This window comes from Marmota monax, unplaced genomic scaffold, assembly GCF_021218885.2.
Source record: "Marmota monax isolate L192 unplaced genomic scaffold, Marmota_monax_Labrador192_F-V1.1 WCK01_AAM20220418_F8-fsc00114, whole genome shotgun sequence".
Classification (NCBI taxonomy): Eukaryota; Metazoa; Chordata; class Mammalia; order Rodentia; family Sciuridae; genus Marmota; species Marmota monax.
In genome coordinates, this window is record NW_026694943.1 from 2,482,001 (window position 1) to 2,539,393 (window position 57,393).

General features: G+C 48.1%; 1 protein-coding gene across 5 annotated transcripts; it reads right to left on the reverse strand.

The window, feature by feature from the left end:
• Positions 1–16,131: 16,131 nt before the first annotated feature.
• On the reverse strand, positions 16,132–44,005 carry Zc3h12d (zinc finger CCCH-type containing 12D). Of its 5 annotated transcripts, none has more exons than XM_046427363.2 (8): positions 43,822–44,004; positions 43,107–43,309; positions 35,598–35,675; positions 34,822–35,205; positions 27,159–27,298; positions 22,950–23,184; positions 20,140–20,246; positions 16,132–19,085 (listed from the first exon to the last, which is right to left on the reverse strand). In XM_046427363.2, exons 4-8 carry the CDS (start codon positions 35,133–35,135, stop codon positions 18,271–18,273), a joined length of 1,611 nt encoding a protein of 536 aa, XP_046283319.1. In that variant the 5' UTR covers positions 35,136–35,205; positions 35,598–35,675; positions 43,107–43,309; positions 43,822–44,004; the 3' UTR covers positions 16,132–18,270. The 5 variants fall into 5 exon arrangements, with proteins under 5 accessions (XP_046283319.1, XP_046283320.1, XP_046283323.1 ...); XM_046427364.2 differs by having other exon boundaries at positions 42,914–43,309; XM_046427367.2 differs by lacking the exon at positions 35,598–35,675 and having other exon boundaries at positions 43,822–44,005.
• Positions 44,006–57,393: the final 13,388 nt, after the last annotated feature.

Below are 57,393 nucleotides of genomic sequence, written 5' to 3' on the forward strand. Positions count from 1 at the left end.
AGGTTCATACTGTGGAATCTATTTATTCAGCAATTAAAATAAACTGGTACCACCTGCAGTAAATCTCAATATATCATGTTAAGTGAAAAAAAAAATAATTGCAAGCAGAAGAATACATGACATTTGGTACCACTCAAGGGAAAATACTATGTATTCTTAGACATACATAAAACCTCAGGGTTCCTTGACCAGGGAGGTCTCATGAGCCTGGCCATGGAGGCTGCCTTCCTCTGAGCCTTACAACCTCGCCCCTGACCCCCAGTCCCATGGGCCTTGCTCATATGTATGTAGCAAAAGCACAAAAAATAAGCGAAGGACACACACCAGACTTGGAATCATAGTCACCCTAGAAAAAGGGGACAGACGGCAAGGTTTAGAAGATCATAGGCATATTGTAACAATATTGACAATATGCCCAGTCCTTTAACAATTAGATGCATTCGGTGGCTAATGTTAAAATCATAAAAATCTGAGTACCACATGCATAGGCATATGTTATACATTTTCTGCAATTTTATGTGCTTAAACAGCTTTATTAAGAAAGTTTAGGGGGTAAAAAGATGATTTGTGTAATCCAGGAGAGAATTCCATAGGAGTCATCACAGAGGGGATAAAGAAATGGGCAGAATGGACTGGGGCTGTAGCTCAGTGGCAGAGCACTTGCCTAACGTGTGTGAGGCACTAGGTTTGATTCTCAGCATCACAAAAAAAATAACCAAATAAAGGAATTCTGCCCATATACAACTATCAAAAAAATGGGCAGAATATAGATATGAAAAGTGAAGAAAGAAAGTGCAGGAAGCCCAGAAGGTGTAGGGGAAGGTGTGGCATGGGGTTGGAGAGGTCTTGAGGGCAGGGTGCCAGGGACTGTCCAAAAGAGCTGTCTGTAGCTAGGCATGGTGATACACACCTGTGGGCCCAGTACTACGCAGGCTGAGGCAGGAAGATCTCTTGAGCCTGCCTGGGTAACACCCCACCTCACAGAATAAAATAAATAAATAAAAGAAGAAAGAAAAAAGAAAATTCTCAATAGAGTTGTCAGGGGGCATGGTGTAGGGGAGAGAGGGTCACCTGTCAATGCTGGGCAACCGAAATGAGTAGCAAAAGCACTTCCGGCACTCAGGGTGAGAACAGGAGAAAATGGCAGGAAAAGGAAAATTGGAAATACCAGTGTATCAAAACAGCCAAGCTTTAAGAAGCAAATGGAAATGTTCACAACAAATGAAATAGATTACTGTTGTTACCAGTTACGGTGTTCTCACAATGAATAAACACACACAGAAATTTTGATAACCACGTAGGAAAAATACTTGAACAGACAATTCACCAAAGAGGAAATAAACATTAAATACATGGAAAAGGTGTCCATCAGAGAAATGCAATTGAAACTGCTATTTGTTTGTTTCCAGTACTGGGGATTGAACCTGGGGGTGCTTTCTGGGTGAACTACATCCCCAGCCCTTTCTATTTTTCATTTCAAGACAGGGTCTTACCAAATTGCCCAGGCCGGCCTTGAATTTCCCATCCTCCTGCCTCAGCCTCCAGAGTTGCTGGGATTGCAGGTGTGAACTGGCAGAGCTGAAACTTCATGTCTATTTAGTTACTGGTGCAGTGCTTCTGATGGTAGCTTGGGTTTTGTTTTTAGTTTGGGTTTTGTTTTTAGCTTGGGTTTTGTTTTTAATGAGCTCTTGCTGGTGATGGCATGAAAAAGTGCTATACACTTGCTTGCCTTGCTGGAAATTAGTTCAGCTCTCAGAGGCCCTAAAGTATCAATGACTTTTCTTTTTATCAATGGCTTCTCTCATATCATTATATTTTGGGTAAATTCTGGAAAGTTTTACACAAAAATTACTTACCTTTATAATAGTGAAAAAGAATAAATAAATAATATGCAATTAATTAAGTAAATTGTAGTTCCTCCATTGAGAAAAATATAGTTCTAGCAGACCATGTTTGCAAAGTTTATAATTAGATGAGGAAATATATTTGTATAAGAAAAAAAAATCATCTTAAATTATATCAGCAGAATGATCTCAACCACACAACTAACAACAGAAAAACACACCTAAAAACAACAACAACAAAAAACCCCAACAGCAAAACAATATATTGAAAATATATTGGAAGAAAATACACTAAAACAGTAAGTGGGTGGTTTTTTTTTTTCCTGTTACTACTTCCTGTATTTTCTATATAGGATATTTATTTCTGTTATAAATGAACTCACACACATTTTCTTCTGAAGAAAAATTAATAGTAGGACTTTTCACTTAAAATGGATGTTTGCACTTTGGTTATAGTCGGCACACAGTGGGGTAGGAGGTAAGGTGCAATTCCTGTCTTATGAAAAGGAGCACAAAGCAAAATCCCTGAAAGAGTGAAAGTTCCAGCATCCAGCAGGGGCAAGAAGTCAAGGGACTTTTTCAAGTTATCAAGTTTAGAGTCCGCTTCAGCAGTTTTTTTATATTTCTCTAGGGAAATCCATAGTCTTGTATTCTTGACCCTATTTCCTAAGGGTAGGCAGAAGTAAGGACCGAGAGACTCGCTCAAAAGCTATTAGCAAAGAGCCCATTCAAGTGAGGGGACTGAGGAAGATAAACCCCCAGCGGTGTCACACCAGGCACCACCAGGCACACAAGTGGGTCCCACACTCCAGCATGATAGCCACAAACTGCATGTGGCTATTTAAATGTACAATTAAATAAAATTTAAAATTCAGTTCCAGGGTCACATGACAACACTACAAATGTTCACGAGTTGCGTGTCCAAGGCGTCCCTCTGGGACGTGGCAGAACCTTCCAATCAGCACAGAAATGCCTGTTGTCACTGCTGGTGGAGAATATCAACTGGCTTGTCCCACATGCAAAGATGACTCTGTTAAAAAATCATAGAAAAAATGCACATTAACAGATGAAAGATTATAATCTTGGGCTGGGGATGTGGCTCAAGCGGTAGCAGGCTCGCCTGGCATGCGTGCAGCCCGATCCTCAGCACCACATACAAACAAAGATGTTGTGTCCGCCGAAAACTAAAAATAAATAAATAAATATTAAAAAAAATTCTAAAAAAAAAAAGATTATAATCTTCTCAACTGATAAAAACAAAGCATTCAGGGATTTCAAGATTTATTCATATGAAAATAAATATAGCAAGAGTAAACTGAGGTGGGAAAAAATGGAGGGACTTTGGGCAAAGGGGAGGGAGGGAGAGGAGGGGATGGGGACAGGAAAGATGGTGGAATGAGATGGACATCATTACCCAGGTACGTGTATGACTGCACATGGGGTGCAACGCTACATCGCGTACAACCAGAGAAATGAAAAGTTGTGCTGCAGTTGTGAACAGTGAATCAAAATGCATTCTGCAGTCCTATATACCTAATTAAAATAAATAATTTTTTTTTAAAAGAGTAGACTGAGAAAGTGTCAAGAAAAAAAAAGAACCCAATTATAATCATAATAACAATAAAAACTACCCTGGAACAATTTCAATAAAATAGGTTCCAATTCCTGTCTAGAGAAAGTTTCAAATTATCATTAAATGAAAAAAAATGGCAAAATATTAAAATTCAGTTCAGGCATCTAATGTTCTTTGTAATTTTCTGTATGTTTGGAATTTAAAACATACATGAATTTAAAAATACATGCAATTCGCCTTTCCAGTACACCACGATACCCACAGCTACCACATCTCCCATCACAAACAGCCATAACTGCTGGAGCGCAAGTGTGGCAGTTTTCCTGTGTCACTGTCATCAGTTGATCCCTGGGTACTTCCCCTTCTAGACTGGAGGGGATGCTGCGAGGACTCCGGAGTGTGGTCTCCCGCCCAGGTCAACGTGTTGTGCTACAACAGTGACACCTAATGGTCATTGCGGGGAATCACATGCGCTCTCGGGTGGGAAGGGCTGGGGACCACCGCATCCACACCGTCAGGCTTATTTTTTTTTTTTTTTTTTTAAAGAGAGAGTGGGGGGCGGGAGAGAGAGAGAGAGAGAGAATTCTTTTAATATTTATTTTTTAGTTCTCGGCGGACACAACATCTTTGTTTGTTTGTTTGTTTTTTGTATGTGGTGCTGAGGATCGAACCCGGGCCGCACACATGCGAGGCAAGCGCGCTACCGCTGAGCCACATCCCCAGCCCCCCGTCAGGCTTATTGATGACCTGTTCCTCCAGCCCCTCTGTGAGAAAGAGCAGGAAGGACGTGGGACTGGACAGGATTACAGTTTATCAGCTCCTTTCTCAGCAGCAGCAGACGTGCTGCCCCCGAAGACCTGAACTACTTTAAACGTTAACTTCCAAAAGTTAAGGGAGTGAGGTCTGCTCTCTGCAGAGCTTCCTAGCGCCAGCCGACACTAACGCAGTGTGGGAGCCCTTTAAAAATGATGCCTCAAACCCACACTGGAAGTGAGATTTGAGGGAGAAAACCATTTGTGTATTTGGGAAGGGAAACTCTGCATGGGGTGGGACCACATTCTTTTCCCATTTCAAAGCGAGTTGGTCGTGATGCTCCAGAAACGCCTGAAGAGGTTTTTAAACATCATAGATATCAGGGCTGGACGAATTGTAGACTTCCTCCACATTGACCAACTCCCTATGGAACGTTGGGACGTGTTGAAATGCCTGCAGGTACATGTGACTAAGGACAAATCAGGATAAATGAGAATGGGTTCCCAAACGGGGAGCACACCTTGGGGCGGAACAGGGCAGGCTTCTCCTCTCAGCCACGTGCAAATAACAGACTGCTAACAAAACTGCTTACTGGCTTTGACATCGAGATCATAAACGCACAGAGTACTTTGCCCTTCAGACTTACTGAAAACCAACCAGCTGCACCCAAAGCACAGCCATAAAGGTTACAGTGTCCACTTCTACTAGTTTTATAATTTACTTGGATAACAATACAGTAATAATTGCCAACATACTGTATAGTAACTCTGTCAATCACTTCACGTCTTACACCATCTTATTTAATCTTATCCACAAGCTAATATATCAATGGGCTCTTTGTGCCCCTTTTGCTGATGAGAAAGTTGAGTTCAGAGAAGCTAAGGAACTTTCCTTAGGACACACAGCAGATGGTAGGAGTAGAGCTGAGGGTTGTACCTAGCTTGCCTGAGACCAGGGTCAGTTCACAAAACAGCAAGAAGCAAAGAAATCCACCCACTCACTGCTTGCAGGTGTAATAGAAGGAAATGGGACTGGCCCCTGGTTTTCAAAATATTTACTAGCTGAGTAAGACGTACTTGGGAGGTTTATAACCTACCTCACACTGTCATGAATTAATCCAAAAACTATGTAATGCAATGCATAGAAATTTAATGAAGGCTGGTGTGCCATATTAGGGTGTAGCTCCCCCTGGGTTTGGTTAACCCATTTTTGGAAGCTTCTTCATAGCAATGACTAATTTAATCAGAAGAACTTCTGAAATTTTGCTTATTTATGGTCTTATGAAATGCCATGTGCACACTGTATGATCATCTCAAACATCAGTCATTCCTGACTCATTTCTACCAAACATGTTGGGGAAGAAAAAAAAAAAATGTGTTCTGGCTCTTAATTTTACAAGCCATTTTGAATGGGTACCATGATGTGGCTGAGCCCAGTTAAGGGAACAGGATTAGTAGATAAGATGTGATTGATTATCTCATATGTTTCCCACTAGCATTCAATTGTCCTTTCGATAAACTCTTTGAAAAAACCAAATAGACCCATTACTGAATAAATCGATGATATTGCTGCGCTAAGGTAGCTTTGGGCCTGGAAAGCGTGATATGATAAAAATTGTATTTGCTATTGAAGATGAAATAATGTGATAAGCAACATGACATAAAATAAAAGCCAGCTATTTCTTGTCATTGTTGTGGTTGTAGCTGCTGAAGGGAACATGCACGTGCTCTGTCAGGGCCGGGGGGGAGAGCTCCTATTCCTCACACTGCAAGGAACCCACCAGGCACTTTGACCCCAGGAATCACTGTGACCCCAGCACGTGTGAGTGGCTACAAATAAGAGCAGAACCAGCTTCTCACAGCCTGGCTCCAGGACTTGGAAAAGTCTCCCTGCTCCAAAGTAATCCCCTGGCTTTCACAAGGCCCTGAAGGAAGACAGTGGGGGGCACAGAGGCAGCACAGTTCCTCTCTAACCTTCAGCTGGTGACAACCCCAGCCCGTGACAAGCCACCTGCCTAATGCATTTGACAGTTGCAAAGCTAGGAATGCAGAGGGACAGCTAGCTTCCCACAGAGGTGACAGTAGGGTTGAGTCGGTGCCACCAGGCCCAGGATGGCCCAGGCCTTGTCGTGGCTGGCTGCCCTGACCGCATCTGATTCCCTGGCTTCCTGCTGTTTCTATTCCTGGGAAATGGGTTGCTGGGCTCACTTCAAGACTGGCTCAGGAGATGCGTCCGTCATCAGGGACCCTGGAGTGGAGGGAGGGGCAGCCCAGGCCTGTGGCATCTCGGGAACCTCCCACCTGGCCATTTGCTTTTCAGGGTCATCAGATTGGCACAAGACTGAGGGGTTTCTGAGCAGTGCAGGGCTTTAGGTGCTTTTAGGTGGGACAGTCCTGGGCAAGCTGGGATGATTGGCCACCGAGGATCCCCGCCTGCAGGCCTTCAGGTGGCTCTGGGTGCCGCAGTCCGGCTGCAGCAAAATAACCGGGGGATGGGGGGTGGGGGGGTGGGGGGGGTGACGAACAACTTGTGAACGTTGATACAGCAGGAGTAGGAGCCGTTTATTGTAGGACAGGAGGGGTATATATACATTACACACAGCTTATCTAATTAACATAAACTAGATACAGCAGTCAACCAATCAGGAATCTCCACACTTAATGGCTCGCTTTTGTTACTTCTCAAACCACTCCCTCTGGCATTTTGCCAGGCGCCATCCAGACTTGTTTACAGACTCTAATATTTCCCTGGCAAAATGCCAGGCGCCATCCTGACTTGTTTACAGACTCTAACATCTGGGTCTTCTGATTTCCGTAAAACACTGTGTCAGCCATGGGCCTTCGAGAGTCCAGTGTCTCATGGCCCAGTGGTCGGACAGCTGGGTCAGCTGCAACTTGGGATCCAGATGTTTTCTCCATGGGCAAATAATGACAGGTAATTGGCAGCTGCTTTTAAAGCCCTTGATAAGATAGTAGCACTGTCATGGACGGTAGCCTCCAGGAATGGCCAAGAACAGCCAGAGCCTGAGACTGAAGGCCACGCCCATATTTTTTGCTCCACAAAGTCCCCTCTCCTGTGCATGGCCTCTGCCCTTTTGGCTCCCAGATGAGCTGGCTGCCACCAGCTCATCTAGAAAACTGAAGCAGCAGCCTGGTCCCTCCCAGTGTCCCCACACTGTCCCCCATTCATCCTCTGCTCAAAGAGCAGCTGTAACAAGAGTCTCTAAACATTAGCCAAGGGCAATGGTGCATGCCTGCAATGCCAGAAACTCAGGAGGCTAAAGATCCCAAGTTCAAGGCCAACCTCAGCAACTTAGTGAGACCCTGTCTCAAAATTTTAAAATTAAAAAAAAAATTTTTTAAAGGACTTGGGATATGACTCTGTGATTGTTAGAGTCTGTAAACAAGTCAGGATGGCGCCTGGTATTTTGCCAGGGGGAGTGGTTTGTGAGGTGGCGCCAGCGAACCATTAAGTGTGGAGATTCCTTATTGGTTGACTGCTGCATCTATTTTATGTTAATTAAGATAAGCTGTGTGGAATGTATAAATACCTCTGTTGTCCTACAATAAATGGCTCCCACTCCTGCTGTATCAATCTACACAAGTTGTTCGTCACCCCACCCACCCCCACCCCCCCCCCCCGGTTATTTTGCTGCAGCCGGACTGCAGCATGTGATAGAACATCAGAGTACTGCAAGAAGGAGGAGGAGAGGAAGGAGAAGAGGAGGAGGAGAGGAGGAGGAGGAGGGGAGGAGGGGAGGAGGAGGGGAGGAGGAGGAGGGGAGGAGGAGGGGAGGAGAAGAAGGGGAGGAGGAGAAGAGGAGGAGGAGGAGGGAAGGAGGAGGAGGGAGGAGGAGAGGAAGAGGAGGAGGAGAGGAGAGGAGGAAGAGGAGGGAAGGAGGAGGAGAGGAGGGGAGGAGGAGGAGGGGAGGAGGAGGAGGAGAGGAGGAGGAGGGGAGGAGGAGGAGGAGAGGAGGAGGAGGAGGGGAGGAGGGGAGGAGGGGAGGAGGAGGGGAGGAGGAGGAGAGGAGGAGGAGGAGGAGGAGAGGAGGAGGAGGAGGGAAGGAGGAGGAGGGAGGAGGAGAGGAAGAGGAGGAGGAGAGGAGAGGAGGAAGAGGAGGGAAGGAGGAGGAGAGGAGGGGAGGAGGAGGAGGGGAGGAGGAGGAGGAGAGGAGGAGGAGGAGAGGAGGAGGAGGGGAGGAGAAGGAGAGGAGGAGGAGAGGAGGAGGAGAAGGAGGAGAAGAGGAGGAGGGGAGGAGGAGGAGGAGAGGAGGAGGGGAGGAGGAGGAGGGGAGGAGGGGAGGAGGAGGAGGGGAGGAGGAGGGGAGGAAGAGGAGGAGGGGAGGAGGAGGAGGAGGGGAGGAGGAGGAGGAGGGGAGGAGGAGGAGGGAGGAGGAGGGGAGGAGGAGGAGGGGAGGAGGAGGGAGGAGGAGAGGAAGAGGAGGGAAGGAGGAGGAGAGGAGGGGAGGAGGAGGAGGAAGGGAGGAGGAGGAGGGGAGGAGGAGGAGGAAGGGAGGAGGAGAGGAGGAGGAGGAGGGGAGGAGGAGAAGGAGGAGGAGAGGAGAGGAGGAGGAGGAGGAGAGGAGGAGGAGAAGGAGGGGAGGAGGAGGAGGGGAGGAGGAGAAGGAGGAGAGGAGGAGGAGAGGAGGAGGGGAGGAGAAGGAGGAGAGGAAGAGGAGGGAAGGAGGAGGAGAGGAGGGGAGGAGGAGGAGGAAGGGAGGAGGAGGAGGGGAGGAGGAGGAGGAAGGGAGGAGGAGAGGAGGAGGAGGAGGGGAGGAGGAGAAGGAGGAGGAGAAGGAGGAGGAGAGGAGAGGAGGAGGGGAGGAGGAGGAGGAGAGGAGGAGGAGAAGGAGGGGAGGAGGAGGAGGGGAGGAGGAGAAGGAGGAGAGGAGGAGGAGAGGAGGAGGGGAGGAGAAGGAGAAGAGGAGGAGGAGAAGGAGGGGAGGAGGAGGAGGGGAGGAGGAGAAGGGGAGGAGGAGAGGAGGGGAGGAGAGGAGGGGAGGAGGAGGGAAGAGGAGGGGAGGAGGAGGAGGGAGGAGGAGAGGAAGAGGAGGGAAGGAGGAGAGGAGGGGAGGAGGAGGAGGAGGGGAGGAGGAGGAGGGGAGGAGGAGGAGGAGGGGAGGAGGAGGAGGAGGGGAGGAGGAGGAGGGGAGGAGGAGGAGGGGAGGAGGAGGAGGAGGGGAGGAGGAGGAGGGGAGGAGGAGGAGGAGGGGAGGAGGAGGAGGAGGGGAGGAGGAGGAGGGGAGGAGGAGGAGGAGGGGAGGAGGAGGAGGGGAGGAGGAGGAGGAGGGGAGGAGGAGTTATTTGCAATGGTCTCAAACTCATTTCCAGTTTGAGACCATTGCAAATAACTCCGTTCTGGACACTTATTTGAAGATATTTGTATCATTGTACGCTTTCATTTCTCTTGAGTCAATATCTAGGAATAAAGAGTCTGGATCCCATGATAGATAAATATTTAATCTTTAAAAAAAATCTGTTAGCTTATTTTCCTAAGTGGTTGCACCATTTCATGAAATCGAGAACTTCTGGTTTCTCTACATCCTTGCCAACATATGGTAGACAATGTCTTTTAAATTTTGCCCTAATACATGTGTAGTAGTTTTTCACTGTGGTTTTGATTTGCATTTCCCTAATGACTAATAATATTGAGCATCTTTTTATGTGCCTAGTCACCATATGAATTTTCTTTGGGAAAGTAGCTTTTCCAACATTTTAATTGGTTTATTATATTGGTTGTTGGATTGTAGGGGTTCTCTATGTATTCTGCACATGCATCCAAGTCTGTGGCTTCGCTTCTCTTTGCTTTTCTCTCCTCCTCCTCCTCCTCCCCTTCCTCCTCCTCCTCCTCCTCCTCCTCCTCCTCCTTCTTCTTCTTCTTCTTCTTCTTCTTCTCTCTCTCTCCCTCTCTCCCTCTCTCCCTGTCTCCCCCTGCTCCCTCTCCCCCTATATTGGAGACTGAACCCAGAAGTTCTCCACCACTGTCCTACATCACCAGCCCTAGTTTCAGGTTTCACATCTATGACTGTGATCCTTTTTGAAATAATTTTTTATATGGCACAAGTTCCAAAAATAGTCTGTTTTGTTTTGCCTGTGGATGTCCAATTGCTCCAACAGCATTTTTTAAAAGATTGTTCTTTCTCTATTGAATTGCCTTTGAAAGTTTGCCCAAAATCAGTTTTCCTAGACAGGGTTTTGTTTAGTTTTTATCTTCCATTCTATTCCCTCATAGATGAGAGATGGGAGCCCAATTACATGGCAGTTGGGCAGTTTGCTCAAGGGTGGAGTGTTTATTGCCACCCATCCTTCAGCACATCTCTCTCCCATCTTTCATAGGATGGGAGACCTTGCATTAGGGTTGAAGGTAATTGCTGGTTTACATTAGCTGCAGTAACCACCTTAAGCCAGCCAGCTCTCTCAGTTCTTCAACAATTTAAGCCCTCTTCTAAGGCTTCCATCTCCCCAGAGGCCCCAGTTGATAACCAAGTTTTCTGTTTCACAAAGGGAATCATTCTCATAAGAAATCCTTACACTCCCTGCCCTACTGGCCACCACTTCATACCCACAGTAGTGCCATGCTATTCCTACCCCCTGGAGAAAAAGCCGGGCCTTTCTGATTTCTCCCACTAAATGTAAAGGAATCCTACTCACATGATGTTCTCTACTTCCATCCATTTTCCTAATGGCACCTGCAGGGCAGAACCATCATATGTGGTTCCCCTTAGCTTGCTTCTGACCTAGAAGGTAAGCTCTGCAAGGTCAGGATTTTCCCAAGTGCCTAGAACAATCCTGGGCACACAGCAGAGGACTAAAAAATATGCTGAAAAGAAGAATAAATGGAGGGGGTTTTTTTTAGTTTTGTTTTTGTTTTCCCCAGAAATCTAAATGGAACAGCTTTGGGCCACAAGGCCCACAAGCAAGTGCCTCAGCCTCTCTGGAGAACTCCCTTGGGGAACTGAGCTTCCTTCCCACTCCACCACGACATGAATGCGCCAAGTCACTCACTATGGGACACTCTCAGCCACAGGCCCAAAGAAGGAGGCCTGGAGTTATACCAGACTCAGTCTTCCCAACCCCCATGAACCCTCCGGCTTCACAAACCAGCACTGGTTGTACTCAGGATCTCTAGTGAGGTTAATCCATCAGAATAAACATTAACAATTCATTCCATTCTGCCTCAGCCCCTCAGCGCTGGAGAGGCAGGCACCTAAAAGAAGGTGAGAAGAAGCCAGACGGAGGGTGGCAGGGCAGAGACAAGCAGCTCTGGGAACTCTCCCTGGGGATTCTTAGAAGGTTACAAGAATAGGAGGGATGTGATCCAGGGCATCCAAAGGATAACTGTCACTTTGTATAAATATGAGACTGTGTCCCGCCCAGGGTGTGAACCTGATGGCAGGAGCCATGAGGTCAGGTCTTGGGGCGGAAGAAATAGGGAACCCTCTCTGCAGGGCAGCTCCTAAATCACTCTGGGCAAAGGAAAACCTCCCCAGGGCCTCGAGCTGAGCTTGGCCAACATCTCGAAGGTCAGCAAAGCCATAAATCAACTGCATTTGCACCAAACAGATCATGAAGAGTTATTCTGAAAATGACTTGGCCAAAAGAATTCCCTGGAACTGAATCAACTCAAAGAGCACAAACAGGGAAGTGGGAAATGCCATCGTCCTCCTCCTATCCCAAGACACGAAGGCTTCAGGCCCTAGGCCAGCGTGCTTGCTCAGGACAGTGTTCATGGCCTGGGGGTCCACAGGGTGATGGGTCTTCCCTGAAAGAGCCACTTGGCCTCCACTTGACCTCCACTTGGCTGCTCCTGGGAGTGAGTGGCCTCCTGGGATCCGTCACCCCTCCCAGGAGCCAGGGCCTGCACAGGTTTCGCAGCAACAGAATGAGACTTGATGCTCATGTGGAACACGCAGGTTCAGGACTCACATTACCCAGGGGCAGCCAGGGAGTTGGCCCATGAGGAGTTTCTCTCAGTTAAACCTGCATGCTTGCATAAAAGGAAAGAAGTCTGGAAGAACCCATGTTTTGGTGTTATCAGATGACAATTCAAAATGCCTGAATTTTCTGCATATCCAATATGTTTTTATATTGGATTTTTTTTGCATGTCACCAAAATTATCAACTGTAGAAGATCTAGAAAAATAGAGAAAAACCAAAAGGGAGGGAAAATCACCTGACATCATAATTCCACCATCCAGCTATATTCTGACAGCCTCTCGGGAGTTTACTTTGGTTCTTTTCTATAAATATAATATGTATTTATAATAACAAAGAGAGCATATGGTATTCTCTTTTTTTTTATAACCTACTTTTCTGCTCCATAATATACACTCAATACTTTCTATGTCATGAAGGTCCTTATAAAATGTCATTTTAATGGATTAGAGCATTTGTGGCCAAGGGGGCCATCAGGTGCTAGGTCTTCTCTGCAACAGCCATTGCAGCCAAGAAAGGTACCATGTTTCATTTAACTGCTTCCTTCCTTTGGGGTTGCCAATCAAAACACATCTCTCTCTAGGCCACCACACATACATTGTCATGAGAAGGGCTCTCCATGTGCGTCTACACCATGCAGACATTCAGCCCTGCGGTGCTTTCCTGCTCCCAGGAAATAAGGTGCTGCCCTGTGAAATGTTTGGGTCAATGACATGGAAGCAGCAATGATACTGGGCAGAAACTTGAAGGAATAGTGCACATTTCAGAACGTTCCCTTCGCACCAGGGAGCTGGAAACATACCCTCCCTTGACCTGGAACTCCATATGCACTGCCCCAGCCACCTTGTGAAGAGCATATTGCATGGGAACCATTGGGATTCAGGACTGTGTTGTTTCTGTAAAGTATCCTCCCTTGTCCTAACTGACAGGGCTGTTGAAGAGACAAGTTTAAGACAATCCCACACCTTAAATTACAGGTGGCCTAGTTGGGGAGGTCCACCCCAAGTGATGGAAGAGTCCAACAGTGAGTAACAAATAACCACTCAAAGCAGAGCCATTGTAAGGGTGCCCCAGAGCAGCATGGCAGAGTTTGATCCCAGAAAGGCTAGCTCTGAAGCAGTCTGAGGGGCGGGCCTCCCAGTGCTGGGATGGCTGGTGCAGACTTCCTGGAGGAAGGGCAGAGAGGCCTCGAAAAGATGGGGAGGTTTGTGGGCCAGGTGGTTGGGACTGAGGAGAGGGGCAAAGGGGGTTATGATGGAGGAGAACATGGAACCCAGAGGATAGGCAGGGAGATGATTTGGCACAAAGCAGGAGACTTGAGGAAATGAAAGCCGGAGACAGCCTGAGAGAGAGGAAGGAGGCAGACAGGGCCAAGTCCCTGCTGCAAGAGGAACCTCATCCCTCTCCTGTGATTCCTGGGCTTTGCTTCAAGGGAAAATGCCTCCCTAACTGCCTCCTTCAGGAATGGCACCTGAGGAGCCCCCTGCGGGAGCTTACTGTGGCCAGTTGTGATCATGAGCACTCTGCATTCAAGAGTCAGTTTGCAGATGAAGTCAGGCCTGTCATAGTTTGCCAATCCTGTTTGAACCATCACGCCCAACAGCTGCAGGTGCTGACCGCACTTCATTCTTATCAGTTAGCATCAATCAGTGTCACCCAGTCAGTCAATGCCAGTCCATATCAGTCAGTATCTGTCAGTCAATTTCAGTGTCATCTAGCCACTTGTGAGTCATCGGGTCAATGTCACTGAATCTGTGTCAGTTAGTCCATCCATGTGGGTGTCAGTGTCCGTCGGTCAGTGTCTGTCAGCCAGTATAAGCATGACACTCACTTGACCTCTGACCATGAGGCCCATTTCCCTTTTTATTTGTTTACCCAGCACCTTTCCTATTTCTGGGAATTAAGATCGGTGTGTCCCTCTTCCTGAAGATAGAACTCGGGACAAATTAATTCCTGAGCTGGGTCAGGCCCCTAGTTTCCAGCTGGGCCTCCGGCAGCCAGGTGAGCTGCCAGGATTCTGGGAGCTTTCTGAGCCCTGTTCAGAGGGGAGTCGAAGGGCTGGTGGTGCTCATCTGAGCCCAGCTCTAGGACTGCACAGTTACCAGGTGATACCTCAGGCCCCACAGCAGCAGGCTGGCCCTTCTGCCTTCCTCCCATGGAAGGCTGTGCTGTCTGTGGATGGGCGGACTCCAGGGGAGGCTCTTCCTAATCCAGCTCTTCTTTTTCAAATAGGACCAGAGCTGAGTGGGGGGAAGGATGGGCCCTTGGCCCAGTACCCAGCATTAAACTTTATTGTGGGTGTGTGTTTTGTCTGCCTGAACAATACCCCCCTTTCTTTAAGAGAACTGCTCATTCCCTACTTGCACCCCAGTCTTCCCTGTGGGCTTGTGCAGGAGCTCACAACCATAACACAGGCCCTCATTCTAGCCAGAGGTGGGAGTGAGACCCAGTCTGGATTAATCTGAGTACTTCCTTATCCCACAGTGATTGGGCCAGGGATGGTCACGTGACCCAAGCCCAGCCACTCGGAACCCTTTCCCAGAATTTCTCAGAAGCCACCTCCTAAGTCCTTTAGCTGGAAGGATATGTGCTGGCCAGCAGAATGGCCCTCATGGTGTAGGGAAAGCTTAGAAGGAGACAATAAACAGAAGGAAACAGGTGCAGAAGGAAACAGACAAGAGGAGACTGACAGGGTTTCCAGCAGCTAATTCCAGTCAACCCCACAGCTGCCTCCATCCCTGGCCCCCTGCCATTTGGTTTTGTGAACCACAGTTGTAGCCAAAGAACCTTGCCTAATACAAACAGTATAACTGCTGCCAGTTTTAGGCATCTGACCCATTCGGAAGTAGATGAACCAGTTTGGGATCTTCCCAAGCCCCACAACTTCTGCCAGGGAGCCCCTCAGTCCTCAGGTAGATAGAGTGGGCAGACCCTCAAGTAGAGGCCTGGCCCCAAAGCTCCTGCCCCCAAAGCTCATGGCCTTTCCTAGCTGGTAGGTGTGTGCATCCTGGGCTCTGACCTCCTTCACTCAGTGTTTGTTATGAACACACTGTAGGAATTGAGGCTGTCCTTTTGCTTACCTTGTTGGTGACTCCAGGTCGGCTGGCTTATTAGGCATATGACCTGTGCAGTGATCACACAGGGTCTTGCCCTTAGAAGTACCTCATGCTGTTCTGCTGCCATCATCTCGAAATTCTTAACCATTTTGAACAAGGGGGCCTACATTTTAATGTTGCACAGAGCCCCACAAACTATGTAGCTGGTCCTGGCTCCATGCAGTCCCTCCCGGTGGGATTTGTTATGTACGCGAATTGCTCCAGCTCCCACAATCTCTGTCTCCATTGGCCCTGTCTTGTGTCTTCCATATTCCTTAATGACATTGGCTTCCCTCACTCCCCACCCCTCCATAAGTTCTTTCTTCCCAGAATGTAGCACATCTGTGGCCTCCTTCAAACAGTGGCCTCCTTCAAACTGGACCCACCCCAGCTGGTAGCTGGCTCATTGCTCTCCATCTGAGAGAAAATAAAAAATCCAGGCTGGAATTCATTTTATTTGGAACAATGCCGAAATGAGGCTTTTCTTGCTTCTACCCTTGAACCACCAACATTCTGCAATTTGGCTTCGAACCTTCCAGACAGAGTCCTCTGGGAAGGCTGAGCTGGGCAAACACAGGACAGCCTGAGCTCCTCTGAGAGGGCAGGCAAGACCTCTGCTGCAGGTTTCCACAAGAAGGACTGCTTTGTAGGTCTGCAATGAGGATTTGAAAGTCTAGCAATCAGGTGAGAGTCTGGGTCCTTGGGGATAGCCTGCTGAACAGCCAGCAAAGGTGTGTGCCTGGCTCCTTCTCCGAAGGAGGGAAAAAAGTGGATTCTAGCCTCTCACATCCACTCCCAAGGGAGGAATAACACTGAACAGCAGCTGTGAAACCAGCCATGGCCCCAGGCTTCACACCCGGGGGGACGGACTATGAAAAACCAGTGGAGGAGGGAAGCGGAGGGAGAAACTGATACACAATTTGACAACGGAGTCCAGGTGTGGTAAAAGTGATTTATTTCTGGAACACAGTAACAGCTATGCAACTAGGAACATTCCATTTACCGGCCCCATCCGTGTTTTTGTGTCACAAAGACATACTAAGACTTTGGAAATTTTCCAAAGGGGATTACACTTGAAATGTGCTGTTTCTTCACTTTTTTTTTTTATTTGTCTTAATCACAGCAAACCAAGGAAAATAGCTTTACAGCTTACTAAAACTCAAACATATCCTCATAGGAAGCAACTTAAACATTCCCAACTGTAAATTAGCAATGCAGTGATTCCCCATCAAAAGCCAGGGAAACACAAAGCAGCTCTAACACTGAGCTTATCTTGTCCATTGTGAGGAAAATTTGAATGATACAGGATGATAAAGCAACACTGCAGGTGCAGCGTCCACTGGGAAAAAGAGGTAGGGGACAGATCTGGCTGAAACCATACTGAGAATCTGATTTTTGTTTGCTTGTTTATTTTTCCTTGTTTATTTGGTTGTTTCAGCACTGGGGATTGAACCAGAGACCTTATGCCTGCTAGGCATGTACCCTGCCATTGAACTGCATCCCTAGCCCATTTTTAAAATTTGAGACAGAGTCTAGCTAAGTCATCGCAGATGCTTCAAACATGCATTCCTCCAGCCTCAGGATCCCTGAGAATCTGACTTAAAAAGAGGAAGAAATCACAGGAAGGCATAACATTGCTTATATCTCCACAGAGCAGCGTTTACCATAAATGAGAGGGCTTATAATAACCTAGAAATCCACCAGAAAGAGTTTCCCAGTGTGTGTGCCAGATAGCAGGAACTTGCAGGTGTTGGGGACTGGATCTCCACCGGCGGGTGCCTCACCTGCTCTCTGGATGGCTGAGTTACCAAGTCTGCAAATGCACAACCTGGAGAGCTGCCACTGTACAGAATGGGTGGGTGCCACCCGGCAATGCCAGGGCCCCTGAGGATGCAGGCGTCCAGGTCTAGTGGCACTGTCTCATTTCTTGTCTCTAGCTAACAGGTGGGCCTCTTTCCCCTAAGCCCCAGAGCAGTAGCAACCTGAAGAAGCAACACAAGTGGGAAGTGGTATAAACCTCCAGGAGAGCCCAGCTCTCCACTGACTCACCTGGAGGCTTTTGAGGAAAAAAAAAAAAAAGCCTGATTCTTGGACACCTGTTTATTTTAAGTGTGGCTTAGAAGGGCTTGTTCTGGAAACTACCATGATGGATGACTGAAAAAAAAAAAAAAACAGAGGCAAAACCCTGAGTGAAGCAATGTGTGTGTGTATGTGTGTGTGTGTGTGTGTGTGTGAGATGTGTTATATTTGAGTGTGATGCTTGGTGTGATATGTGTGTGGAAAGCGGGTGAAGTCCTCATGAGCAGACCCTCAGGATCACATACACCTTAGCCCAGCCCAGCCACACAAGGCTAGGTTCCCCTTGTGAGGGAGGTTAGCAATAGCCAACTTCCAGATAGCAGAACCTCCCCAGGCCACCTGACTACATCTTTCAAACATTTCTTGAGGCAGTGAAATGCAAGATTCTTTACGAGTCTCTATCAAACTTTTGACCATGACCCAAACTAAGTTTACACATTAAAGAGAGTTGATACGCAGTCTGAGTACATGGATTGTCTATGATAGTTCCTATTCTGCTGTCTGTGTGTGGTGGTGACCCACTTGTGGACACCCTTTCTACTGAGACACAAACACAGCTTTGTTTAGAGCTTGGTGTGGTGACGCAGCCCTGTAATCTCTGCAACCCCAGAGGCTGAGCCAGGGGATCACAAGTTCTATCCTAGGTGGTTTAACGAGACTCAAGTCTCCACATTTTAAAAAGGGTTGGGGGTATAGCTCAGTGGCTGGTTTCAATCCCCAGTATCCAAAACAAACAAACGAAAAACAAACGCTTTGTCTTGGACAAAGCACTGGAGCTGCAGTAAAACCTGCAGTCTTCCAAGCACATCAGAAACCACTCCCTCCACACTGCAGGCCCAGACCTCAGTGACAATCCTCAAGTGAGCAGCGGGAAGCACGCTCCCCTGACCATTTTACCCGATGGCAGGGGAGGGGGCTGCTCAGGCCCAGGCTGGCAGCTGTTTGTTCACCAGCCCAAGCGGCAAGGCCATTCCGCGCCGTGGATGGGTCCCTTAGGGGTTTCCCAATCGCGCGTCAGCCCTTTGGGATCGCTGCATGAGAAGGATGATCCTGGCCAGGTCGAAGAGGGCGGGGAAGGACGCCATCACGCTGTCCACCTGGTCCGGAGGGAAGACGCTACAGAGCGCAGTGCGCTCATGGGCGCGAGCGTCCACCTCTCTGTCCACGGCCCTGTGAGCAGACCCCAGAGTTCCCCCAAAGGCGCCGTCGCCCCAGGACGGCTCCGCCCAGACCGAGCCACCCAGAAAGTGCTCGGATCCGGACAGACCGACCCACGGGTCGTCGGGAGGTCTGCGCTGGGGAAGCAGGTCACCGCGCAGGTCCCTGGGCCCAAGTGCGCCCCGCGGCTGAACTTGCGGCGACGGGAGGTCGCCGGGGACGAAGGGGCTCTGCGGTCCTGGGAGGCTGCGCAGGCCCGGCGCCAGCGCCCCAGGGCCGGGAGGCCCCGGGGTGGCAGAGATGCCCGCCGGCGAGGAGGAGGGCCCGGGCGCCCAGTCAGAACCGCGAGGCTCGAGCGCGAAGCCGCCGGCGGGGTCGTCGCTGAACGGCAGCCTCGAAAAGCTCGCGCGCAGGGCGGCCAGGTCCGCGGCCCCCGGCGCCCGCGGGAGGCAGTGCGCGCCGGGTTCCCGGGGGAGCGGCCGGGCTGCTGCGGGGCCGCCCCGGGCGCTCGGCGGCCGCGGCTCCTCGGCGCCCCCGCCGGGCCAGGCCCGCGTCTTGGCCCGGAGCTCATCAGCCACAGCCAGCTGCGCGTGGTGCGGCCTCTCAGGGTGGTAGAACTTGCACTTGATGCCGTAGGTGCATTTCTTGCCTGGAGGGGCAGGGCAGAGAGGACGCGGGTTGAGAGCGGGCTTGGAGAAGCTGTGCGCACAGCCTCTGGTCTCTCTCCATGGAGATTCCTCACAGATGGCCCCCAGACCACCTCAAACTCTGCCTTCTTAGCTCCCCAGAAGGGCCTGAAGATCTGGACTGGTGACTAAAGGGGGAAGGGTTCTGGAGCATGGGCAAAATGTCTCATGGCAAATGGGGCACAATAACTCCCAAGGTCTGCAGAGTGAGCATCCGTGCAGGAACTCCCTCTGACCAGGGTCTGACACCAAATTCCTGGATTTGATGACCTTCAGCCTGTACTTCCTAGGGGACCCTGTGCATAGGACCAACCTTGAAGATGTGTGGGGAGCAGGTGCCCCATGGTACAGGACTGCTCTTCCAGTGCTGCCACAGTTTCCACCACTGTCTGCATCCCTGATACTGACCACTGTCCTCTCCCTACACACTGTTCTAATAGAGGTAGTCAAATGACAAATAATTGATCATCCAAGCCCAGGCATTTTAGAGCTTAATGGTCTAGCCTGAAGTATGGTTACCTTCATTCTAGCCAAAAAAAAAAAAAAAGGCTTTTGAGTGCCATCCAAGGTCTTTAATTAGACTTCTGGAAGCACAAAACCAAGACCTGGAGTCATTGAATAACTTGCCAAAGCAGGTTAAAGAGCTTGCTAGAAGGTCATTCTGGATAAAATCCTTGACTTAATGGATAAGGTGTATAAGGGCCTGGGGGAACCGTGGTGCAGGATGAAGACATGAGGTGTGAGTGGACCAGGTGAAGAGACTGAGAACTGAAGCTGGCACCCCCACCTCCCTGCTTCTCACACACAATACAGCCGTGCCTGTGTCTGAGTCCTACGTCCAGCCCTCAGACGTTCCTGTCAGGAAGTAGCAGTCCAGAGGAGCTAAGCTATCTCTTCAGGGTCACACAGCTGGTTAACTTGAGCTGGAACCCAGACTGCTGACTGTCAGGCCAGGACTTCTGGGCTGCCCCACACCAGTCCCTGAAAAGGGCCCATGAGGCCCAGGGGGCTACACACCATAGGGGCAGTGCTGCCAGGATGGCTCTGGAGGCCTCGGCTTCCTGCTCAGGAAGTTGCTCAGAGTGGGTCCACGTCGGCCCAGGGGGTCATCAGGAGGCATAAATCTAGAAAATAAGCACAGAGGGGCAATTGCAAGACCACAGTGGGACTGGCCACTGGCATCTATATGGGGGTTGAAGCCACCCAGAAAACACCAAATGACATAGACCATCCGTCCCCACAGAGGGTTGTCATAGCATCTTAAAAAGCACACCCTTTCTCTACTGAGCCCACGCAGAGCACAGCACCTCTCCCTGAAGCTCCTGCTAATGTAGTGCAAGCCAGCAGGATCAGAGTCACCTGGAAACTTGTTTAAAATGCAGCCTCTGGCTTCCTCCACACATCCTTCATCAGACTCTGAAACTGTTAAGGACTCTGTATTTTAACAATTTTTTATCCAGGAAAATTGAGGTATAATTGCTCCAGGCTCACCGCAGCTTCCCGTTGTCCTGATACAAGATTAGGAACCTCTATGGGGTTAACAGCTCATGGAAGGATTTGGACTTGTACCAGCAACTTGAAGCTTGGGCCCCTATGTCCTATGGGCCTCACACCATAGCAGTCTCAGCTCAGGGCATGTGCAGGCCAAGGGTCAGCACTGCAGAGTCTGAAACACCAGCAGTGAATGGGCGAAGATGCAGATTCAGAGCCCGCTGCACACGGTGCCTCGGCACCAATGGCCTGACCTCTGCATACCCCAGGGGCTCCAAGCTTGGTCTCAGCTCCTGAGGCTGCCACACTCTGCACGCGAGGTTTTCTGATACCAGTTTTCCCCCTGCCTGCCCCTCCTCCTCCCCGGCGTGGAGCCCTGACAAGAAAGGGAATGCACCCTCAGTGTGCCTAGGTCTCAAAGGGGAAAACAAAATTCCTCAGAAGGAAGACTCCCATTTAGTGAGATACATCTTTTTCAATGGGTGCTCCTGTTCCCGCCAGACACTTCCAGACACTTCCACAAATCCATACAAAGGATTTCTAAATGGTGGAGGGGCTGTTTTCATGAGTTGCTGCCCGCCCCCCCACAAAAAGTCCAAGAGTCATGCTGAGGTCCCACCCTGCAGAGAGCTGGGCGATTCCAGGCTCAGCACAGCCTCTGTGGCTCAGCTCCCAGCTACACCTCGGGCTGCTCAGAGTTGGGTCCTGACCAAGAATCTGGGGAGCCGCCCACTGCGGTTATTAAAAGTTCCCAAAGGCTTCGCCTCCTGTTCCCTCAGGAGCCGGAACTGTGCCAAGAGGGCCCTGTGGACGTGCCCAGGACACCAGGGTGAGTGACCTCACTCATAAGCAGGCAGGCCCTGCCTTCTGGCTGCCCCTGAGCAGAGGCCAGTGCATCAGGAGGACTTGGCCTGGGCCACGGACTGTCACCAGGCCAGCAGCAGCCATGACCCACCAGCCCTCAATGAGGATTTCTGGAACCCACAGTGACCAGACTTGCCAGATTCCTCTAGGCCAACACTGGACAGGGAGAGCCGCTGGCCTTGTGCATCTGGAAGCAACAATGAGGTTACTGCAGGGTGGCTGCCGCCGAGCACCTGCCCTAGGGCTCAGGAAAGCAGCTTCACCTCCTCTGCTGCAGGAGCAGGCGGTGGAGGACATCCTGGTCTGGCCTGGGAGTAACTGCTCTTATGTCTGGGGCACAATTCTCTCTAGGCTCATGATAATCTCACAGGTACTATTACTAATCCCTTCTCAAGGTGAAGAGTCCCCGAGGTGACTGATTGCCCCATGCCACACCACCTTGCAGGGCAGGGGCTTAGTTGGAAACCTCCACCACACCACACTGCCTCTCTGCTGCTGTGTTGGGGGCAGGTGGCCTGAGCCCAGCCCACAGGGCCCTCCTCTCCCCTCCTCCTCCCCTTCTTGGAGCCACATGCTCACCCATGCACTCACACGCTCATTCACTCCTGTACCACCAGTTAGGGGACTTGGCAGGTAGACAGTTACAGTCCCTGCCCTACACATTCTGAAAGAGCCCAGAATGAGAGCTGAGCCGTCAGTGCCTGGAACACTAACTGCAGTGGGAGCCCAGGCTGCTGTGTGCTGCACCTGTCCAGTCCTCAGACAGGCCCCCTGTCCAGGCCCGAAGGTGCCTGCCCCAGCAGAAGATGAGCCATCAATTCCTCCCCACCTTTGCTTAGGCCAAGGGCTTTCCGGTTTGTGCCTTGCAATCCTGATGTCCTTTCCCTTCCCCCAGCAGTAGCAGGTTGGTCCCAGGCTTGCCTAACTCAGAGGACCAACCTAGGGACTAGGCAAACCAGTAGGTTCTCCTGACTGTTTCAACCAAGAGGTGTGGGAACAGTCTGTTCCTGGCAAGTTAAGATCTTTGCAGCCCAAAGAAAAGATCTGTTCTACTGCACATTCCCACATGTAATTAAAAACTTAAAAAAAAAAAACTTGAAATAAGTGAATGGAAATACAACAGAGTTCAATATTTTCCCATGATGGCTATTCCAGAATTCTTATTTAAAAGATTAAGTTCTAAAACAAAAAAGTTTGTGGTGGGCTAAGCATCCGAAGCTTTGCAGTGACTCAAGTAGACGTGACTCTGGGAACTTCAAGGTCAAGGACAAACTGCCTGTGGAGAAAAGGGCCTAAGAGAGAAGACACCCAGAGAGACAAGTGACAGGGCAGCCTGGGATGGCCGAGTGGGTGAGCTCAGGTTGACTGTGTCTGCAGGTCTGGATGTGCCCACCACCAGGAGCCCGCTTTGCCAGGACCTGGGAGTGGCTTTCTGCCTTCTCCCCAGTCCCCCAGACCCCTAGGCCCCATACCTATCATTGACAAAGGAGAACATGAGTAGCCTCTGCTCAATAAACCACTTCCACTCTGGGTTCTCATTCTGCAGGTCACGGTAGTTGTCATTGGAGACGATGATGCCATCCTTCTCGTAGGCCACCTTTACTATGTAGCGGTCGTCATAGCAGACCACCCGCTTGCCGTTCACCTTGCGGGACGGGGTGTAAACCAGCACTGCCTGTCGCTCCAGTTCCTCCAGGACGTGCTGCTCTGGGGCCACACACGGAGAAGCACATGAGGTCTTTGGGAAAGGACACTCGCCCCACAGACCAGGGACCTCCTTGAGCCTTCCTGCCTTCCCCCAACCCCAGCTGGTTAGATGGGGGCAGGGAGGTTTTTCAGGGAAGGGGAAAAAACACCAGTTGCCACCCCCCCCCATTACCTAATGTTCATTTCTTTCATTAAATTTCACTGAGTTTACCAGTGGCCCAAGGTCAAGGAGGCTCTTGGCTTGGGTCCTGCCCATGATGGAGTCCAGAAAATGGTACCCAACAAGGGAGAGCCCCTTCCGAAGGAAAATTTTAGCCTCAGCCCTGCTGTTTTCAGAGTTACAAGCCACATTGGCCCAACTATAGCAGACAGAGGCCTTCTGGAGAGGGATGCTCCTGTTTGAAGTGGAACCCAGTGAAGCTTTAACAATGATTAGCAGCCTGACTTCCACCCGCAAGTTTCCTGTGAGAGCCCTTCAGTGTAACCACGGATCCACCTTCCCTACCACTCAAGAATCTGCTTGGCCAACATTGAATATCCCACAACCAACATCTCTGAGTGACTCGAGAATGTAATGGAAGAGTCTGGAACTAAGAATGCACAGGATGCTGGGCTGAGCTCCAGTCTTTATCCCTCCCTAATGTCAGATGTTACCTTCATAAAATGAACACAATAATGTCTCCTTTACCTTTCTCACAATGCTTGTGAGTAGCCTGAATTAAGCTCAGGTGTGGGAGAGTTTTTGCAAAAACTAGGAAGGAAATGGACGTGTGTCACTGGTATAAGTATCTCCAGGTCTTTCCTATGGGATTGAAGTTGGCGTCCCAGGAAAGTCTAATGTTTGGTCTTAGATTTGCCTTTGGAGACATGCAAGGAAAATCCCTGCCACACATAATAGTTATTTGACACTTAGAAGAGTATTAGCATATTCTTTATATATTTTTCTTCCCTCTAGTCTAAGTACTTTCCAATCTGACATGATTTCCAGACTTGAAAAAAGATACAGAATGCATTTGTGGAACAAAGTACAATAATAATAATAATGTTGTGGACTTTGAGAAGCAGAAGGTGGAGTCATGCTCAGGAAGTCCCTAGTGCCCCTCCCAGTTGACAGTCCGCTCCATTCCCCTCAAGATGGCCCACGTTCTGCAACTGAGTGTTTATCATTCCTTTACTTTTACTTTTAGAAATACATATGTACAAGGACAATTTTCATTGTGGTGACAAATCAGACCCTACACAAGTGGCACCATCCTACACAGGCACTTGCCCTGCTGCTGTTTTCATTGCGCATTGTGTTTTTGAGGTTTGGTCACATGGCCAATATGTTCACTGCTATTAGTTTTTATGTAAGTCCCTGGCACAGAAGTCCAAGGAACTCTCCAGAACATGTCTCTAAGAATTTTCCCAACTTGGTGAGTACAAAACAGTCTCTTATAGTGGTTTTATTTTGTGTTTCTCTAGATACTAATGAGATTGAGCACCTTTCCTGTTTTTATTGGCCATTTATGTTTTCTCTTCTGCAGAAGCCTTATTCATGCTCATCGTTTTATTGGTTCATTGATCTTGTCTCATTAATTTGGAGAAGTTCTTCACAGATGCCCCAGTTTGAAGTTGACCCTTTTTTCTTTCCTTCCTTCTTTTGTTTCCTTCTTTTTCTTTTTTTATGGTAGCTCTTAATGAACAGAAGTTTTTATTATGTAGTCAGATTTATTTATCTTTCTCCAATAGAACTGCTCCTGTTGTAGTTTGTTAAAAATTCCTTCTCTACTCCAAAATAATTTTCCCCGTTCTTTACCTATACTATATTTCAATATCACATAACTGAATGGCTTAAATCTACCAGTATCCTTGTTTAGAGCATAAAGAATTCTTTGGGTAACCAATTCCTGATGGAGAACAGAATGCAAGTATGTATCCCTCTCTCATAAATCCCATTGAAATGACAGTTTAAAAGGTGGGAGATCCATAATCACATTTAAAATGGGCTTGAAGACAGCAGTAAAGCCAGGGTTTGGACAAATTTTAGGAAGATAGAAAGCAGGGAGGGACATAGTAACCCTACAGCATGGAGGGACCACAGCCCAGAGTGTGGAGAAGATTGAAGCAGACATGGGAGTCATTTCCCCTGTGAAGCTGCAAAACACTCTAGGCGTGGCCTGGGTGGTAGGCGGGCTGAGGCAGGATGGCTAGTGGAAGGGCTGCTTGAAAGCAGTTGCTCATGAACCTGTACTCACTTCCTAGCCCTATTGCCATAAAAAAAAAAAAAATGAAGGCACAGCTAGGAAGGAGTAAGCGTCTCATTGTTTCAATCTGCTAGAATAAAACCCTCATCATTTTGTCATTGGAATATGTGACAGGCAGAAGTGCCTTACTGCCTGCCTGCTCCATACAGGGTATGCAGAAGTGAGACCTGCCAGTCAGCACCAAGAGTCAGCCCTGAACAATCCCATTCCAGGAGAAAACTTATCCCAGAGGCTCGATAGGCTGAGGCAGAAGGATCACAAGTTCAAAGCCAGCCTCAGCAACTTAGCAAGGTCCCAAGCAACTCAGCAAGACCCTGCCTCAAAGTTAAATATTAAAATGGGCTTCGTGGGAAGGCACCTCTGGGTTCAATCTCTGATACAAAAAGGGGGAGGGGAGGGCTGGGGATGTGGCTCAAGTGGTAGCGCGCTCGCCTGGCATGCGTGCGGCCCGGGTTCGATCCTCAGCACCACATACAAACAAAGATGTTGTGTCCGCCGAAAACTAAAAAATAAATATTAAAAAAAAGAACTTTTAAAAAAAAGGGGGGGAGGGGGAGAAAACTCATAGCACTTGCACAGGTATATATTTAACCAATCTAGCTCTCTATTCACAATTAAAATGTATATACACAGATCACCAGAATTTTGAGAGAAAAACCGAGAGGGGTGGGGCTGGGATGAACAAATATAAGTGACCCCAGAAAAATTTAGATAACATTTGTGAAAATTATGAAAACTTTCTTAAAAAGTCTATATAAGTTTATAGAAATATTCAAGAAGAGCCGGGAGCAGTGGCACATGCCTATAATCCCAGCAGCTCAGGAGACTGAGGCAGGAGGATCATGAGTTCAAAGCCAGCCTCAGCAAAAGCGAGGTGCTAAGCAACTTGGTGAGACCCTGTCTCTAAATAAAATACAAAATAGGGCTGGGGATGTGGCTCAGTGGCCGAGTGCCCCTGAATTCAATCCCTGGGGCCAAAAAAAAAAATCAGAAATATTCAAGAACATACTGCATCCACAGAACAAGAACAACATTTTGTTTACAAAACAAAGAGAGATTAATAGAGAAGTAGCAGCAACTGGTAACCATTAACAGATTAAAAACAAACCAAAGACAAAAACCTCTGGTGAAAGATGAGAAGAAACAGTCAAGGAACCCTCCCAGTTTGAGCAAGGGCCAGCCCTCCGGTGTCAACTATGAATCCATGCTGACAGCACCTCAGTCTCTTCTTGTTAGGAGAGCTGAATAACAAACAAAACCCTGCTTGTTGAAACCACAGTGTTCTATTATTTGTAGCTTAAAATAGCCCTAGCTCATTTGAAAATTAAAACTAAAAGAATTTCCTGGATCTCAATTTCCGTTTTTTTTTTTTTTATGAAGAGACTAGACTAGGTATTCAGTAAATAATAAACATTCAGATTCTACAAACTACTAAGGATGGAATACAGAGCTGGTCTTTCTTCAGAGTGCTAAAAGTCGTAACTTTGGGAACTTAATCCTTCTCAGTAAGCGAGTCCTATCATTCATCTATGCAATAGCTATTGATTAAGCACCGACCCTACATGAAGGGTGCTGGGTGCTAGGGCTAGGTGCTGAACAGCTGCATGGGGTTTTTAGTGTAGGGAGGCAGACAGACATTGCTAGACCAATAACTTAACAGAGCCACCACTGTGGGAGCCACCAAGGAAGAGCGCACAGTGCCTGGGGCGTGTACCTGCCGCAGCATACCTCTGATAGGGGTGTCAGATCGTGATGGCTCTTTCCTCCAGGATGGGACAAAAACCTTGATGTAGGTGTGACCTCTCTCCCTGAACCAGTCCACAGCCAGCTGGATTCCCCGGCAAGAGAAGGCTTCTTTATTTCCATGGCTATAATGGGAAAACAAAGAAAGCTGACGACATCCAGAGAGTGTTGGTTCCTAGGAGTGACTTCCCTGGGAACATTCTGGACCCAATCTCATAACCAAGAGGGAAGCAGGCAAATCTGAATTTTAAAGATAGTTCTATGCATAAACTATAGAACTATAGCCTTTAATTAGAACCAGGCTCCTGGTGATACATACATACAGGATCCCTTGCTCCAAGGGAGAAATATTCCAAGGATTAATAGACTAGATCAGCTCTTTAGCTAAGCTAAAAGGATCAACATAAAATGGAGCAGAGCCATCTTCAGGATTACTCTCACCCAGAGATGGCTATAAGTGCATTTCTCAAGTCCAAGCAGGGAAATCAGTGCCCCATCAATGCCACTGAAGACATTGATGAGGCAGCAAGGAAAGAGCGGTGTGGGAATGGGCAGGGACTGGTGGGCCTCATCAAAGGTACTCCTCCTTTCTCCTAAGAAGCCCAAGAATCCCTGGAAGGATTCTAAGGCGGGAAGTAGATGTGATGTGGTGATGTGACATGATCCGATGTACATTTCTCAAAGATCAGTCTGGCAGCACCAAGGACAATGGAAGGGCAAGAGCAGGTATAGGTACCCGTTTAGAAGCTGTAATAATTGACGGTGACTTGGACTCGGGAGCTGGTGTTGGGTGAGGGAGAGAGCAGGTGGACTTGAGAGGCATCTGGAGGGTAAAATCTCCAGAACTCCATTTCTGACTGGATACAGTGAAAGTGGACAGTGGGTTGATCCCTGGCACAGGGATTCTGAGAGGGAAAGATCACTTATAGGTTTGGTTTTGGACACCTACTGAGTAGAAGGCTTTGTGACCCCTGAGTGGAAACGCTAAGTGACCAGGGAGGGTTCAGAGGTCCAGGTGGTAAGTTATAGGTCCACTGAGTTTAAACACTAATTGAAGCCACAGCATGGAGCAAATGATCTGACTGCCAGAGAGGAAGCAAGAGGCCCAGGCTGGCCACGAGGAACCCTGCGCTGCGTAGCTGAGGAGAGAGCAATCCTACCCAAGGGACAGAATGGATCTATCAGAGGAAGAGGGAGCCGGCTGGGTGCTGTATCACGGAAGCCAGCGGGAGGAGGCAGCCAAATGCTCTCCCAGGGACTGGCGAAGCCTGAAGGCATCCATCCAACTTAGCCAATGGGGGTCAGTGGTGTTTTGCTGGAGAGGGAGAAAATGGGTATATATGAGAAGGCAAAATCTACTAGACTAGCCACGGGACCTTTGTACCAGGTATTCCTTCCTTCTCAGCCCATCCACTCTTCCTCCTCCTTCCAACCTCAGCTGCACCATTTTTATTTTTTTTGAGTTGAGGTGTCCCTGTGTTTCTCAGATGATCTCAAACTCCTGGGCTCAAGCAATCCTTCTTGCCTCCTGCCTCATCCTCCCCAGTAGCTGGGACCAAAGATGCATTGCACCTGCTTTTGGCTGCTTCTTCAATTCCTTGGGACAGTGTCTCCTCTCCTAGACTGTCAGGTCCCCTGTTCCAAGCACCAGTAGTGCCATGCCACTCTCCCTGGCACTTAAGAAGGTTCGTCCTCAGCCAGGGTTCAACTGGGCCTCTCTCTGCTCTTCATCACGGGTCCCCCTTGATCACCACTGAGTTCCCAGCACCTGGCCCTGTGCCTGGTAATTGGTAAGGGATCAATTGAATTTGTAGGTAGACCAATGACTGAGAAAAAAAAAAAAAAACCCCAAAACTAGCTGTGTCAGCAGCTGGAGAAAGAGAAGCCCAGAAAAAAGGGACAGTTCCCTGGAAAGACCCTGATGCAGGTGGGACACGGCATGCTCCAGGGACAGAAGCGAGAGCATGTGGAATGAACAAAGGGGAGACAGCGGCAGGGACAGGGTCCTGAGGGCCTGAACAGAAGCAGCCAGCCCACTTCCGACGGGACTACACCCAGTGTCCCTCCCAGTGCTTTCCTGTGTGTGTGACCTTCCCTACAAGTTTCTCAGGAGGCTCAGGACAGTCACAAGTTTGTAAAGCAAGAGAGGAAGGACGACCCTGGAAGTGCTGGTCAGCCGTGCTGGGTGGCAGGCCTGTGGAGCCGGAAGAAGCCACACACGCTGCCAGGTCTGGGACTCTCCTCTGGCCAAAGAGCAGGCCCTAGGAGGTGTGTGCAAACAGAAAACAGAAAGTGCTGATGGGATATGTGTGGGGAAAGGAAGAGGAGGTGGAGCACTGACCCCCCTGCCCTGCAGAAGGCAGAGGAAGATGGGAGGATGAGAGGTCATTCACGTGGTCACTCAGCCCCTCGCCCCACCCTGCTCCTCCCCGCTGAGCCCGAAGAGAAGGGGAAACATCAGTGTGGGCATGAACAGGAGGAGGAAGCCTCCTGTGTTTTCCAGCTTCAAACCCCCCAGAGAAGCCTCGTGTCGGCAGGGCGGCCTTGGAAGGAAGTAGCCTATAGGTGATCCCACAGTGACACCCAAGTCCCCTGCAGGCCCCAGGCCTCGTGGGTTAGAAGAATCCTATGGTGGACCAGGAGGCGCCTACCAGGAGGAGAGCATTTTAAGTCAGCATGGCCCCCAGGGAGCCTGGATGGGACCAATGATACTCCCACCCTCACCCAGCCACTCTCGCAGAAGAGCCCCGAGGGACAAGACCCCCTCTTCCTGCCAACACCAGGTCTCAAAGCCCCCAGAGGCCATTTGGGAGAAGAGCACAGGGAAGGAGGGGAAACACGGAGCCTGAGTCTTGGGAAAGACAAGACACAGACATCTGCAGACCCTGGAAAATGTCAGGCTGGCCCTTCCCCTGCTGAAGAGCTGGGGAAGAGATTATGTCTGTCACAGGAAAAGAGGTGCATTTTCTGTGCACATGGCAGTACTGTGGGCAATGGACCACCCACCCCAGCACACGCATCTGTTGACTGCACCAATCCATTCTGTCCATTCCAAAGTAAAAATGTCACTACTGCAGTTATTTTAAAAACCATTTGTTAACTGATCTCTTTCCCAGGGCTCTTCACAGATCTGTTTGAACCACTCAAAAACCAACGTTCACTCCCGACATTTTCTGTGGGTATATGATTAGTGGGGGCCAGGGAGGACATTCAGTGGTGAGGGAGAGGGAGGGAAAGAAGCCCTGGCAGAGCTCCCAGTCAGGCTGAAAGGCACGGACAGTCCCTCTGGGGTCCCTGTCCAGCATCCACTGGGAAACACAGAAGCCAAAGGCTCCCATTCCTCTGTGCTTCCTCACAGCCTCTGCATGGATTCGTGGACATCTTCCACACAAGGCTGTGGCCGGCCTGTCTGCCAGGTCACTTGGCACATTCATCTCATTTAACTATTACAAGCCTTTGAGGAAGTGACCTGTACCCTCCATTTTACCCTTGAGGAAACAGAAGCAAAGAAATGTTCCCGGCTCTCTGTTGAAGTGTCAGACCTCCAAATGCAAACTCATTCCCTCTTGGCCCCAAGACCCCTAAGATCCAGAGGGCAGCTCTTTTGGAGCAAAAATGTTGCCTGCGGTTTAAATGCTCTTGCTGAGCCAGGCGCACGCCTATAGCCCCAACGGCTCAGGAGGCTGAGGCAGGAGGACTGTGAGTTCAAAGCCAACCTCAGAAAAAAGCAAGGCCTAAGCAACTCAGTGAGACCCTGTCTCTAAATAAAATACAAAATAGGACTGGGGATGTGGCTCAGTGGTTGAGTGCCCCTGAGTTCAATCCCCAGTACCCACCCCCCGAAATGTTACTGGGGTGGTGGCAGGGCCCTTCATGGGGTTATGAGCAGGCACCAGGAACCAGCTTCTCAGGCAGCCTGCTGAGAGGCCTAGGGGAAGAGGAAAGGGGAAGTGGGTGGGCGCCTTAGGCAAATTTCTACTCGACAATTGTGCCTGGGGCAGCTGCAGATAGGGTGTTGTCATTTCCAGAAACTAATTGTACACCCCTGTATCCCTGTATCTATGTGGAATTTAGAGGTCACCAAACAGCCCTATGGGGAGGGAAGAAAGAAAGAGATGAACAATGGTCCATTAGTGGTTTGGGATGTAAAAGGACACCACCAGTTTCACTCCTGTTTCTTATTTGAGGTCAAATTACCAGCATGTCAAACCTTAGTCAGTGGATCTCTGCCAGATCCAGTCAGGGGAAAGAGAGAGGGTGAGCAGGGGCTGCCCGCATCATAAGAGAACTAGGTGCAGACTTAGGTAGGAGCCCAAGGCTCAAGTTAGCAGAGGAAGACAGGTGGGATTTCAGCCTGAACTCTCTTCACCGAATGATTCCTTCCTCCAGAAGCCAGAGTCCCCCAGATGGTCTAAGTTTAAAAATTAAATAACAACCCAAAACAAAAAGTCCAATACACCCCAAACAAGACATGCTCAAATGGAACCCTCCTCTGGGGCAGGAAGAGGAGGTAAAGTTTACCAGGTGGCTTCCCGCCAAACTCCACACTCCCAATCCCCCCTTGTTTCTTGATGTGCCTACAGGATGTAAACAGGTTGGACACTTGTGAGTTTGCCACTCCCAACTCTCACAAAGAAATGCTGCGCCCGTGGCTACCAAGAATCTGTGTTCTTCCAAATACCAAGATGCAGCTTCTAACAGGATTTCAAGGAAAGCCACCTCTTTAAAACGTTGCTGCAGATTTTTCTTAAGGCCTTGTGTCCTCAGTTATTCTCTCTCTCTCTCTCTTTCTGTCAAACACACACACACATACACACACACACACACACACACACCTTGAAGGTACAGGAATTGTACTTGAGAATTGTCTCTGGGATGCTATTCCATCAGTGTCACCAATGAACACACACGTCACCTGCAGGTCCCCAGTCTTGGTGGCAGCAGGAGTAGATCCCAGGTTCTAGCCCTGCAGGACCCTGGTGAGGGGAGTGGGGGGCCTCACGCCTCCATCTACAGCTGCCAGGTCCAGGGCTCATCCTGCTTGGGCAGGGCTCTGGTCAGCACAGGCAGGCTCTGGCCCCAGGACAAAGGCCCAGGGTCAGGATCTCCCACCCTCTGGCCAGACGGGGAAAAAAGCCATTGGATGTGATGGGAGGCTTTGGAAACAGCACAAAATCCAGAGCTGGCACTTACTGCTCTGGGACCTTGGGAAAGTTATTCGCTCTCTCTAAACCTCTGAAGAAAAAGAGAAGTCCCTTTATAAAAGAAATTCCACTTATATCTTTCTACCACACAAAATAATCACCTGGAATCTCAGCATATCAGAGATGAAAAAAGCCAACCTCTTAATTATCCAGCTCTTAATCGTGTAACTGTGTGAACAGGACCCAAGAAAGTCAGGGATTTGCACAGTTGGTAAAGAAAAGCCAGAGCTCCTCTCTCCATGTGTGGCCTGTGGGCCTGGCTCCTGGGAAACCCCATGCAGGACACACAGACATCACAGTGGGAGAACGGGCAGGGAACCGAGTGCAACCTTGGGCCCACCCTCTCCCAGAACTTGCGTTTCAAGGGAACAAATTCAGTTCCCTGAACAAGTGGTTATTGTGCAATTTCTCTTTTTCCTAACTATTGGGACCCAAGGGGCAGGGGGAAGGGATGTTTGTGGGTGTGTAAGCCCGTGTGTGTGCGAGCGTGTGCATGTGTTCATGCGTGTGAATGTGTGTATGTGTGCACGTGCATGCACCCATATAGAGAAGGCATATTGGTTGATCAGGTGTTTTTTAGGCCCCAGGTGTGTGACAACATCCAGGCTCTAACACATTCTTTGCAGTATGTCTGAGTAATGGTTTCCATTTATATCCCACAAAGATTGAGCGAGAGAGGAGCAAACTGATTACAGGTGTGAGACTGGAGCTGGAGGTGACGGGAACAAATGGATTCACCCAGGACATTTCATGGTCATGTGCAAATAGAAGCTGTAGTTTAAGTTTGAATTCTAGGCAACAACAGAGACTCCCATCAAAAGAAAACCCTCCATGGCCACACTATCAGAACGCTAAAATTCTTCTCTAGCCCCCAAGGAGAGAATGCCTATGGCCTCTGAAGTCATCTGTTTTCCCTATAGCTATTCTGCTGTTTCGACTTGAAACAGTGGACTCAAATAATCTTCTGGTTGGGAAGATCTTTGATTTATGTAATATCATCCTATAACCAAAACCCGCTTAGCAGGGCATGGTGGCACACACCTGTAATCCCAGCTACCTGGGAGGCTGAGGCAGGAGGATCAAAAGTTCAAGGTCAACCTAGGCAACTTAGTGAGACCCCGTCTCAAAATAGAAATTTTTAAAAACAGGGTTGGGGGATGTAGCTGCTGGATTCTAAAATTACTTAAACAATCCATAAATCTTAAACTTAGCAGGATTTCATAAACTCCCCTGTTTGGTGCTTGCTGGGGATATGAGTTAGAACATGAGTGTGACCTGGTGGAGCAGCTCCTAAATCCAAGAGGGCAGCGGGGACTCAATCACCTGCTAATATAACCAAGCTCAGAGAGATGGAGCTGTCTAAAAACAGAACAAACATTTGGTACACACCACGCAGGGTGTATAGGGACAGTCCCTGAGGCTGGGCTGTGTGGGGTGAACCATTTCAAACTTGTGTCCTGCAATGCCAAGTCCAAAGTGAGCTCCAATCCCCAGGGACAGCTTGGGGATGCCTGACACTTTTGGAGCCGCTGATAACTGCTTTTCCAAGCTCCTACTCAGCTTCTACAAAAGGAAGTGCAAGTGTGTACAGCTGTGAGTGAACAATTTCCTATGACTCTGCCCTTTGCCTGCCTGTAACTAAGCCAAGTGGTAGAATAATCCATTGGTTTGGGCAATGCCCCTCCTCACCAGCTCGAAGTGCAGGAGGCTGCAGACTGGCAGTGGAGTTCAGTCAAGCTGGCACCATAACCACATAGGGCATGATGCTCACACCCCTGAAACACAGGAAGATGCCAAGACCCAAATGGGCACACTGCCTCTCCGCAGCATAAGGCGGGAGGGGAGGACCACAGACACTTCTGTCAAACTTAGCAAAGGGACTGCAACCTCACCGCCCAGCAACCCCCAGCAGAGGGTTCCCAGCACCATTCAAATGCTTCTTCCCATCTGAGTCTCATAACCCACAGGGAGACAGAAGGGAGGTCTATTGACCTCTTTTGCAGAAGAGGAACTGAGTAGTTTTGCTTTCCCAGAGTCACGCAACCAGTTAGGGACAGAGTCCAGAGAAAAAGCCACATCTGTTAACACCTGACCCCAAGTCCTCCCCATTACCCACTACCTTCCCCAGAAGAAGCAGCTCCTCTGGGTGAGTGTAATAATATCACCCACTTGAACACTCACTCTGCATCAGCTCCAATCCTCACAACATCCTCCAAAGAGGGTGAAATCCAACATTACAGAGGGAGAAAGTGAGGCTCAGAGAGATTCAGTGACATACTTAAGGCCACACAGCTACTCAGGAGATGTAATAGATTCAAAGCCCAATCCACTAGCTCCAACAGTCTTTGGACCAAACCAAAGAGAAGGGGTGGTTCTCAGGGCTCCTGAGAATAGGTCCCTCACCCTGCCTCCCACCGTAGGTTGAAAGAAATCAGGAAAGCTACCTCATTGCCACGTTGCTGCCGTCGATCACTATGGGACGCAGGGAGCTGGCCAAGTCTCCACAGTCCTCTTCTAGGGCTGACCTCAAGCCCCCCTGGGCAGAGTCTGGGACTCCACAGGAGCCCCGGGGAACGAGCAGAGGCCCAGTGCTGCTGGCAGGGCTCTCCTGGGCCCCAGGGCGGCTGCCCGTCTGGATCAGTTCCTGCAACACGTCATTGACCAGGGCACCATCTCCCAGCTTGCCCAGCACCCTGAACACATCCTCCCGGCTGTAGCCCAACTTCTGGAAGAACTCCATCCTGCTCGGGCGCTCCATACTGTGCCAGCCACCTCCTGGCGTGGGTCCTGCCCCCAGCTTCCTCCTGGCAGAGCCCCACGGGCATGAGCTAAAGAGAAAAAGTGCCCATCAGGCAGTTTCCGGGCAGTCTGGCACCCAGGATGCCAGGTGACCGAGAGTAAGTTGCATATGTGCTCCCTCCCTCTGACCTTATCTGTCAGGAAATCATGTCAAGCCTAGTCCCCCGTGGGGATTTTCAGTTGCTCAGTGTGGTTTGTGGAGTCACAGATACAATCACACTGCTTCTACTATGCATTCTCTGTGGCTGTCACCCCAGCGCACCTGTGCAGGGAACAACAACCTGACTCCAGGGTGACAGGGGCTGAGCAGGGAACCCACAAGTTGGGACAGGCCAAGGAAATATTTCTGAGGCTTTGTTACAGGTTGAATGGTTTCCACCCAAATTCCCATGTTGAAGCCCTTAGCCTCACCCCGCCATACCTCAGAGCGTGACTGTATTTGGAGACTGAGCCTTTAAAATGAGGTTGTTAGGGTAGGCCTCCTCCAATGACTGTGTCCCTGCAAAAGGAAATTTGGACACAAACACACATGGAAGGATGACCACATGAAGATTCAGGGAAAAAGGCAATCATCTGTGAGCCAAGAGTCAGGGCTCAGGAGGAACCAGCCCTCAGATCACCTGGATCTGGGACAGTGGATTTCCAAGGTTCCTGCTCCAGTCCCTGGTGCTCTGTTAAGGCAGATGAACACAGGCTCCTGGGTTTACACAGGGAGAAATGCCCTCTGGAAAGTTCTATCTCCCGAAAGACAATGCTCCCATCCAACCATGTGCTTTGGCACAACTTTAATTCAGACCACACTGAAGCTTGAAGATAGAAAGTCCTACCTGGTATTTGACGGTTTCCCCTCCAGGTACCCCTGAGGATGATGGGAGGGGGGACTGTAGCCTCAGAGATGCTGTCAGAAGGGACATGACTAAACCAATAGGAACACTCCAGACAAACGGGGCCTGTCTCTCTTTTCTACCGCAAAGACCTTCATCTTACACCTTTCAAAAAACATTTAGAAATACAGACGTAACTTTGAAAACACATTTGCTGTGAACAATTTGAACAATGTCAAAGTATAAAGAGCAATGCACATAGCACATCCGTGGTGCCTCTCCTGCCAATGATCTGCTCCCTCTCTCTAGCACGTTCTCTGCACTGCTCTGCATGTTACCAGATAACAAAGCCGGCTTTAGGACTGTTGTGCTTGATTTGTACAGAAATGATACCATACTGTATATAAAAGCAATGTACTTTTCTTATCAAAAATGCCTTTTGGAATCTTTCCCTGCCAAGTTACCTGTTCTGCTGAACACTGTGTATGCCCAGCATCTAGAACAATGCCTGGCACAGCCGAATCCCAATGCATAGTTGTTGATTAACGAATGAATGAATGTGCTATCCAGCATTTAACCCTAAATCAAACCATGGAAACCATAGATTGCCTTTGGTTTTTCACTGTTAGCAAATCCTGCACGCTGAAGATATTTGTGCATCTTCTTTTCACCCCATCCTCTTCTCGGCATTTCGAGCTCCTCGCCTTTAGATGCTATCTCTGATCTGCAGCAGTCATGCCTCTGTGGTAGGTTCCCACCTCAACTCTCCCTGTAGTGCAGGAATCAGAGCACGGCTAACAATGTCAGGATTCCGCGGGGGAAGGGCATTTCACAGCCAACTTTCTGGGCAGAGAGGCCTCCACTGCAGCCCCCACCTGCCTGCTTCCGAAATCCCACCTCGGCCACTGACAACGGGCCTCCCAACTGGAACACTAAATCTCCCCCTCAAGGTCACCAGTTCCTTCTAACTGAAAATCCATCCGAATCTTCACAATCCTTGCCTACGACCTCCCTGCCACTTTTGACACCGTGGACTCACTCACTCTCCAAATTGTCATTTTAAATTTTTAAAATTATGAGCTGTCCCCAACTTGAAACTCTCTGTTCCCCCAGGTTGCATAACTTGGCCTGCCTCTCCTCCTGTATGTTTCCAGCTCTTTCTCTCCTCCCTCCATCAGTGTTGGGGTCCTGCCCAGGCCCTCCACCCGTCCCTATATTCCCATGGGTCCCACAGCTTCACATCTGGCTCCCACCTCTTATGGAGCACCAGGCACACACACAGTTATAAATCCATGCAGTACATGCCAGGCATGCGGTTTAAGCAAAATGCAACAGAACTCAGAACGCTGTCGATCAACAGATATTTGTTAAGTGTCTACTTTACTTTTTCTCAAAATGAACTCCAGGGAAACTTGGGAGACCCCAAGCCATTTTCAGGGAGTCTGCGAGGTCAAAACTACTTTCATAATAATGCTAAGACATAATTTGTTTACTTCATTCTCAACCTCTCAAGAGTATACAATGGAATATTCCAGAGACTACATGCTGTGGATATTGCAGCAGTTTAAATAAAGAAGCAGATATGAGAATCCAGCTCTCATCTATTAAGACAGATATTAAAGAAACTTACAAAAAATAAGTCAATGCCACTCTTCTTACTAATTTTTATCTTTTTGGAAATAGAGTTATTTCTCATAAAAGCATGTCATTTAATATAATCGATTTATTGCTATTTAAAAGTAGATGAATTTAAAAAATTAGTTTCTAATAAAGTAGACAGATATAATCTTCATAAGGAAAAGCTCTTGGGGTTCTGAAAATAAAAGTTTCTTCTTAAATCCAGACTGTTCCTAAGATATTTCCACATATGTGGTTCCATGTAGGGAGCCTGGAGACGGGTGGCTCTCCTCCTCAGTCCCAGGCAAGGAAGCCCAGTATGTCCCCCCTTCAGTCAGGAGGTCTCAGGCCCACCTCCCGTAGCTCACCTGCCCCCCCCCCACTACTCTGCAGTCTCCTTGGTTCCTTCCTCACCCATCTGCCTGTGGCTGGCTTGGAGCCAGCATTTCTAACACAAAACTGGCCACAGCAGCCCCTGCCCACGGTTGTCCTCCCCACCCTGGGCCCTTGATGACTACAACATAGATGCCAAATTCCTAAGCAGGCTGAGCAGCTGCATCCCGTATGCTCTGACCCTGACTAAGTCACAGTCACCAATGGCCCACCTGGCCCTTTCTCTAGAGACACACTGAATTTATCCCTGCTTCCTAAGTATTCCAGAATGTTCTCATGCACATACTCTTTTGGGCTTCGCAAACATCAAGATTCAGCTCACACATCACTTGGAAAGGGCGTGTGATTGTGACCCTGGTCATCTCATCTACCACAGCCCATGACCTTTGCTATCACACATCAAATCATCATGTATATGTTTCCCAAGAGACTGAAGGATTCAGTATTCTGACCTACTCATCTCTCAGTCCCCAGTACCTGGCATGGTGCCTTGTGTATTTAAGGGGTTTATTAGATATTTCTTTAATAAATCACCAAAATATATATTCTCTCCTCAAATAAATTTTTCTCCTTGGGTTCCCAATCTGATTGAACAGCATCCCCCAGAGGCCCAAAGAAAACATCTGGAAGTCCTGTGACTCCTCTCTCTCCCTCACATCTACATCTGATGGATCGTTACCTATTTCTGGGCATTTCCCATAACTAACCTCCCTCGGTGCTCATTCTGCCACCGCCCCGGTCCACTCACTTCTTCCTGGAACAAATCTTGATTGATCGCTTACTCTGCACCAGCACTGTGCCAGGGCCCAGCTCCATAAAAACAAAACAAGACACAATCCAGTTTCAACTTGTTCACAGTCTACTCAGGAAAAACAGAACCCAAAAATGTAAACAAGAAATTGTGAAGATAAGGGCAATTCTTTTAATTAAAAAAAATGTGCATTCAAAATACAAGTGAGAAATGACTCATCTTCCATTGAAGGCAAGGACAGGCCCCTCACAGAACTGGGTAACAAAGGAAGGGCTGCACCATCACTCTGGGGACTCCTGGGAAGCCTCCGATGGTGTTCCAGCACCCCACACTTCACCACTCACTGCACCCCACCCAGACAGTCCACGGCTCAAACACTTCCACGTCCCTCCATCCTGTGCAGAGTAAAGGCCAAAGCTCTTCTGCATGGGAGTCATGCCCTTGCAATCGGGTTTCATCTACCTCCTATCTCTTGTCTCTGGTCGAGCCTTGTGTCTCTCTGTGACTAGTGACCACTTCTCTCCAGACCATTGTTCCCTCTGGCTGGGGTCTAGCTTTGGACCAAACTCCAGGCAGGAAGAAGATTTTTATAACAAACTGACAGTCCAGCTTCACACCAGGGGTCACGCAGTGACCCAAAAGGCCTTTATTCAGGTTCCTTCTCCCACCTGGAACATGGGTCCCTCCACCAAGCTAAGCCCACTCCTGTGGGAAGGCAGCATAGATACAGGTATTCTCCTTACCCAGATGAGGAAACAGAGGCTCAGGTTGGAACGGAATGATGGTTCTATAGCTAATAAATCTCAGAGCCTGACAATCAGTATGTCTCCAAAATAGCTTGTCAGTTTGAATAGCACTCAGGATGAAGGTGGCATCTCATTGCAAAAATGGAAAGCAAGAATACAACTGTTCAGCTGGGCGTGGTGGCGCACACCTGTAATTCTAGCGGCTCGAGAGGCTGAGGAAGGAGGAGAGTGAGTTCAAAGCCAGCCTCAGCAAAAGTGAGGCACTAAGCCACTCAGTAAGAACCTGTCTCTAAATAAAATACAAAACAGGGCTGGGGATGTGGCTTAGTGTTCAAGTGCCCCTGAGTTCAATCCCTCGTACCAAAAAAAAAAAAAAAGAATACAACTGTTCAGGTGACTTTTCTTTGATCACAAAGGAACAGATATGAGTAGAATTTGTTTATTTTATAATCTTTCATTCAGATGTGACAAAAACATGAACAATTCTAAAATGAAAAGACGTGGTCTTTGACCTGGGCAGGCAGGCAGAGTGACCACACCAGGTCCTTGTTCACAGCTGAAGTTTTCCACGAAGCCCAGAAGTTACCACCCAGGGCTCCTTTTCTGAGGATTGTCAAAAAGATTATGCATGGGACCAGACAGCTGTTTTCACACAAAATTAACACAAAGAATTCACCTACTTCGGAGAGTCCTCCCTACCCCCATCCCAACCCTGGAACTTTAAAATCAACTTCCTTTCCTTTTACAACGAATTTCTTCTAATAAGGGAGTAACCAGGGTCAGGGGTTGTTCTCAGGAGCTTCCCTGGGCCTTTGGGTGACAATTTCCCCTTGGATGCAGTGGTCCATGAGCTCCCATCCCCCAGCTGCTTGCTGGGTCTTTCTATTTTTAAGATCTGAAAGTCTGAAGAACTTTATCTCCGTTTCCTTCCTCAATCTTGACTGGAAGTCACAAACAGCAGATTAGTAACAAAATCTTCAAGGTTGCCTCATGAGCTGGCCCAGCGGTCAGCATCCCACGGCTTTCTTCCTTATGGTCAGTCAAGGCGACCGCACCCTGGACTCGGTGTGGAGCCCAGAGTCAGAGCCACCTATCAGGACAGCCAAGGGAAGTGGGGCAGATTTCGCAGGTGGAACAAGGTAGCCAGGTCAGATCTGTTTCTTCTAGAATCAGCTGACCTAGGTTGGGGACCTTGGGCCAAAGGTCTGGGGCGCTGACGAGTGAAAGAGGAAGAAAGAGGGAAAGGAAAGCAGAGAACCAGCAGCGCCCACGTGCACGCCGCCGTCTGTATTGCAAGAGGAAATCGCACCCTCCCTGGGAAGCCGAATGTGCTACCTCATTCCTCAGAAAGCAATTGAGGAAACAGGAAAAGACAGGCTTTGCTGACAGCTGGGACCCACAGCTGGCCAATGGGAAAGACCCGGCCGTGAGGATTGACGCCCAGGTCGGAGGGCGCCCCCCAGCGGCCGCCTCAGGCCGTAGCGCCGTTCTGGGTGGCCTCTGCCAGCGCTAAATCCATGACCTTAGGTCCGCTGGAAGTCCTCCAAGTCGGCGTGTTCCCAGTTTCTCTGCAGAGTCCAGGCAGAAGTTTGGGGGTTCAGCTCAGATCTTCTGGCTCTCATTGGAGTTGTCAGTTCAATTTTGAGGAAGTCACAGTCAGGCAAGGATTGCAGCCCAAAGGACTGGTGGTTTGACTGTTTTTTTTTTGTTTGTTTTTTGGGTTGTTTTTTTTTTTTTTGTAATTTTTAAAATTTTCAAAAATTGTGATAAAATATAGCCAAACATAAAGTTTACCACTCTAATAATTTTAAATGTATGAGATCTGTAGCATTAAGTACAACTAGTTGGACAACTCACCACCATCCCCAGAACTCTTCACCTTGCAAAACCAAGAAATATAATCAAGAATCAATAAATGGGATGGACTCAAACTAAAAAGCTTCTCCTTGGCAAAAGAAACAATCAATGAGGTGAAGAGAGAGCCTACATTTTGGGAGCAAATTTTTGCCACATACACGCCACATAGAGCTCTAATCTCCAGGACATATAAAGAACTCAAAAAACTTAACATCCCCTCCCCCCAAAAAAAAACCCAATTAATAAATGGGCTAAGGAGCTGAACAGACACTTCTCAGAAGAAGATATACAATTGATTAACAAATATATGAAAAAATGTTCAACATCTCCAGTAATTCGAGAAATGCAAATCAAAACTACTCTCAGATTTCACCTCATGCCAGTCAGAATGGCATTTATCAAAAAATACAACCAGCAAAACCAAAACTCCAGACCCATTAAACTCCTGGCTCCGGCTGCCCACCAGGGCTAGTGACCACTGCTGGACTATCTCAATGAGCACAGCCCCTTTAGGTCCCACCAGTGCAATTAGAAAGCGCTTGTTCTTGGTTTATTTCACTTAGTGTAGTTTCTTTGAGGTTCATTCATGCTGGAGCAAATGTCAGAATGTCCTTTCTTTCCGAGGCTGAATAATAATCCGCTGGGTCTGTACAGCACACATTATATCAATCATTCATCCACCGATGGGCACTTGGGTTGTGTTCACCTCTTGGCTGCTGTGGAGAATGGGGGTGTGCTGCCTGGCCTTTCATTTTCCCCTCAGAGCCAGTCCCCTGCTCCCCTGTGTGGCTGTAGGTTGTGGAGGGGCATACACACAGGTATTTACAACCTTGATCCACATCCCAGAGCACCTCTCCTGCATTCTGCATCCTGACCTAGTCACATGGCAGTCAAGAAAAGTCCATAATTGCAGGGGATGGGGGCAAAGCTGAGATTTCTAGTAGCTCAGCTGAGATTTCTAATATCTTCACCTCAATCAAATTAAGACTTAGTTCAATTTTCTCAGTAGCTTGCTTGACACCCACAGAGCCCTCCTCTAGAAGAATAGTGTTTGGGGCTGCTGCCAAAACTTCTGGATCTAGTTTTCTCCCAGAAAAGCTGAACTACCTTCTCCCAGAAAACAAGAGGCCTATGAACCAAGTTCTAGACAGTCGATGCTTTCATGAGCATGGAGACAGGGTAAAAAGAATTCCACTCCTTCTGATTTCATAACATTAACATATCTGTAAACAGGGCTTGCTGGGTACAGTGGGAAATGCCTGTAATTCCAGAGACCTGGAAGACTGATGCGGGAGGATCTTAAGTTTGAGGCCAGCCTCATCAAGTTAGAGAAACCCTGGCTCAAAATTTAAAAAACAGGACTATGGATAATGCTCAGTGGTAAGCACACCTAGGTTCAATCCCCATTAGCACCCCCACACACACACCGAGGGCTTTGTTAAAACACCTGCAAACAGTCTACTTAACTATGAAGCTTAATCATTCCCCCATAAAAATCTTTGCTAAAATTGAGCAAAACTTGTGCCTAAAGGAAATTAAAGATGCTTACCTTGTTTTTTTGAGCACTTAAAATAATTTCAGGTGTGAGAAGTCATATTGTTCAGGAAAATATTCACCCAAGTTCTGCTCTCCAACCAGCCCTCCTCTTGCCCTGAGATTCTGGACTCTCTCCTCCTGCGCACTTGGCTGAAGTCTGCACAGGGCCTGCCACGTTGACTGATGGCCCGGGCACTTGCACTTACCAGCAGGGTGTGTCCCTCCGGTTCTCAGCTGCCTGTAGCCTTCACGCTGATGCTCTCCAGCCAGTAAGGGACCCAGCTCCCCCAGAGGTCCCTGGAGTCAGAGGAGGGCAGCAGGCCTGGTCCACACTACCGCGAGAAGCTACTGTATGCCAATGCTGCACTTCCTGTGCAAGAAGCCACGTTCCCCTGCAAAGGTGGTTCAGCTTTGAGTTCAAAAAAAAGGAACGGAAAAAAAGCAATCAGATGTGGGAGGAGGGAGGAGGACTCGAAAAGAAGTTTGCATCTCAGCATGAGTCACCGAATCAAAGTTCAACAGCTACATGCAAAACAAATTCCCCTGAGGGTGGCAGCCTGCTCCCCCCCACACCACACACACACACACACACACACACACACACACACACACACACACACGAAGGTCAGGAGAGTCCCAGAGGAAAAGGTGAACAATCTGAGGGTAGGCACTGCTGCTCCAGGTTCCCACTCCTGACTCCAACTGGGAAGAACATCTGCTCCTAGCAGCTGCCAGGGAAAGTTGGTGCTCACAGCCACAAGACGACAACTTGCAAAGGAGAGAAGAGAGATGGCTGTGGTGTGCACAGGGGACAGGGGCATGAAGGAGGACTCTGTCCTCCTTCACAAAGAGAGGAGTCTCAAGCAAATCATGGCGTCCTTTGGAATAGGAACCAGGCCTCGGACTCACTCGTTGGCTCACCTCACTTCTGCCCTTCATGGATCAGGTGGCTGCTTCTCTCTCCCTGGGGCAGGTGAAGTCTGACCCAGGCCCACCGAGCCACGGCATTCTTCAGCTGGTCTTTTTGCTGCCAGCCTTAGCAAGTACAGAACTCTGTCTAGTTCCTGAATTTGGCAATACCCAGGTTAAGAGGAAAGAACACAACCACACCATGCAACAGCCCAGCTGTTAACAATCAACAGGGTGGCCAACAGTGACTGACCCAAGGACACAGCCAGCCAGTGGGTCATACCAAATGAGAACCAGGGAGCTGGTGATGAGGAAGTAAGAATGGTACAAGTCAGTTGCTCTACTTTATTTATTCCATCTGTCTCCCAAAGAAGAGTTGAAGCAGTCCAGAATATTCAAACACTTACAGAATGGGATAGACGAATTATAACTCTAGAGCGCAATCAGAAATCATTAGAAGAAAAAGAACATCCTACTAAAAAGCTAGATTAAAATAGTCACCTCATTGAGACATTGTAATAGATTTTCTGATAACTACTGCCACTTTTACCATTTATAGTACATTTGATACACTCCATCAAAATATCCCAAGGAAAAATTGTGTCCATTTCGAGATGAGGTCACTGGGGTAGAGACAGGGACCCACACTGCCCAAATTTACTCAGCAAGGGATTGAGTCATGAAAGGTCACTGGGCCCCCAAAACATATTTTTCAGACCATCTATGTTGCCTCTAAGCTCTTAAATCCCAGAGAAAGCATGTAGAAGTTTCAAGAGAAATAAATATTTTCCCAGGGTTAAATTTTAAGGGAAATCTAAATCCTAATGCTGAGTAGCTTAGCAGACAATATCTCCAGCTCCAGCCTCATAGGAAATGCCAGGGTGCTCTCTAAAAGCCCGTCCTTCACTGGAAGCCCAAGCAAAAGCTAGTATGTCACCTCAAGCCTCATCTCAGGGTGGGCATTTCTATGGGGGAGGTGAGTGAGTGTTGCCCAAAAGCCATGTTCTCTGTCTAACCAAATAAAGCAACAGAACCGGAAGACACCTTACATGGGGTCCCTGGATGATGTCTTTCAAACACAAGTGAAATTTTTGTAGGTATAGGTATAGGACAGCAACCAGTCAAAGAAGAAATCCTCTGACGGACTGCCAAGTGGCATGCTGCCATGCACTTCATGCAGGAAAACGCCCTCCCCAGCAGCTTGGGAGGCTGAGGCAGGAGGATCATGAGTTCAAAGCCAGCCTCAGCAATGGTGAGGTGCTAAGCAACTCGGTGAAACCCTATCTCTAAATAAAATACAAAATAAGGCTAGGGATGTGGCTCAGTGGTCGAGTATCCCGAGTTCAATCCCCAGTACAAAAAAGAAAAAGAAGAAAAGAAAAGAACTGCCATCCAGGTCCTTTCCAGTGTCTGATCTAGGATCTGTGGATGCCCTCACTGCTAGAATGATTCAGCCGCCACGACTCTGGGAAGCCAGATGAATTAAGGCACTATTTAGGTGACTTGTTGCCCACTTGATCAAGAAATGAAGACAGCCAGGGTGACAGCTCCAGATCCAGCGGCCACTGCCCTCCTGGAGTGGTCTTTAGATGCAGAGCTCCAGCTCTCCAGTGCCAACAGTGCCAGGGAAGGAGGAGAGTGAGCCCCGTACACTTGCCTCCTCTGCCCTGTTTGGACTTGGCACTGGGTCTGCCCAGTAGCCACTTCTGCCTACACTGGCCCTTGTGGTGAGACTGAGGTTGGTGCTTTCAGGAAGTGGCCCAGAGGTGCTGAGACTGGATGGTGAGCATGTGGGTACAGACCCTCACCACGGAGGAAGGCAGGGACGTGCAGAGAGACATGCACCAGGGAGCCCCAGGAGCCCATCGTGGGCCTAGGCAGCAACTCCCTCATTGGCTGCCTCCTACCTACAGCATCAGCAAACAGCGTTTGTAGTCGTGATCAGGCTGTGCACAGTTTTGACCCTAACCCATCACTGCCCAGCTCTCCATTCACATGTCCACCAGCACTGCGCGAAAGTTCCTGGTTTTCCAAGTCCTGCCAACATTGGGGATTGGGGGACATTCTGCTTTTGGCCAATGTGACATCTTGGAAGGGTTGTACCGAGGTCATTTTACCTCTATTTCCTTGGCTAGTGAACCGGAGAGTTTTGCACTTGGTTGTTGGACATGTACTTTCCCCTTTCCTTCCTCCACCTCCCCTTTGCCTATTGTCGGCCTTTTACATTTTGATTTGTCTTAACTTTTATGTATTCTTCATATTAAGCCCTTATCTTTTTTGTTTATGCTTCAAATATCTGCTCCCAGTGTAACATGTGTCTTTTAGTTTTGTTTATGATGTTTTGGGTCCCTCGGGTGTTTTTACTTTTGTGTAGTCAAAATTACTGACTTTCTCCTTCCTAATTTGTGCTCCTCAAATCTCATTTAAGAAATCTTTCCCTATCCTGAGGTTGAAAAGACATTTTCCTATATTTGGTCTAAGGTTGCAAAGTTTCATTTAAAAAAAAAAATAGTGATCGGGTCTTTAATCATGACCTAGAGTTTATTTTGATGAATAATCTGAGAAAGAACCTAAGCTGCTTATGACAGGCAGTTTGGGATCGTGAACTTGGACTTTTCTGCTATTTATTAGCAGAGTAACCTTGAGCTCATTTATCTAACTTCTTCATGCTTCAGTTTCCTCATATGTAAAATGAGGACAATAATCTTATCCATTTGATAAGGAGAATTACATTCAGGCCATAAAATGCTTAGAATAGTGCGTGTTTCTACGGTCAGTACTCAATAGATGGCTGTTAACATTTTTGAGCACAAGTTGTTGTTTTTTTAAATTTGTTCTAATTAGTTATACATTACAGTAGAATGCATTTCAATGCATCATACATAAATGAAGTATAACTTCTCATTCTTCTGGGTGTACATGATGTAGAGTTTCACTGGTTGTGTAATCATATGCACACATAGGGTAATAATGATTCATTCTGCTATCCTTCCTACCCCCTTAAGCACAAGTTTTTGTTTTTGTTTTTAGTTTTAGGTGGACACAATATCTTTATTTCATTTTTATGTGGTGCTGAGAATCGAACCCAGTGCCTCACGCATGCTAGGCGAGCGCGCTACCACTTGAGCCACATCCCCAGCCCTTAAGCACAAGTTTTAATGAAGACAGGATTACTAGAACTTATGTGGCAAAGTCTAACACCCCTGAAACACTGAAAAATTGTCAGAAGACTATGAAGAGATTCAAAACACCCTCCTAGTCACCAGTAGGAGTGTGTGTGCCCGCACCACAGACAAGCAATTGGAGAGCAGCTGTTTCAGTACATTTACTATCTTAACAATGTGATTTCACACCATGCGCTGCACTGAGAATATAATCACCAAATGAATGAAGTTTCTGCCTGAGTGAGTAGAAACTTGATGGTACACAAATAGTCACGGTCACATGGTCAACATCAGGCCGCACAAGGCTTGTCACCTTCTGTGCTACTGACATTTGGAGCTGAATGCATCCACGTTTCTGCATCTGTAGATTCAACCAACTGTGGATGGAAAATATTTTTCTAAATGTGTCTGTAACTGAACATGTACAGACTTCTTCTTTTGTTGTTATTCCCCCAAACAGCACCTTATAACAACTACTTACCCAGCATTTGCATCGTATTAGATATTGTAAGTAATCCAGAGATGACTAAAAGCACATGGGAGAATGCACATGGGTTATATACAAGTACTGTGCCAACTTATATAAGGGACTTGAGCATCCTTAGATGTCCCAGCACCAATTCTCCCTGGACCTGAAGGGATGATTGTAATCGAAAGCCATGGGGGCTCTTCTGGGCTTTCTGGAGGGGTAGGGGCACTGGGGATTGAACTCAAAGGCACTCAACCACTGAGCCACACCTCCAGCCCTATTTTGTGTTTTATTTAGAGACAGGGCCTCACTGAGTTGCTTAGCACCTTGCTTTTGCTGAGGCTGGCTTTGAACTGGCGATCCTCCTGCCTCAGCCTCCAGAGCCGTTGGGCTTTTTAGGATGTCAGCAGCTTCCCTGTCCTACCACTGGCTACCATAATACTGTTTTTTTTTTTCTCACTGTGACAACAAAGAGTGTCCCCTGACATTGTCAAGTGTCCTGTTCTGGGGGGGAAATGGCCCCTGTTTGAAACTGCTGAACTAGAAGGCAGGTCAGCTGCCAAAGCCCCATCAAAGAGGAACAGCCTGACACTACGAAGAGGCCGAGCAATCCTGGGGAGGACTCGAGGGCTCAGTTGCCCTCAAAGGATGAGCTGGAGCACCCGGTAAACACATCTGGGGCTCTGTGACGCTCCAGGTGGAGGGAAAGTCCAGGAGTAGACTCAGAGGCCCAGGGAGGCGTGACATGGTCCATATGCCTGGGACTGTGGCTCTTGGTGAAATAGCTCAGCTCAGGAAGAACAACAAGCTTTTTTAGGAAGCATTTTCACTTAAATAAAATTAATTGAATTGTTAATTGCATGAACCTTCACACACAGGCTATTTTGTTTGGGTTTTGAGACAAAATGCTTGCTATTTCTAGTGCTCAAGGCTGAGAAATAGGCCCTGGTGCAGGGAAGGGCCTGGCCTTCTAAAGACTGGCTCAGCCCAGAGGCTCTCTGACCTTCTCACCAACCACGGTGAGGAGGGAACGACCTTCCAGGGCACTCTCCATCCTGCTTTATGCTTTATCAACCTTGGCTTCTGAGTTTGTGGCCCTATTGTCCAGTGTCTGGTTTACCCAGGGCTCAAACGCCTGCCGGGTGTTTGGTCCTGGAGCCGTCCTCTACTTAAAGAGTGAAACTGCGACTATGTAACCCAAGTAAGTGGCTTTTGGAAAATCTCTCTGCAGTTGCTATAAAGCGTAGCTCTTATGGGCTGGAGTTGACTCTGAGGGATCTGCCATCTCTGGAATCGATAGTTCTCGCTCCTAAAGCCCTGAGGAGGGTAGGAGATGGTCTCTGCTAACACTCGGTCAGCTTCTAGGTAAAGGGACTATGAATGAAAAGACACCAGGCCTGTGGGAAGCAGGTGGAGGAGCCTAGGTTGAGGGAGAGGATGATCGATGCTGCTCCTGTGTTAGGATGAAGCCCTAATGGTCTTAGCTATCAGTGGACCTGGGCGCTAAGGCCCAGCCCAAAACCTTTGCTGATCTCCAGCCAAAGTACTGCAGAAGTTATTTTCTTGAGCTCTGAGTGAACACCTCACCCCTGTGGAGATGGAATTGTGACCCCTAAAAGAAATGTCCCAGTCCTGACCCCCGCATCCCATCTGTGTGAGTTTATGTGGAGTTAAAGAGTCTTTGCAGATATTGTCAAGGTAAAACACAGTCACACTGGTTTAGAGTGGGCCATAAATCCAACCACTGTGTCTTTATAAGAGAAGGGAGTGGGGAGACATAGATACAGAGACAGAGAACAAGGTCACATGAAGACAGAGATGGAGCTTAAAGCGATGTTGCTATAAGCCAAGGAACACATCAGAAGCTAGAAAGCAGCAAGGAACTGTCCATTCCTGGTGCCTTCAGAGGGAGTGTGGCCCTGGCTACACCCTGATTTCAGACTTGTAGCCTTGTAGCAAACTGGTGTTTCTAGGCAAAATACATAATAACAATGCAACCTGTTTTCTTTTGCCTTTCTTTCCTTCTTTTTTCTTTTCGTTTTTTGGTACTGGAGACCACACCCAGGGCCTCATGCATACTAGACAAGGGTTCTACCACTGAGCACCAGCCCTAGTCCCAGCAATACAACTTGTTAATCGCACACAAAATACCATTTAAAAGCCCTATCCGTCTCCTCATTCAATGAACAAAGGATAGGAGTAGAAAAACATAAAACTGTTCACCCTCAGAACTGTGAGAGAATACTCTTCTGTTGTTTTTAGTCACCTGGTTTGTGGTCATCTGTTATGGCAGCCCTGGGAAATGAATGTGCTTCTCCACGTCAAAACACCTGCCCTCAGAGCTCTGAGCTGTGGGGACCATCTGGTCCAGCTGAGCACACTCCTGCCGTGCAATGGGAAGCCAGGAGGGGCAGCTGTGGAGTGACCCCTGGGCCTGAAGCATTGGCTGGCAGGCCAGAGAGAGTTGTGTGTGTGCCGCGGAGTGGGGGTTGTTCAGGGAGAGGGACAGGGTGGTGACATCTCTTCTTGTTACTTCCCATAAGCACCTGTGGCCCTTGCCACAGGGTCAGGGAGGACATGGATATCTGTTTCTGTTTTGTTTGATCTCAGTGACTAGGAGATAATCATCTGAGTAATAATGATACATCCCTCATGATGAAGTTAGAAGTACATCCCGCCACCCAAGGAATTGTCTATTCCTGGTGCCTGGGGCTGTGGTATGTGCCAGGCCATTTTCTACTATATGTGAAGCACTGCCTACATGCCAGGTGTGCTGAGATGAGTCTGATGAGGCACCTGTCCCCAGGAAGCTAGCACTATCCTTCTGCCACCTGATCCACTAAGGTGGCATAGACCACCTTGACCAGGCAATTCCATCGACCCTGCTTACACCATATCAAAGAAGCTTTAGTAAAAGCTCGTTTATCTGTGGCCATTCCAAAGACATTAGAACTGTTTTCTGTAATGACAAGTGAGTGATTATGTGCAAAGACTGCATGACTTTTTAGAATTATTATTGTTGGGATGCCCGTTCTGTGTTTTAGCACTGCACCAAATGCAGTGTAGACATAACTTCTCATCTCTGGGAAGCCTGCTTTGATGGAAATCGGGGTCTGGGGGTACGTGTGGAGCAGATATTGAATGAATCATGTTCAGTGCCGTCCGAGGAATGTGGAGCTGGTCCTTGGCCAAGGTCCTTTATACAGCTCCCAGAGTTACATTTTCAACTATCCCAGGTCCTCTTCCTCCCTAAGAAATATGCTCAAATTTTTTGCCATCCAACAAATCGAACCTGAGATTCTTAGTTTAGTGTTTGGTGTCCTTCCCGTCCCCATCTGCTCCTCCTTTTGGCCTTCATTTCTCTTTGAAGTCCTCTGCCTCCGTGAGACCTTCACATGGCTCTCCCTTTGCATCTTCCTGGTTGCAGATCTTCATATGCCTTTGCTCTTGACTTAAAATTTCTGGCGCGAATCCCAAACTCTCTACCAGATCAAGGAAACGATACAAAACAAAACATTTGTTTCAGGAACCAGAGGTCATTGTGGTCTTGTTCTAGATTCACAGCAATTTTCTAACTTCTCCTTTTATGCGAATTCTCTTTGCTAGTGTGTTACTCCATGTGCAATTGTGTGTGTGTGTGTGTGTGTGTGTGTGTGTGTGTGTGTGAGAGAGAGAGGGAGAGAGAGAGAGAGAGAGAGAGAGAGAGAGAGAGAGAGAGAGCATGCACGCAAACTGGTGTTTCTAGGTAAAATAAATAATAGCAATGTAATCAGTTTTCTTTTTCCTTTCTTTCCTTCTTTTTTCTTTTCGTTTTTTGGTACTGGAGACCACACCCAGGGCCTCATGCATACTAGACAAGGGTTCTACCACTGAGCACCAGCCCTAGTCCCAGCAATACAACTTGTTAATTGCACACAAAATACCATTTAAAAGCCCTACCCATCTCCTAATTCAATGAACAAAGGATAGGAGTAGAAAAACATAAAACTGTTCACCCTCAGCTGTTCCCCCACTCATTGTCCTGTGTGGGCAAAATTAGTAGGAATAAAGATTACCCCATGAGCAAGAAGAGTCCCTGAGGTTACTTGCTTTAAAGAGACAATTTTGAAAATGAAGGGGATCTCCACATTCTATCATTTAACAACAGGAAGCACAAGCTTCTCTCAAATTTCCCATCAAAACAAGTTTTCGTAGCAACAGTCACCGAAAGGTAAGACTTCTGTGATTTCGATTTTACTGTTTGTTATGCATTCTTTGTGACTCAACCTAAATGGGTAAGAAATGTCAAACTTGAGATTAATATTTTTTATGATGAGTGGAAAACAAAGATGAAATATATCTTCCAGTAACAAAAGAACAGCCAATTTATTAAAAGAATTTGTGAAAGTATGATTGCTGACTCTATATAAAGTTTCTCTCTTATTTATCCTTTAATTGTCTGATCAAAATCTTTGAAAATTCAACTGCTAAGAAAAATTAAGCTGAAGTTTCACAGTGAAGTTATAATTGACAAGCAATTTTAGGCTCAAAATAACTATTTTTAACCCCCTCCCGCACACACACAATCTGACTACCCACAGCTGACTCAATTTTTTCAGCTTTAGTTGGTAGGAATTATCACTGATGCCTCGTTTAAGAGTTCCCCTAAGCCTTGTGAGGTGGGACATGCCTGTAATCCCAGCAGCACAGGAGGCTGAGGCAGGAGGATCACAAGTTCCCAGGCAGCCTCAGCAACTTAGCAAGGCCCTAAGCAACTTACCAAGACAAAAAAAAAAAAAAAAAAAGTTCACCTAGCTGCAGTTTAGCATGTGTGAGGCCCTGGATTCAGTTCCCAGGGAAAAAAAGAATTCACCTAAAATCACAGGAAATGTGGTCACTTTACCCTAGATATTGGCAGGATTACCACAGATCCCTGGATCTCATCAAGGATACTTGATAAACACTATGATTAAACTCATTTTCTCATGAATGTAACCGTTTCCATGCAAATGTCTTGTTAAAACCAACTTCTCATAATTTGCAATTAAGCATAGCTTTTCCTTGAAATGCTAGATTCAGAAATCTTTATTGTTTTGATTTTTCCCCCACGGAATGTATTAATTTTTATTTATTTATTTGTGTGTGTGTGTGTGTGTGGTGCTGGGGATTGAACTCAGGGCCTTATACATGTGAGTCAAGCACTCCACCAACTGAGCTACACCCCCAGCCCAACTTGAATGTATTAATTTTGAGTTTCTTGTCAGAACAATATTTCTTCTCACTGCTTCCATCACATACAACCAACATTTCTCTCTTGCTCATTTATCCTTTCAGACCACATTCTAGAATCTTCTAAATGGAGGATGTTTTTATTTCTACATTCAGGATTTCTTATCTAGTTAAGTTTTTTTTTTTCTATTGATGGCCAGAAATTATGTACACTAAGTGGAGAGACATCTGCTCTGGGCAGTACAGTGCACTGAATCTTCTGAACCGTAACCACCACTCCCCCATACAATACCCTCATGCCAAGTATAATACAGCTAGCACGCTTTCAAATGCATTAATGAGATTGCAAGTCACGGACATATCTTGCAAACCAAAAAATACAAAATGGTAGACAAACTATGAGCCAGGGTGGCCCTGTGTGTAGAGCTGGGGCCTCAGGTCACCTTGGTGAGGGCCAGTGATAAAAGTGAAGTGTTGGACCTGAAGGAGTTGGGAAGGTAAATCTAAGATTTCATATAAAGCAAAGGGACTTGAAGGGCTCACCATCAGAGAAAGACTAGGCTAGGAAAAAAACATTTGTAGGAGTTGTCCCCAGCTCTGCAGTGATTGGGGTATAGATGGGGACCTTAATAACAGACCTTTTTTTTCTGATATTTTGCCAACTCTCAGCTGAGGAACCCAGACCCCTCTGGCCTTCTGTTTCTGTGTGCTTTGGCGATGCTGGGGGTGGGCCAGGATGTATGACAGGTGCACAACGTGGCCAAGACTACGATCCATGACCCCTGGTCTCCAACATGCGCAGGCACTGGCTTTCACTCCAGAAGGGCTGATGGCATGAGGATCAGGCCTAGGTTGCCTAGCATATCCCCCACTCACGATCTGGAGCTTTAGGTGTGTATATTCAGGGCCTCCTGGCACGTTCAAGCCCCCAGAGCATTCCTGTCTGAACTCTGTGCCCTTCCCTGACCCCCATGCGTTAGGGCACCACCCCTGGGTGGACAGTGCCAGTTCTGAACCCCAAGGTAGTGTTCCTGAAGGTTTTCCATCAGTTGACCTTCCTTGCCGAGTTCCTCGGGCCTCTCTCGGACCCTGAAAACAAGTGTGGCAGTGATCCCTTCTGCTTCTTCCTGGGGGGCACCCTATCACCCCTGAACAGCCCACCTGGCAGCAGGGTTTCCACCACCTTCCCATAGGGCCTCTGGTCTCTCTGAGCAGTGCCAATTGCCCTCCCAAATGTGTCTGGTGATTTGGGCTCACCTCTTGGCCAGTGTCTGGGACTTAGAATGGTTCCTCCACCTGGAACACACTCCACCCCCTGCCTTCCTCAGAGCCACCAACATGGCTGTCTTCCTGGAACTTGGAGGGGATCACAGGCTGGCAAGTTGACCCCCTGGTTGCACTCTGGAATTTTGTGTCTGTCTTTTTGATATCCTAGTTGCTGCTGCTTTGTGTCTTAGTGACTGTAGCGCTCCTCTTGTCATTCATGGCAGACTAAAGGCTCCCAGGAGAGGTGTGAGGCCCCAGAGTCATGGCTAGTGGGGGTGCCATGACCCACCAGGCACAGAACAGGCCCGAGGGGCTGTCCCTGGCCTAGATTCATCTTGGTGTCAGTGGGGCTTTGCGCAGGTGTCTTGCTCAGAAAAGGCATGTGTTATTATGTATTTTACTGGATTTAGGATACATAGGTATATTTAGATCATAAACTGGAAGGGAAAGAGAAAAGTGGCCCCACCCCCACTCAGTGGAGACCTCGTGAACATACATAATGAACCCTAACTGAGAGCAGTTGGCGAGAGGCTGCAGCTCACAATTCCATGGGGGCATGTGTGAATGTCGTCTGCCTAAAGAGGATATTGATGGACACTAAGAGCTAACGGCCCCTGCTCAATACGAAGTCACAAATCATGAGCGGCCCTTCTGGACCCTGGCCCTACTCCCAGCTTGGTGAGATTAGTTTTCTTGAGACTTGAATGATGCCAGCAGCCACCTCTCTGGTTGGCTTTCTTAGCCTCTTTCACAGCAAGGATTTGTCTTTTGTTTTTGTTTTAAATACAACTCTGTTTTTGAACTCATGTGCACTTTCCCTGATGTGAAATGTTTGCAAGATCAGATGTATTCAGGTTTCCTAAACGACTCATTTTAGACCATCTTGCAAACAGAGGAATTGGCTCATTGTTCCTGGGGACAGTGTGTTTTCTGCTTTGGCTCTATTCCGAAAGAAGGCTTTGGATTTGAATCCTCTAAGGATAAGGAAGTTTGTAGAGTTTGTTTTCTGAAAAGAATGGTGAGGGATGGGGAGGTAGAGGGAGCACCGAGACGATTCAAAATACAAGTGTGTTCTGCAGCTGAAACCATACTCTTTTCTTTCCTTCCTCCCTACCAAGCCCTCAAAATGAACTCAGCTAATGTTCAGTAATAGGAATAAATAACACTTCATGAGCATTGTCTCTAGGTGGAGCCATACCTCATCTGCCAATCAAACCTACCACTTCAAAAGAGTGATTATTTCTGTATTCCTTCAGCTGGAGAAATAGTCAACAGCTGGCCTCAGACAACATAGCTTCCCAACAAGAGCTGGGATGTCACATAAGAAAAGCTTTGCAAGGCAGAATGGCCAGTGATGCTTGTTGAAAACACAGATTCTTGCCACCACCCCCCCACACACACACCCCATCATGCTTGATTCTGTTGTTTCCTGATGGGGCTCAGGAATTAGTATTTTTAAAATTTTCCTGCCTCATTTTAATGGGCAGCCTGAACATACAGCCTCTCAAGGAAATAGAACTTCTGCAGGCAGGCCAGTGTCCAGGCGAGGGTCCACTTCATAAGAATCAGCTGATGGATGTGAGGAAGTTCTGCTAAGAAAAATAAAGAAGGAGGTGGTTTCGCATGGCTCACCCAGTGCTGAGTGAGACACCGATGGGTGCCTGACGTTTTCCAAAGAAACCAGAAAGTGGCTTTGGGTTGGCAGCGGAGTTAAGGACCTGAGGACTGCTGGTGTTGGGGGGAGAAGGGCTGTTCCTGGAGAAGGGGGGCCCAGTTACCAATGAGTGAGTTGAAACCCAGATATGTAAAAAGCATCTGGACCAATGTAGTGGTGTTGTAGGGACAAACGAGGCAAGGCACCGAAGACAGCAGGAAACAGTTTTATTTGGCTGCAGCCAGGTTCAGAGGGTGCAGCCTTTGCTGTAATCAATCAATCCCCTGAACCCCGAGTTCAGGGAGTTTCAGAGTTTTATACCCAGCATGTAAGGGGAGGGGCACAGTCTGCAGAAGTTCACATAAAAGCAGCCTTTTCTTTCACTGTTCTGGGCAAGTTAACACTTCAAGGACAACACCTGAGAAGGGGAGAGCTTCTTCTCCCCTTTCTTTCCTCCCCCTGCCAGCTGTTACCATGGAGCCCAATTGTAACTTATCTTAAAAATGTAGACATCTCTGTGAAGCCCAGCTCAAGGCCAGAGGCCTTGTTTGCACATTTCTTCAAAGTACTATACTGGATACGTTTGTGAAAACTAGTAAGGGGGTGTCCAGCACCTGGAGTGCTGGTGTCTTTTTGGCCAGTGGCCAAGTAAACAGGGTGACATGAAAATAGGAAGTTTATCTACACTGGACTCTTTTGCAGAGACTCTTTTGCTGACAGTCCTAAAATCAGCCATGGTGAAGAGGGCTTTTCTGTGGAGAAAGGGGGTGCCCACTTCAGTGGCACCCCCTTTCTCCACAGAAAAGTCTTAACTGGGCTTCTCCAGAAATCTTCACCATGGCTGATTTTAGGACTGTCAGCAAAAGAGTCTCTGCAAAAGAGTCCAGTGTAGATAAACTTCCTATTTTCGTGTCGCCTTGTTTTACTTGGCCACTGGCGGAGAAGATACCAGCACTCCAGGTGCTGGACACCCCTTACTAGTTTTTCACAAACTTTTCCAGTATAGTAGTTTGTAGAAATGTGCAAAAAAGGCCTCTGGCCTTAAGCTGGGCTTCACAGAGATGTCTACATTTTTAAGATAAGTTACAATTGGGCTCCATGGTAACAGCTGGCAGGGGGAGGAAAGAAAGGGGAGAAGAAGCTCTCCCCTTCTCAGGTATTGTTCTTGAAGAGTTAACTTGCCCAGGACAGTGAAAGAAAAGCTGCTTTTATGTGAACTTCTGCAGACTGTGAACTTCTGAGCCCCTCCCCTTACATGCTGGGTATAAAACTTTGAAACTCCCTGAACTCGGGGTTCAGGGGATTGATTGATTATAGCAAAAGCTGTGCCCTCTGAACCTGGCTGCAGCCTAATAAAACTGTCCCCTGCTATCTTCGGTGCCTTGCCTTGTCTGTTCCTACAACACAATGGGATCTTTTTTTTTTTTTTTTTTTTTGTGAACATCTTCCTCATTCCACGTCGAGGCAGGAGAGACTTTCTAACTAACTCTTTTTGCCCCAAACTCAACTAAGAGCATGCCCTTCATTTTGTTTGCAAGAAGATAGGAAAACTGCTGAACATGGTGGACAATGCAGGGAGTTTATGCTATGCCAGGCAAACAAAGGTGGACTCTCAGCCTCCAGGGTGGTCTGGAGGGGCACTGAGTGACAATAAGGAGCTGAGGCTGTCTCCTGAAGTCCTGTCCCATGTGTCTGACTAAAGACTGAGTTGGTGGCCGCAGGAGGTGTCAGTCAGCTCTCCTTCACTGTGACAAAAATACCTGAGAAAAACAACTTAAAAGGAAGAAATATTGAATTTGGCTTAGAGTTTCAGAAGTTCTAAT

What these genes read in the sequence shown, in the direction of transcription:
- Zc3h12d (XM_046427367.2), bottom strand. Translation starts at nt 35,135, where the DNA reads ATGGAGCGCCCGAGCAGGATGGAGTTCTTCCAGAAGTTGGGCTACAGC. An exon ending in ATCTGACACCCCTATCAGAG is followed by an intron (nt 23,185 to 27,158) that starts GTATGCTGCGGC and finishes GTGTGGCCCCAG; the next exon opens with AGCAGCACGTCCTGGAGGAA. An exon ending in TTCTCCTTTGTCAATGATAG is followed by an intron (nt 20,247 to 22,949) that starts GTATGGGGCCTA and finishes CTTATTTTCTAG; the next exon opens with ATTTATGCCTCCTGATGACC.